A 52,557-nucleotide genomic window follows, 5' to 3' on the forward strand; every position below is an offset into this window, starting at 1 on the left:
TTCTGTGGCAGCACATGGGGGTGGCAGGGGAAGTGGGGACTTCAGCTTTGTTGGGGTGGACGGGGGCTGTAACAGGGGTCCAGAGGGACGGATGCCAGTTGTGAAGACGGGGGCCTCTGGCAGGCAGGGAGGGGCAGGGATGGATGGACTGGCTGGGCCAGGCAGGTGCAGGGGGGGTGGGAGGAGGGCCTGTGGTGCGCGCAGATTCTGGCCAGACCTCTGTCTGGAGTCACAGTCGGCGGGACAGTGCTGTTGACACAGCCGGTGATTCAATATTTGCAGGACGAGTGTTGAATCATGAAACTCCCTGCACCCGCTTCCGCCCCCAGCACCCACATGCCCGCCTGCAGCGGGGATCCAGCTGGGGTCTTCTTGCAGGGCTGTACTGTCCCAACCTCCCAGCCCTTGGGGACCCTCCTGAGCCTCCCACAAGGCTGGGGTCCTGCAGCTACCTGCCTGCTCCCTCCAGGGAGCCCACTCGGGGTGTCACTGGCTGAACCTGCCTCCTCGGCGCCTTTGGATTTTATTCTATCTTTCTGCCCTAGAGGAAATGAGCTCCAGCCCCGGGACAACCCTGTCCCTTCTGAGGCCTCAGAGGTCCCGGAGGGCCAGAATCGCTGTTGTAGACACTGCAGGCTCCACCTTCGAGAAGGTCGAGTTTTGCAGCTTCTGGATAACCATGTCCTTGTCCCGACTCTGCCTTTGCGATGACAGTCACCCGGCGGTCATTTTTCTAAACTTTTGTTTTATTTTATAAGCAATTGTCATGATTAGAGAAGTAAATAACACATTTAAAAACCTTCTCAGGGCCAAAGGATGCCAAAGTATTTACAAACACAGGGTGGGGGGGTGTACACGAGGAGCAGGACCCCCCACACCTCCCCCCGGGGCCTGAGCCGGTTTGGAGGCCGTGCCAGCCACCAGGGCCGTGCCACCCATGCAGCGGGGGCTCAGGCAGCCTTGGGGCGCTGCTCACTGGGCCTGGTGGGAAGCCCTCTTGTAACCTTGGCCCTGGCCCCCATCCGGGGGGCTCCCCACGCCCCACAGGCCAGCTCAGAGGGGCCTCTGGGAAGCACCGATGGATGGGGGCAGTGAGTGGGGGGGGGGGGCGCACAGGGGCGGGGACAGAGGCCGGGGGCATCCTGGCGGCCCGGGGTGGGACATACACGCACACATACACCTTCACAGCAGAATTGCAGGGCGGGGGGCGTGTTTATGTGTGTTCTGTATTCTAAGTCTTCACATCTACGGTGTTACTAAATTTTTTTTTTTTTTGCTATTAATTTTGTTTCTTCGACAGTGACATAAACTGAGGTAAACATCTGTGACCAAACACCTCTCCTAAGGGGCAAAGGGTCCCGGGCGGACGGGCACGGTCCTGCTCCGGCAACCGCCCGGGGCCCCGCGACTACGGTCCTTCCCGACTAACACCCTACAAACTACGACGACGCGAGGGCGAGGCTCCCGCAGAGGGTCTCACAGGGCGGGGGGCACGGCGGGGGCTGCGGGGCCTCGCGTCCTTGTTATTTATTGCAGGAGACGAGATGTCGAGAGAGGCCTAAGGCAGAAGGAAATGGTGCGGCTGGGAGGTGTCCAGGGGGCTGGGGGCAGTGTCGGGGCCTTTGCGGAGTCGGGCCTCGGTGGGAGGAGGGTTTTGCTACTTACCTGGCATGTGAAGGGTCCCAATGCCCGCTGGCGGGGAAAGGGTCTCAGTGGGGGACACCGAGGGGTGGGGGCCAGGCCCTGGGGCAACCGCACGCTGTTTGTAAACTGGACCCGGGCAGGGCAGGGGGACCTATAGCCCTTTTGCACGGTGGGAATGAGGGGTCAGAGGGGACTGGGGGGGCTCTAGGTCAGCAGGCGGTCGGCGCCCCGCCCCCATGGTCAGCCTGGCCATCAAGGAGCCCCCTCAAATGTCCTGAACCCCCAGGAGGGACAGGCAGGCGTGGCTCAGGGTGGTGAGTGGGGGTGCACGGCAGGCGGAGGGGGTGGCCTCCCCCAGGCGGTGGTTATTGCGGGGTCCCAGGCCTTCCCAGAGAGCAGGGGTGGGGGGTGCTGGAGAATGGGGTTCCTCTCATGTTGGGGCCGAACTGACCTGCAGGTGCTTCCTGCCGGTTCCCTGAGGGCTGGTGACGCGGCCGGGACCCCTCTGCAGCTGCCTGGGGAAAACTCGGGTTGGGGGCTGACGGAAGGGGGTCTGGATACAGTCACTGACATGCACAGCTCCAGGCAAACCGCGCTGACCGCTGCGCCCAGACCCACACAGTCCCTGACACACCCCCGCCGGGGTTGCCTCAGGGGCTGGGCCCACACGGGCTGCGGGGACGGACCCCAACGCAACCCCAAGTGACAAATCCAGCACAGTTTGCGTGGCTGCCCGAGAAGCGGGGTGGGGGGTGATGTGCGGGCTGAGCGGGAGGAGAGAGGGTCCCTGGGGGGAGTCGGCCGGCCAGCAGCGGCATTGCCCCTCCTTTCAGCACCCGGGCCCCTCGGTTCCGGTAGGACAGTCTGGGAGGGGAGGGGCTGGCAGAGCACCCCGCTTCCAAGGCCCTCCTGAGGGGCTCTGTCCTCAGCACAGTGTGTGGGGGTATCACAGATTCCTGGGGTCTGTGCGGAACCGCCAGCTGGAACACAGGCGCGCGCACACGCGCACACACATACACACACACACACACACACGCACACGCGCACACACACACACACACATTCACTCACTCTCGTGCTCACTCACTCGCACCGCATCCAGACGTTTGCTACATTTTGCAGAGGCTGGGCTTGGGGAGACCCCTGCCCTCCGCTCAGGGCCCCCTCCCGGCCCCTCCTCTGCGCCACCACTCAGCTCCTTCCTGCCCAGGGAGGGTGGCCGGGAGGGCAGGCGCTGGGTCAGGCCGGGCTGCCCGGTGATCTGCCAGGGGGTGCACGGGGCCAGGAGCGCAGGGTCCGGGGAGGGTGGGCGAGTCCAAGGGGCGCGGGAAGCTCCCTAGCTCCCGGTGTGTGTCTGGGGGTGGGGGGTGCCTCTGAATCCTCGGGTCGCGGGGGCGCGGTTCCCCCTGGGCCCGGCCCTTGTCCTCCACCAGGGGCCAGCGGTCGCCGTCGGGGGGGAGGGAGGGGCTCTCTCCGCGGCCCCCTCCACCCGCCCACGCGGGGGAGGGGCGCTCGGTGCGGGGGCGGGGGGCGCAGCCCGGCTCACACGCAGATCTCGATGGCCGTGGCCAGCACCACCTGCCCTTTGCCCTTGTCCGGGCGTCCGTCCGTCCTGCCGGGGGGCCCCGGGGGCGCCAGGCCGGCGTCGGGCACGGGCACGGGCACGGGCCCCACGTTGGGGGGCGCGGGCCGGGGGCCGCCGCCGCCGCCGCCGCTCTCGGTCAGCACCGTCCGCTTGAGCGGCCCGGGCGCCTCGAGGCGCAGCGGCCCGGCGGGCAGGCGGTCCCCGGGGGGCTTGCGCGCGCGGTGCGACGGCCGGCGGCGCAGCTCGGACGTAAGCTCGTGCCGCAGGAAGCGGAACACCTCCTTGGCCGGCCCGCGCCGCTCGGGTTCGAGCGCCAGCAGCCGCTGGAACATGCGCAGCGCGGGCTCGGTGAAGCGGCGCCACTGCGACGGCAGCCCGGGCAGGCGGCCGCGCTGCCAGCGCACGAACTCCTCGAAGAAGGCGTCGGCGCCCGACGCCGCCTCCCACGGGAAGTTGCCGGTGAGCACGCAGAAGATGAGCACGCCGAAGGCCCACACGTCCACGCCCGTGTCCACGGCGAAGCCGTCGGCGCGGCCCGCCTGGCACACCTCGGGCGCCGTGTAGGGGATGGTGCCGCTCACGCGCTTCACGCGGCAGCCCACGCGGCGCGTCATGCCGAAGTCGGCCAGCTTCACGCGCCGGCACTCGCGGTCGAACAGCAGCACGTTCTCGGGCTTGATGTCGCGGTGCACCAGCTGCCGCCCGTGCATGAAGTCCAGCGCCAGGCCCAGCTGCTGCACGCAGCGCTTCACCGTGTCCTCGGGGAGCCCCACCTGCGGGCGGCAGGGCCGGAGCCGCGCTCAGGGGCGCCCGCGTCCCCCCCGCCCAGCTCTCAGACCCTGCCTTTGCCCCCACCAGCGGTCACTGGGGCGCCCAATCCCCACCCAAGCTGAGCTCTGAAAGGCTTTGTCCAGCCAGCGCCACTGTCACCCGGGTCCTCCTGGCGTTCCCCAGAGTTCCGGGCAGCTCCTGGGGTGGCCCAGCCACCTCCCACTTGAAGCCTTCTGGACAGCGGGAAAGAAGAGCCCCGAGGTGACCACCCAGCTCCCCCTGGGGGTCTTCTGGACAGTGGGAGAGAGCCCCGAGGTGACCACCCAGCTCCCCCTGGGGGTCTTCTGGACAGTGGGAGAGAGCCCCACGGTGACCGCCCAGCTCCCCCTGGGGGTCTTCTGGACAGTGGGAGAGAGCCCCACGGTGACCGCCCACTCCCCCTGGGGCCTTCTGGACAGTGGGAGAGAGCCCCTCGGTGACCGCCCACTCCCCCTGGGGGTCTTCTGGACAGGGGGAGAGAGCCCGTAGTGACCGCCCAGGGCTCCAAACGGGAGCCCCTCACCGAGTGGCTGTGCCTTGGCGAGGCCGGCCGGCCGTCTGCCTCCCGTACCTGAGGAGGGATGATGTCAAACAGGTCCCCCGCCGGCGCGTACTCCTGGGCGAACACGTAGCAGTCCTCGGTCTCAAAGACCACGTCGAAGACCTTGATGATGAAGGGGCTGGACGAGAGGCTGTTGGTGACGCTCACCTCTCGCAGGAAGTTCTTCAGCTTGGTCTTGCTCTTGTTCACGAACTTCAGCGCCATCTTCATGCCTGCGGGGGCAAGAGCCACGCTGAGGCCCGTCTCCCCGCGCCCCTGCACCGGGCAGGCGCAGCCCTGCAGCCTGGCCTTTCCCCTCTTTGGGGGGTGGGGTGAGAGGGAACGGGCAGGGATCCCCGGGTTGCAAGGGAAGCGTGAAGAGCCCAGTGAGGAGGAGTTGGCAAAGGTTCCGCAGAGCCGGGCAGCCGGCAGCCCCAACACACCTTCCACTTTGTGTCCTGCCTGCCCAGCCCCCCAGCTCCTCCTCCCGGGAGAGGAGACCGGCCCAGCAGGAACCGTTCTCTCGTGCCCTGCAGGGTCCCCAGAGCCGTCGGTAGGTGGCGCTGCCGGATACACACTTCTCGGCCAGGGCAGGATCTGATCCCTGGCAGGCAGGGTCCCCTGAGGCCAGTGGGAGCCACCCCAGCACTAAACTGGGTGGGGCCACTGAGTACCATGGGGGGTGTGGCCCCCAACAAAACAGAACAAAACAAAATGCTTGCTCAATGGATGGATAAGAAGGAACTCAAGGGGGGCAGGCTGGAGTGAGAGCACAGCAGGTTGAGCGTTTGCCTTGCACGCGGCCAACCTGGGTTTAATCCCTGGCTTCCCATATGGTCCCCCAAGCACCACCAGGAGTAATTCAAGAGCACAGAGCCAGGAGTAACCTTTGAGCATCGCTGGGTGTGACTCAAAAAGCAAAAAAATTAAAAAAAAGAAAAGAAAGAAAGAAATCAACAGGTCAGAGTGACAGTACAGTGGGGAGGGCATTTGCCTTCCATGAAGTTAACCCAGGTTCAATCCTCCAGCATCCCATATGGTCCCCTGAGCACTGCCCAGTGGGATCCACCCCACTACACACACAAAAGAAAAATTTAAAAAATAAAACAAGAAAGAAGAAAAAAGAAGAAATTAAACACAGAAGGCATCTGAGCTCTGTCCTCACTGGGTGCCCCACTGGGTACCATGTCCCCAGAACACACACACCTCTAGCCCTCCGGTCCCGGCTCTTCAGAGTGTCTCTGTGGGAAGGACACTCAGAAATCTAGGCCCAGAGAGGCGAAGTCTCCTACCTGAGGCCACACAGCAAGCGAATCGCAAAGCTCAGGTGAGCCCAAGTGGAGAGCTCCTGCCCCCGCCCCCGCCCAGGCCTGTGCAACCTCGGGAGCTCGTGCAGGTCTATCCTGGTTGGCCAGGGCGGGCCCTGGTGAGTCTCCCTGGGGAAGGCTTCGAGCTTCCAGGCAAAGCAAGGAGGCTCTGGGGGCCGGTGAGCTCAAGCCCCCTTGGCAGAGGGAAACAGACAGCCGGGGTTCTCTCCCCGCCCTGATGAGCCTGGAGCCCACATGACATCCCAAACACCACAGACTGCCACTGACTCCAATCGTGCCCTCCACTGTGGGCCTCCTGATGGCCACCCGCCCCCACCCATGCTTAGCTGTGTCCCCTCTCCACGCGGCCACTGCACTCACCTGTCCCCCTGAGGTCACCAAGTCACCTGCACTCACCTGTCCCCCTGAGACCACCAGGTCACCTGCACTCACCTGTCCCCCTGAGGTCACCAGGTCACATGCTCTCACCTGTCCCCCTGAGACCACCAGGTCACCTGCTCTCACCTGTCCCCCTGAGACCACCAGGTCACCTGCTCTCACCTGCCCCCTGAGGCCACCAGGTCACCTGCTCTCACCTGTCCCCCTGAGGCCACCAGGTCACCTGCATTCACCTGTCCCCCTGAGACCACCAGGTCACCTGCACTCACCTGTCCCCCTGAGACCACCAGGTCACCTGCACTCACCTGTCCTCCTGAGGCCACCAGGTCACCTGCACTCACCTGTCCCCTTGTAGGCCACCAGGTCACCTGCACTCACCTGTCCCCTTGTAGGCCACCAGGTCGACCTTCCCGTAGGTGCCCTTGCCCAGCTCCCGCACGAGTTCATAGTGCTTGGTGACATCACTGGCGGCCAGCGTGCGCAGGGTGAGGGCCTGCATGTCCTCCGTGAGCAGGGGCACCCCTGCACCCAGCCCAGGGGCGGCCCCGGGCCCACAGCACGGCAGGGAGCGGGGCGGCTCTGGCTCTGGGCAGCCCACACTCATCTTCTCCCTGTTGGGGGGACAACACGGGGTGCACCGTCAGCCACCGCCTCCCTCCGAACACCAGGATGGCCGCGCCAGGGCCACGAGGCCACAAGGGAGCGAGAAGCGCCTCCCCCCTTTCAGACCCTCCCAGCGGCTGTCCTCGGCCTGCCCCTTGGAGTCTCCTGTTCTCACCGGACATGTCACACAGGACATGTCATGTACCAGGGTCGCAGGAAGGCTGGGACCACCCGCACCTGCTTGCCAGGCGGTTTGCAGGTCAGGGGGCTCAGCACTGGACAAGGAAGGATGACACTGTCGTCCTGGGGATCCACGGGCCACCGCGGGGGCAGCCTGTCACCCCCTCAGCCACAGGCGCCCCCGGAGGCGACACGGCACCCGCTCCGGATCACACAGCTCAGGGGGCTGCGCCTCTGCGTGCCTCGTGGGGCGAAGTGGGGAGCAGAGCCCACAGCAGGCGCGTGAGGGCCTCTACAGGAAGGCTCCAGAACCTTCCCTGGGCACCGCCCCCTCCTGCTTCCGACCCTGTCATCGCCTGCTTGCGTGAAGGCTCAGACAGGGGCCCGCTGCTGTGTCTGCCTCCTTCAGGAGGGCCCCCCGGGAAAGCAGGGTGGGGGGAGGGCGCGAGCAGGGCGCAGCTGGGCCCCCCCAAGCTCCCGGCGGTGCAGATTCTCCGTCTCCCGCGCCGCTACCCTCCGGCACGACCCAGCCTCCCACTTGGCGCCGCCGGAGGAACACCAGGAGGGAGCTTCCTGGCTTCCCGTCCAGCCCCGCCATCTCCATCTGCCGTCCTGCCTCCTCCCCCGCTCCCGCTCCCCACCCAGCCCCCTTCCCTCCATTCATGAGCAGCGCTGGCTCCTCCGAGACGGCTCTGAGACGCCCCAGCCCGGCCCGGACAGCCCCGCGGACAGACGCCAGGGAGCAGGACGGAGCCCGCAGACTCGGCCATGCAACGAAGTCCCAGCGGACTGGGCCGGCGCCTCTGCCACAGCTCTGTGAGGTGGGGAGGACCCTCCGTGGAGGACCCTCCCAGCAGAGGGGCGGCCCCGTCTGCCAAGGTGGCCCCCCATGGCCCTGAGTGCGCCCCCCCACGCGTCTGGCCTCTTTAGCCCATGAACAGGTGCCGGGCTGGGCCGGGCCTGCCTCCAGCCGTGGGTCCGAGCTCGACCAGGGCTCTGGCCACGGTCCACACCACACGGCCTTCCCACCCACAGGCGGCCGTCCAGCTGCCCCTCAGCGCTCCCGCCCCCTCCCTCCTCCTCTCTTGGGGTCCCAGGTTCCTGCACTGTCCCCACTTGACCCCATTAAAAGGCAGGGTCCCCCTCTCTGCTCCCAGGCAGGGGTCAGACAGACTCAGCTCTCCCTCTCACTGCCCGTGGTAGAGGGTCTCCATTGCCGTTTCTGGGTGGAGGTTGGGGGGGGGTTGCAGGAAGTGGCCCTGCGGGGTGTCCCTGACCCAGTTATGGGGCAGGGGACACAGCGGGGCGCCACAGCCCAGCTGGCACAGGCCTTGGGGCTCCGCAGCCCTCGGCCTGGCCTTCATCCTGACGTGTGCCACTTTCTCGCTGGGTGACCTTGAGCAAGTCGCCGCCCTCCTGGGGGTCTCAGCTCCTGTGGCAGGAAAACGGGGAGGACAGTGCTGGGCGTGCATGGGGCCGAGGACACCAGACACTGCCCCAAGGTGGGAGCGCCTTCTGTCGAAGGTGGGGTGCAGCTTACTCTGGTGACCTCGGCCCTGAAGGCCAGTGCTCACTGCAGTGTGCTGGGGGCCGAGTGGTGCCAGGGAGGGAACCCGGGGCCTCACACGTGCCAGGCATGCGCTCCGGTCCCCAGCCAAGTTGGGGTTCTTGTCCACGTGTTCTCGCATCTTGTCCAGACCCCTGAGAGGTCAAGGGCGCCCCGCCCGGCGTGCCTTCACTCGGCCCCGTGGGACCCAGTGAGAGCTTGCCCTGGTGCCGCTTTCCCAGGCGAAGCAAGAGTCCCCAAACCCCAGGGCGCTTCCGTCTGGACTGTCCCCTGGGTCACCGCTGGTGCCCCTGCTCACAAGAGCAGCGGGCACTGGGCAGCCCTGACTTGAGTGCAGAAGGGTGGGGGGGTCGCTCCGTGTGGATGACCCGAATCGAGTGTGGGGCGCCCCAGGCCCCCACGCGCCCTGCACCTCGAGTTCTGTGCGACCCAGGTGGGGACGTGTCACCCAGTCCTCGGGGCAGTGGCTCTTGGCTCTGTCGGTGTGTGGGCTAGGATTGTGGGGGAGGGGACCCCCAGCAAGGGGAGCATGGAGACTGATGTGCCTCCCCCATTTCCTGTTGGCGGTGGCTAAAGTTGGCTTCGACTCCCATGAAAATCCCACTTACCGCGTCCACGAGAACTCGGGGAGGGGCCAGCGGTCGGGATTGTTAAGGCCAATCCGCTTCCTGCGGGCCAGCTGTGCTGTGCTGGGGTCCTCGGCTCCCCGGGGGATGTGAACAGCCAGGGCGGCAGGCAGTGCCCGCAAGCCTCCGTCTCTGTTTGCCGATGGCTCCCACCCTCGTGGTGGGCTGCTGCTAGTCCCCTGCCCAGCGGGAAGTTGCCCGTTTCGTGTCTTACGAGAGCCAGGAGCGAACCTCTATTATGAGGAGCTGCCGAGCTCCAGGCTGTGTGCAAGGGAGTGTGTCGGGCCCGCAAAGCAAGAACAGAACCCCCGTCCGTCCGGAGGGCTGCAGATAGCCAGCGAAGGCTGCCCCGGTGACGAGGGCGCAGCGGATGGGTGGCAGTGTGGCTGCAGGGGGCAGAGCATGGCGGGACTGGGCAGAGACGGGCGAACAGAGAGGGTTCGCCCTTCACCAGCAGCTGCCACGGCCGCTGTCCACAATCACAAGAAGCTCAGGGGGGCAGCCGCTGCTGGTTCCCCCTAGTCCAGGAGGAGATGGAGGGGCAGGCTGCCGCATGCCCAGGGGGTGATGAGTGCCCCAGCCACATGCCGAGTCCCCACGAGCAAGTGTGAGTGGAAGGACTCCTCTGGACAGTGCTCCGGGGAGTCCATGGCAGTGATGATGGCCTTGCTCCCCCCACTCTGGCCAGTCCTTCAACCCGGGCCCACTCGAGTCTCCTCTGAGCCTGGCTGGGAGGACAGCGGAGCAGGCGCTGGTCCCAGTTGTCCTTGGCGAGTCAGAGGGAGAGTGGTGGGGAGGGGCTCTGGCCTCTCGCTTCTCTGTAGAGTGAGGCCTGGAGTTTCTTTCCCTTAGCCTATGGGGTGCAGCCTGACCCCCGTGCCCCACATTCTGCCCCCACTGGCTCCAGGTCCCTCCTCTCCAAACCCCCCACACCTGAAACCAGAGACTAAAACCCATCAGACTTCCGGAAGTTTCTAGAACACGCACTCTTCCTGCTGGGCCTCAGGGGCCTCTAGCTGGGGAATGGCTTTGTCTCGCGGACCACGGCATCCCCACCCTGGCTAAGGAGCAGGCCTGACACAGGTCACCTGCCTGGCCACGAGATGAGCCTGTGAGGAACGAGGACCCCCCTAGGGTGAATGGGGGAGGGGGGCTCTGCTACCAGGGAGGGGGCTGTCAGAGAGCGGAGCCATGAAGAGAGGTGCAGAGTGGCACAATGGGGACACTGCGGCGCACCTGGAGTCAGGTGTGCAGGACGTGTGCGCGTCGGTGGACCTTTTCGGCTTAAGTCACTTTGCATTGAGTTAATGTATCCTGATGCAGACAAGTAGGCTGAGGAGGTTCGTGATGCATTAGTGACAGCCCACAGACCCCAGAGGCCAAGAAAACAAAACCCCACATAACCAGGGGGTCGGAAAGACAACGTCCAGCATTCCCCAAGAGGGCACTGGATCAGGGTGGCTTCCTGGAGGGGGGTGACACCTGAAGGGCCCTTAAGGGGGATTAATAATCCGGTAAAAGCTCCTTGAAAGGAAGCCCCATGCCTTAATCATCTTGCTATTCCTAGCTCTTAGAGTGTGACAAATGCTGGGTGAATAATTCCTTACGTGCTCGGGAAGTTGTGACTTTTTATATCTTGGTTTTCTTGAATGTAACTTTTTTTTTTTTTTGAGACACCTGGCGATGCTCAGGGGTTATTCCTGGCTCTACACTCAGGAGTCCCTCTTGGTGCTGCTCAGGGGACCATACGGGCTGGCCGGGAACTGGCCGCGTACAAGGTCAGCGCCAACCCCGCGGTGCGGCTGCTCTGGCCCTTCCTGCACGTGACTCTGCCGGCGAGGGTCCCGGTGCCCTGCCGGAGGCATCGCCAGCCCCATTTCCCAGACGCAGACTCTGATGCTCAAAAACACAGGCCAAGCCGGGCACGGGGCTGGGCCAGGGCAGGTGCTGGTTCCCCCCGGCAGCCAGTCCCGCAGAGAAGGGACCCCCAGGGGTGTAGGGGGGCGGCGGGCAGCATGGGAGGAGCAGTGGCCAGGAGCAAGAGGAGGAGAGTCAAGGCTGACGCTCAGGGCACCCTCGGGATGTGCCAAGTGCTGCATACAACTCGGCGCGTCCACTCTGTTACTGTCACCGCCCGCTTACCCGGGAGGCCCTGAGGCCCGGAGCGGGCGGTCCCTGGCTGGAGATAACCTGGAAGAGGCAGGATGCACATCTGGGTGTTACCACGCCAGTGCCCAAAGCTTTGCCACAGACCCTCCCACGACCTCGGAAAGGGTGCGGGAAGGTGTGTGCGTTTGCTGAAGCCTCTCCGACTCGGGACGCTGAGCCTGCCGGGGCCCCTCAGCAGACGGGGGCACACACACAGCCTGGGGTTTCCCCACTCCTGCTGGTCAGTCAGTGGTTCGGGTGGCCTCTTTGCCTTCAGCACCACGGCGTGGACAGCACCCGGCCCAGGCCAGCAGAGGGACAGGATGCAGGCCCCCGCCTCTAGGGTTGGAAAGCTACAAGGCTACAAGTGGATTGGCAGCAGTCGCCCCCCAGGCCTCCCTTCCTCGCAGAGACCCTCTGAAAGATGGGGTTGAGGCCCAGTCAGGTGCTGGGTTCTACCCGGGCTGACCGATGAGGCTCAGTGTGTACGACAGCCTCGGCAGGCGACTCGAAACGACAACCTGAGCGGCTAGAACCTTGTAGCGGGCTGGGCAGGTGCCCCCAGATGCCCGGGCACCCGGTCTGCTCACACTGACGGGACGCAGGGAGGGGGGCCCCGGGGGACAGGGCCCACCACACCGCCAATGGCACACACGGGGATCGTGCCTGTCGTGGACGCCCGTCTGGGACCTGCTGCTGCCCCGCCCCCACCCCCGGTCACACAGGGCCTCTGCCGCACTGTCCCCTGGGCGCACGAGGGACATGGCCGTGCCCGCAGCTCTGGAGACAGTGTCTGACCACCTGGGCGCTCCCACCTGTCTCGAGCCTGGCCAAAGCCAAGTGGACGGTGCTCCCCCCAGCACCGGGGGGACTCACCCCCTGACCTGTCCCCTTCCTCCTCTGCTCCACTCTCCAGGGTCTTCCCGCTGCTCCCAAATGGCCCCCTCCCCCCGCCCACTGGGGGCTACTCTCTCCTCTCGCAGAACCTCGTGCAGCCCCATCTCCTTGAGGCCTCCCTGGTGACACCCACCACACTCCCCGTCCCCCCTTGCTTCCCCGGAGAGTGTCTGTGCCTTTCTGGGGTGTTACGTAATCCAGGCTGGCCTGCTTGGCGAGAGCCGGCCCAGTCGCTCTGGGGGGGGGCGGGGATGGGGCAGAGGGGCTGTGGGGAGCGGGGCCTGCACGCGGGACCTCGGGGCTGCAGGGTGAAGGCACTGGGTATTGGGGGGCAGGGAGACTAAGGGCCAGTACCTCAGGGTGGAGGGCAGGCGCAATCCGGCAGGGTCCCTGGTTTCCCACGGCCACAAGCCTGTGCTCCGGGAAGTGGGGGCCCCCTCCCGCCCCCAGGTGGCCCCCTCTGTTCCCCTCCTCCCGTCAGCCTTCCTCACCCCGGGGTGCTCACTCTTGCTCTCAGGGAGGAGGGCCGCAGCCCAGCCCTGGACCCAGAAATCGAGCTGGGTGCCGGCACAGCTCCTGCCACCGCGGCTCCCCGGCAGCCCCCCGTGCCCTCACACCGAGTGGGGTCTGGAGGCACAGCACCGACCCCCGGCACTCGAGCCCACCACCCCTCAGCACCGCCACATCCAAAATCAGGGTGCAGGGACCCTCAAAGACTCCAGACAAAGCCCCCGTCCCCATGACGCCAACACATTCTGCCAGTGTGCCCGTGGGGAAGGGCTGGGAAGCCCCTCGCACAGGGTGGGCCCCCGCGGGTTGGCGGGACCTGCCTGTACCCCACGGCTGTGCTGCTGGCCTGTCCTGGGTCTCTGCCATCACTGGGACCCCTAAGACTCTGGGGTCCCTGCCCGGCTCCGTGCCCGGGGAGGGGGCTGAGAGGAGCTGCCCTCGCCCAAGGTCAGGCTGCAGAAACCGAAGCACCCCCGCCCCCCCCGCCAGCACTGGGGTCTCCCCGCGCCCCGGCCCTAGCCCCTGCCTCAGCCTCTCCCACCGGCTGGTGCCGCCTGGCCCTCTCCGGGCCATGTCCTCACATTATTAATAGCCTGTGACGCGCCAGCCAGCAGCTGGTGCCCAGAGCTGCCCTGGCTCTCGGCCCCCTCCCCAGAGAGGCCACGCCCTGCCAGGGGCCACAGGGGCTGGGAAGGGGAAGGGGCCCCAAGGGCTGGTGTCTTGCTGAGCAGGGTTACAGTAGGGTGACAATAGAGAGCAGGGTGACAGCAGGGCAGGGTGACAGTAGGGCAGGGTGACAGCAGAGAGCAGGGTGACAACAGTGTACGGTGACAACAGTGTAGGGTGACAGCAGGGCAGGGTGACAGCAGAGTAGGGTGACAGCAGGGCAGGGTGACAGAAGAGAGCAGGGTGACAGTAGAGCAGGGTGACAGCAGGGCTGGGTGACAGCAGGGCTGGGTGACAGCAGAGAGCAGGGTCACAGAAAAGGGCAGGGTGATGGCAGGACAGGGTGACAGTAGGGCTCGGTGACAGCAGAGAGCAGGGTGACAGCAGGGCAGGGTGACAGCAGAGAGCAGGGTGACAGCAGAGTAGGGTGACAGCAGGGCAGGGTGACAGCAGGGCAGGGTGACAGCAGAGAGCAGGGTGACAGCAGAGTAGGGTGACAGCAGGGCAGGGTGACAGCAGGGCAGGGTGACAGCAGAGAGCAGGGTGACAGCAGAGTAGGGTGACAGCAGGGCTGGGTGATAGCAGAGAGCAGAGTGACAGCAGGATGACAGGAGCAGGGCTGGCCTGACTCACGGCCCTGGCTGGGACCCCGCCGATGGCTGGGGTGCAGAGGCCCCGGAAGGGACAAGCCTCCACGCCAGTTCCCACAGAGGCGCAGGGACATCTGGGCCCTGACCCCCCCTCCTCAGTGCCGGGCAGTGCCCACCCAGGGTGGCCTCCCACGCTGCCCAACGATCCATCCCACTGTCCCCAGGCCCACGGACAGCTCAGACCTGGAAATTGGGGTGTCACGGTGCGGGGACCCAGAGTACTCAGAAAGCAGACCCACAGCCCGAGCTCCGGGGCCAGGTCTGGGGGATCGTGAGGGGTGTCTGTGCAGGGGGTGGGACAGAGGAACACGCACCCCGGGAAGCCCGGGGCTGCCGGGTGGAAGGTCCTTCCCGGGCACGCAGGGCATGCTGGGAGCAGGGAGGAGGCTCAGTGATGGGTGTGGGCCGAGCCAAAAGGGCTGGCGGTGTCCCCAAATCCAGACCTCGAAGTGCCCCAAGGACAGGCCGTGAGGGAAGGGCCTGCAGAGCCCTAGGGGAAGGGAAGAGGACCACCCAGGGCTCCGGGAGAGGCCCCTGGACAGAGGGGGCCCCTGGACCCCTGCCCCACTTGCAGCCCTCTGGTCAGGGCTGTACCAACTCTGGCAGCAGACTGGGGGCCTCGACTCTGCACATGTCCAGCCCCCCTTCCTGGCCTCCCAATGGGGCCTAGAGGTTCTCCTCACAGCTGTGGCTGCAGGCACCCCCGGGGACCCCCCGAGGTCAGTGGGTAATGCCAAGGGGCTCTGGCTATGGTGGGGACAGGGTCCTGCAGACCCTGGGCGCTGCCCTGCCATGGAGAATTGGCAGGTGGGGACCCCCTCTACGGCCCCTCAGGGACACTCTGCTAAGCCATGTGCAAGGGTGCAGGCCTGCCTGACGCCGGCCCCGGCAGGGAGAGCGAACACCCAAGCAGCCAGGGACTGCTCATGGCGGGTCCCCGGGCTCCTCACCCCCCAGAGCCTAGGTGGTGGCTGTGCACAGCCCCCTCCACACCCCGGGCAGGGGCAGCGCAGGCCCAGGTGGCCACCCGAGGCGAGGGGGCGGCCTGTGGTGAGGGGGACGTGGTGAGGGGCCGGGGACCAGGCGGCCATGCCAGACCCAGCGACCTGTGGCAGCTCCCATCCTCCCAGGGGGCCAGATGAGAAAATGGGGTTGAGTGACCAGCTGGCACCGACGGACGTGTGCCCCCGCCCCTGACCGCCGAGACGGCCACTGACCCGTGGGGGGCTGGGCCGGTGCCTGCACCCCTGCCCAGTCCAGACTGCGGGACCACAGGGGCCGACCAGGAGAGGGTGTGGCTTAGCTAGACTAACCCTCTAGACTAACCCACCTGGCTCTGGAGACCCCAGGGGTGTGGGGCTTGGGGAGCCCCAGAGGCCACTGGACACTGGGGACTCGCCCTAGCAGGAGCCTCTAGGAACACATGCGTGAGGAGGGGGTCCTGAGAACTCAGGTCACAGAAATACCGCATGGTCACAGGGGCACCCCATGGTCACAGGGCACCCCACAGTTACAGGGGCCCTAGGGAACCCCACAATCATAGACGCACCTCACGGTCATCGGGACACTTCACAGTCAGAGGGGGCACCCCCACGGCCACAGGACACCCCATGGCCACAGGGACACCTCGTGGTCACAGGGACACCCCATGGCTTCAGGGGCACCCCATGGCCACAGGGACACCCCACGGTCACAGGACACCCCATGGCCACAGGGACACCTCGTGGTCACAGGGACACCCCATGGCCTCAGGGACACCCCATGGTCACAGGGACACCTCGTGGTCACAGGGACACCCCATGGCCTCAGGGACACCCCATGGTCACAGGGACCCCCACAGCCTCAGGGGCACCCTTTCAGCCCTGAAGTACTGTGCAGCGCTGTCACTCCAGTTGCAGCCCAGTTGCAGCCCATGGACCCTGCCCCGGCCGCTGGGACCCCATGCTGGCCCCCACTCAACCCTTGTTCACACCCCGGCTTTCTGGTCAGGGGCCGTCCGTCCTCCTGAGCGGGGCAGCGCCAGGCACTTGGGCCACCTCCCGCCCGGCCCAAGCTCACGAGTGAGAGAGAAGCTCACCGGGCAGTGAGAACGAGGAAATAGCTCGGCGCTCGGAGAACATTCTGTCCAGTTCCTTGTGGGTCACACAGGTAGACCACGGCCCAGAGAGCCATGTCACTGCCCCGGGGGGCGGGGCGGGGGGCAGTCGGCAGGACCTGGGCATGAATCCGTGGACTTTTGCTCCTGGGCAGGTGGGTCCCTTAGAAGGGGCCTTTGGTGGCCAGGTCCCAGCACAGGGCCAGGCCTCGGCCTCGGTCACAGCGCCGCAGTCTGCCGAATTGACAGTGCGTGGCATGTCCTAAGGTGGCCCAGGGAGGCAGGGGGTGCCGGGGACACAATCCCACCCACCGGGATGAAGGTCAGATCAGGTGCAAACACCGGGGCAGAGGCAGACGCCTGCTGGGGGGGCCACTGCTTCCATACAGATGGGCAGACTGGGAGGGTCCCGGGGGAGCTGGGGGGGGAGCACCCTGTCTAAAGGTCACTCTGGCTCTGGCCTGCTGCCACATCACCTGATTCTTTCCAAAGGACGCAAAAATCAGCACTTATATATGAGATCGGCTTGCCCCCCCCACCCCCGGCTGGCAACAAAGGGAGGCACCAGAGCAAACACACAGCAACAGAAGCGCCTGGACACGGCCCAGCACGTGGAGGACACGCACTGTCTCGGTCAGGGGGCCCTTCCCAGAGGGAGGCCCGGGCTGGGGGCCGGTCGCTGTGGGGAAGGACCTTCCGGGCAGCCCCTTGTGCTAGGGACCTAGAGGAGATCTGAGAAGCTTTCGAGGTGGGTCGGGGGGCACAGGACCGGATGCAGACAGGGAGGGGCGAAGAGAGAAGTGGAGGGTGGGAGGGAGGAGGGGACATGTGGGAGACGCAGAGCCTTGACACCTGGAGCACGGGGGACCCTCTGGGGGACACTGCTCGCCAGCCACCAGGACCCCCGGGGCTCAGACAGGCCGGGGGAGAGACAGGCGCTGGGAAGCTTCTCCAGGCCCCACACGCCCTGGCGTGCCCACTGGGAGGTGCCCAGTGTCACCCAAGGTGACTGGCAGCCTGGGCTGAGGGGGACTGTGCCCCTGTCTGGGAGTCTGCAGGAGGGTGCTGGGGGCAGATCTAAGCCCCCCGCCCATACACATTGTCTTCTGGGTCAGGGGCAGCAGCAGGTGGACGTGGGGGCACTCGGTGCTGGGAAGGCCGAGAAGAGAACTGCCCCCCCCCGGCGTCCCCCAACTCTTCAGCAGAATGGCATCCGGTGCGTCAGGGGTGGGGACGAGAACAGGGCAGCTGGGCCCAACCAGGCATGACCTGGGCCCCACAACAGCCCCGAGGGGCCAGGGGACAGGGCGGGGTGAGGGAGCCAAAGGCGGGGACACCAGCTAAAGGTCTGCGGATGCAGAGAGGCAGGAAGCCTCCTCTGCCGGGGCTCCCTCAGCGTCACTGCCTGCCTCAGAGAAGGGGGTGGGGGGGCACCCCGACATCCCATAGTGCTCCCGTGGCCGGAGCCGTCCCCATTCAGAAAATCAGAAGCAAAATTCCAGGCGACAGCGTCCAAGGGGCCCTCATCGTCCGCGAGCTCAGGGCTGGGAGCTGGGGTCTCACTGGGATGGAGGATGGTGGGCGGAGGCCTGACAGTGGCCCCGGGGGGTCGGGGAGTCTGAGGATGGGGGGTTCACTGGCCCAGCCAGAGGCGTGGCCCTGGGTCAGGAGCCCGACTCTCCTGGGTCTGCGCAAGGGGACAGCAAGGTGCGCTGCCCAGCAGGCTCGTGAATGGAGGCTACCCGGCCCCTGGGCATCCCTATGGCAAGGGCTTGACCCACCCTGGGGCTGGCCTGAATGGGCACCCCCACTCCAGCCGGAGAGTCAGAGAAAATCAGAGCTTCCCTCACACACACGCCCCTCTTGCCTGCTTCAGACAAAGACCCACACAGGCTGCAGCCCCCCACCTGTGGGCACCCCCAAACCCTCGGGTGGGGGGGCTGGAGGGAAGGTACATGCACGCTAAGAACGATGCCGAACAGTTCCCGCTCAGGGTTTGGGGGCCCCCCCGCACCTTAACCCCCTCTCTCCGTGGCGCGGGTGGGGGGCCTGGGAGCGGAACCCGAACCCGGGGCTGGGGTGGCGGGCGGGGGAGGGGAGAGGAGGAGGGGGCGGCTCCTCAAGCGAGACACAAAGAGACGTCCTTCAGCCCGGGCTCCATGGCTACGGGCGGGCGGGGGCTGCGCGCCGCCACTTGCCCACCTGCGGCCCGGGACCCCGCTTACCTGGGCTGGGGCCGCGGGGACGCCGCGGCGGGGGGTCTCGGCGCCGTCTCGGTTCCGTCAGCCCGGCCCGGGGGGGCTCAGGGCGCCGCGACCATGGGCTGGGATGCGAACGGCGCCGCCGCGGGGGGCTCGGGCGCCCCCGATCCCGGAGCGCCGAGGGGTCCCGAGGCCTCCTGCTGGTGCGGGTCCCTGGGTCTGGGCTCCAGGGCCCGGGGGGGTGTCTGGGATCTAGGGGCGTGCGGAGCCGTGTCTCGGCGTCTTGAGGTGTGCAGTTGCAATGGTCAGGGTCTTGAGCGGGGGTCCCCGCAGTCCCTACCGGGGGGGCCGGCAATGCGTTCTAGGGGCCCCAGATCGACGGGGTGGGGGGGGTCTTCTCGGTACCGTAGGGTGGTCGCTGTCTTCTGGACACGGAGGAAGCTTTCGCCTTCCCCGGACGGGGAGCCGCTCTGCTGGAGCTGCAGGGGTCCCCCGTTCTCCCGGGATGGGGGGGTCCCCGCGCTGCCCGGCTGCGGGGACCGCCGGCAGGGGCTCGGAGGAAGGCCCTCAGCCGCTGGGGGGCTCGGCCGCCGCCGCTGCGAGCAGCCGGGCCCTGCGCTCGCGGCCCCCGGCCTGGTCCGGGCTGTGACTGCGGCTCCGGCTCGCGCTCCGCCTGGTGCTCGGGCCCCGGCCCCGGCGCCCGCCCGGGCTCCGCTCCATCGCGGCCTCGCGGCTCCGCCCTCCGGCCCGCGCGCACCTGCCCGCCGGCCCGCGGCTCCGCCCCCCGGCGCGCGCGCCGCCGCCCGCCCCTTTGTCCGCCCCGCGCGGCGCGCGCGCCCGCTCCCCCGCCCGCGCGCCCCCGCCGCCGCCGCGCGCGCGCCCGCCGCCGCCGCGCCCTCTCCCCGCGCGCCCGGGGAGCCGCTCTCGGGGGGCCCCCACCCCGCCTTCCGGCCGCGCTGGGTCCTAGCGCCCGTGGGCTCCGGGTCTCGCCGCCACCCCCGTTTTTTCTAGGTCAGAGCCCACGAGGGGACGAGAACGAGGTTAGAAGAGGACTCGGGGGAGTCTGAGACTGTCACCTGGTCCAGACTCTTGAACCCTGAGGGACCGCGCTGCCCCAGACTGTCCCAGTCTGTTCTTGGGGGTGCCTGTGTCTGCTTCTAGAAGGGAAACAGCCCAGGCCCTCAGTGGGCTGTGTACTCATGGATGCATCCTTCAGTCTGTCCATCCGTCCGCTTTGGGCTGTGTACTCATGGATGCATCCTTCTGTCTGTCCGCCTGTCTGCAGTGGGCTGTATACTCATGGATGCATCCTTCTGTCTTCCCGTCTGTCTGTCCGTCCGTCTTATTCCGAGGTCTCCCCGACAGCTCCGTCTGCACACGGGAGTCTGGGGCTGGGGGCCCGCGCCTACCCGGGTTGGTTTTCTGACCCTGCAGTAAAGAGACCAGGACTTCTGGGTGGCTGGAGGGCGCAGCTGGGATCAAGGCACCACCTCGGTGTGAAGAGGTCCTGTGTGTTTGAAACTGGAAATTGGGGGCCTCGATGAGGATGGCGTTAGGAGAGAGTTAGCTCAGCGCCCCCAGCCCTTTGGGGCGGGGGCTGAGCAGCTGCACTCCTTCCTAATGAAAAAGTCCCAACTTAGCTTCACCTTCCTTGCTTCTTCTCTTCATTCAGGTTTTCTCCGCCCTGACAGCATTTTTGATCCCAGCTGCCCTGACCGTTTGTAGGATTTTTAGAGCCAGAGATGGAAAACTCAAGTACCTACAGGTCCCCGCAGATGACATCAGCATGTGGGGTGCCAGGCGTGGTGGGGAGGGAACACAGGAGCACAGTGGGCTGGGTGTGGGATGGCATTTTTCCAGCAAAAGCAGAGAATCCACAGTGTAATATAAAATCTAGCAGCTAAGTGTTGAAACGTAATCCCTCGGCACTAGGGAGCGTGCCTCACGCATGTGGGGACCTGAGTTCCATCCCTGGCACCACGAGAACAAATAAAAGTAATTCTTCCAATTCAGGAAATGACTTGTCCCAGGACACAGGAGAGCCTAGGGGATTTTTTTTTTGTTTCTTTTTTTTTTTTTAAAGAAATTTTTTGGGTCACACCCAGTGAATAATTTCTGGCTCTGCACTCAGGAATTATTCCTGGGGCTGCTTAGAGGACCATATGGGATGCTGGAGATTGAACCCCGGTCAGCTGTGGGCAAGGCAAGGCCCCACCTGCTGTCCTATCACTCCAGGCCCTGGCCCATCTATTATGGGAGCATCTGCCTGTGGGACCCAGTTTGCTCATGAGAACACTGCCTAGTTCCCGGCTGTCCCTTCCCTTCCTCTCTCTACACGTCTTTTTCTAGAATCCAAGTTCTGTGACCCCAGTACTGTGAAGCACCCAGTGGACTGGGTTTGTCCTCTACCTGACTCAGATAGATTAAGTAAGAGTCTGGGGTGAAAACTCCTTATCCCGCATTTCAAAGCCTTCTACAGGGAGAGGCACAAAGGGCTGGAGAACACGAGTCCAGTGCTAGGAGACCTGGGAGTGGACACTACACAGTCCCCTGAGCTCTGCTAGAAGCAATCCCGGAGTAGTTACCCCAAAATGAACACCCCCCGGAGGCCAAAGCCTTCTGCCTTTGGGGGCCTCCCTGCCTTTCCTCTCTGAGATCTCCCAATCCCCCCCCCCACTCAGCCTGATCTCAGCAGTGTCCGAGAATGCTTGCTTCCTCCTGCTGCTGCCCACATGCCGCTTCTGCTGCCTACAAAGAGGTCCCCAAACTACGCGGCCTATCACCCCCGTTCAGAGAAATGAACTGCATGCAGAGAAAAATCCCTCAGTGCCCCCCACCCACCTCTGCCTTCTTTAAGTGAACAAGCAGAAGGCACCCCCAGTTGTACCTGAGGCTATGACACAGCCTCCCCAGATAGTTCCAATGGCAGGAAGTAACCTGGGAACATGTGGGGGGGCATGAAAGTCTGAACAGTTTTGTAAATCACAGTGCCTGCATAAAGAAAAGATGGTACATCGGGGAGGGCGCTTGCCTTTCACGCAGCTGACTTGGGTCCTATCCCCAGCATCCCAGTTGGTCCCCTGAGCACCACCAGGAGCAATTCCTGAGGGCAGAGCCAGGAGAAACCCCTAAGCAGCAGGGGGGGGGGCAGCCCCCAAACCAAACCAAAGTGGAATAGACAACGGAACTGCATCCGTAGTACAGCAGGCAGGGCACTTGCCCTGCGAGTAGCTGACCCGGGGAGCCGCTCCAGGATTGATGCCTGAATGCAGAGTCAGGAATGAACCCTGAGCACTTCCAGGTGTGGCCCCAAAAGGAAAAAAAATGGAAAAAACAAAACAAGTCCTCCCCCCCATCCACCCTCCAGCAGCACCACCAACACTTTCTCTGACACTTTCCCCTCCTACCCTTCCCTCTCCTGCTAATTAGCGCACCACACCGGAGTTTCCCAAAGCTGATCCCCACCTAGCCGGAAGCCTCTCTCCGAGTCAGGCCTTATTGGGCTTTGTTGCTGCGAAGAGACTAATGGAGGGGTGTGAGCTAGCAGGCAGGTGGGGGAGGCGGAAGAGAGAACATCTTCCTGTGTCTGACAATGATGTCCCAGCGCGTCAGGACCCAGGAGACTTTCCTCTTTTCACGGACGGGGACCGTCATCTCCCTACCAAGGGCGAGGGCAGAGTCAGGCCTTGAAACACTCCCAGCCGGGAGGATCACGGATAATGCCGCTCAAGGCCATCTCCCACAGCAGCCTTCCCTGATCTCTGCGCTGGGGATTTATTATTAAATACGCAATTAGCAAAGGTTTCCCAAAGAGCGTTGTAGGTCATCACGCCCCCTGAGCTCTGCAGGGAGGCAAGTCCTGATCCCCTCAAGGAGCACAGTGGACGGCTGCCATGAGCACTGAAAGTCGTGGCTCTCACCCCCTTTGGACCCCATGAGTTCTGGACCCAGCCCGGAAGGAGAGAAGTCCAGATTAAAGTGACTCTGGGTCCGCTCAATGGGTCAAACTTGAAGGGAACCTCAAACCAGTTTAGGCATGTTTGTACAGAATTGTTTTTTGTTTTTTTGCTTTTTGGGTCACACCTGGCGATGCACAGGGGTTACTCCTGGCTTATGCACTCAGGAATTACTCCTGGCCATGCTCAGGGGACCCTATGGAATGCTGGGAATTGAACCCGGGTTGGCCTTGTGCAAGGCACTCTACTTGCTGTGTTATCTCTCCAGCCCAGTACAGGATATTTTTAGGAAGAGGGCACAGGGCAGAGATTCCAGACCCCATGCAATGCTGAGTCGTCCTGAGGCACCCTGGAAGGGGGTGGGTGAGCCCCGCGCCAACCCAGCAGAGCCCCAGCAGCCGAAAACTTCCACACTCCATAAATCACCACCATGTTCCCGGCTGGACTGCACTGCTTGGGATAAGCCTCATCCAGAAATTAAGGTGTGCGGGTTTTATAATTGAAATCTTCAGGCTTTCACAGAGTTGGGAATAGGCTACTTCCCCCACCTCCCTGTACTTCTGGAAGCCCTGGTAGTCACACACACACACACACACACACACACACACACACACACACACACACACACACACACACACACACACACACCAAAGCCACCAACCAGTTAAAAATTTATCTCCAGCTTTAACACCGTGTATAAATTTTGGACTTCCTGGAGTGCACGGCAGTGCGACATCTCCAAACTCTACAACACTGATAACCCAGTTGTAGCACTCCACACTGGATGGGATGTGACATAGAATGGCAACCACTCCTGACTGACCAAGTAGTGACACAGAGGCTTAACCTACATTATTAATCTCTTACCCATGGGCTTAATAGCTCTGTGGCGAAACACAACCATCTTCACTAACTTTCTTCTAAGGAAACATTTTTTTTTTTCTTTTTGGGTCACACCCGGCGATGCACAGGGGTCACTCCTGGCTCATGCACTCAGGAATCACCCCTGGCGGTGCTCAGGGGACCATATGGGATGCTGGGATTCGAACCCGGGTCGGCCGCGTGCAAGGCAAACGCCCTACCCGCTGTGCTATCACTCCAGCCCCAGGAAACATTTTTTGATCTTTTAGCAAATTATTTGTAACAAGCAATATAAAATAAATTATTATTGAGGGCCTGCTGTTGTGGGGGGAGGCTTATGAGGCTCATGGTTGGGAAATTTGGGAATAATTGTGGTGAGACAGTGCAATGGTGGTAGGTTTGGTGTCGGAATATTGAATGTCTGTAACAAGTCATCATGAACAGCTTTGTAAATTGAAGTGTTTCCATAAAGTGTAAGGGGAGATAAAATTAAAAAGAAATAAATTTTTAAAAGAAATAGAAGGAAGAGGGGGACAGGTCAGAAGGCACATGCGAATAGCACTGCTTTGGTGGGCCCAGGGGCTGTGGTCCCAAAAGAGGCCTGAGGACAAAGTGACTCACGGAGACCTGCCGAGGGGACCGAGGTGGGGATGGTGACCAGAGTGGACTGTGGGGCGGAAGGGAGAGAGGGGACACGGGGCGGACCGGCTGGCGAATGCAGCAAGGCTGGAGCCGTGACAGCTTGGGGGAGGGGCGGCGGGTGGGGGGTGCTGGATGTGGTGGCTGTGAAGACGCACCCCGTCTCCAAATGCTGGGGTGTCTCCAGTGTCACAGAGGGACGCCTCTGGGGCTCAGTGACCTCAGGGAGCGCCTGTTCCTGGAGGCACCGCAGGCAGATGAGGGCCAAGGGCTCCCCACTGGTTTCCGTGGGACCTTCTTTTGTTAGTTTGTTTTGGGGCCATACCTGGCTGTGCTCAGAGCTTCCTCCTGGTTCTGTGCTCTCGGACTCCTGGCAGGGCTTAGGGGACTGTATGGGGTGCTGGGGGTTGAGCCTGCGGTAGTTCAAGTGCAAGGCAAGTATTTTAACCCCGGTGCTGTCTCTAGCCATGAAATCTTAACATGGCACTGCAGTCTAAGGCCCTTCCTTCCTTCCTTCCTTCCTTCCTTCCTTCCTTCCTTCCTTCCTTCCTTCCTTCCTTCCTTCCTTCCTTCCTTCCTTCCTTCCTTCCTTCCTTCCTCTTTCCCTCCCTCCCTTCATTCTCCTTTTTCCTTTCCTTTCATCTCCTTCCTCCCTTTTATCTATCTCTCTCCCTCCTTTCTTTCTTCCTTCCTTCATCTTCCTTCCTTTTCCTCCCTCCCTCCCTCCCTCCCTCCCTCCCTCCCTCCCTCCCTCCCTCCCTCCCTCCCTTCTCCTCCCCTCCTTCCTTCCTGCTTTCTACTTCCTTCCTTCCTTCCTTCCTCCTTCCTTCCTTCCTTCCTTCCTTCCTTCCTTCCTTCCTTCCTTCCTTCCTCCCTCCCTCCCTCCCTTCCTTCCTTCCCTCCCTCCCTCCCTCCCTCCCTTCCTTCCTTCCTTCTTTCCCTCCTTACTCCCTCCCTCCCTCCCTTCCTTCCCTCCTCCTGACTTTCCCTCCTGCGTCTGACCCCCCTCAGCCTGGTTCTTGGAGGAGGATGTACCTAGAGCAGTGGCCGCTGCAGCTCTTTCCTTGACACCCCGGAACGCTCCTCTCCCGCCAGCTCAAAGTTTGTATCCATGGCAATGCTGCCTTTCCAGAGACGGTCCTGTCGGGCGATTTGGATAGCAGAGCCCCGAGATGAAACTTGGCTGTAATTTCCATAGTAACCCAGCAGAAACGTCAGAAAACAGGTCTCCAGTGACTGCCCGGAGCTCTCTTCTGTGCTGGCCCGGGAGGGGGGCGCGGAGAGGGGCCTCCACTGCCACTCTGCGCGGGAAGCACCGGGGCCGGGAAGCCCAGGCCTGGGACCGGGGCGTGCCAGCCCTTGAGGTTTTTATTTATTTATTTATTTATTTATTTATTTATTTATTTATTTATTTTTTGCTTTTTGGTTCACATCTGGCGATGCACAGGGGTTACTCCTGGCTCTGCACTCAGGAATTACCCTCTGGCAGTGCTCAGGGAACCCTATGGGATGCTGGGAGTCGAACCCGGGTCGGCTGCGTGCAAGGCAAACACCTTACCCGCTGTGCTATCGCTCCAGCCCCTTGAGGTTTTTATTGATGTGTCAGATGTTTCTGATACAGCTGGAGAGAACGGAGAGGGCCAGGCCCGTCTTCTCTGTCCACTGGAGTGGACACATCGAATGCTTCGGACCAGGCAGACTTGGCAACCCCTAGCCCTCTGCTGAAATGCACTTGCGGAACATTGTTCCAGCTGGGGGAAAGGTGGGCGCTGGGGGGCTTCTCCAGTCTGACCCCGGATGCGCCGATGGCTCATGCACCCAGTGTGATGGAGAGGCGGCTAGTCCGTCTGCATTATGACGGTCACGCTGTACAGAAGTGAGCACCATCGCATGGCCAGGACACTGCAGACCAGGGACCAGCCCATCAGCTGACAGGGTCCCTGGGACTTGGCTCAGTTTAGAGGGCAGCAGGGGAAGGTATCTGAGGCCCAGGCGTAAGTCAGCAGCTGAGGAAGCCTCCGTTTCCCCACGCCAGCTGCTGTGAGGTCCCATTTTGTTTTTTTTTTTTTTTTTTTTTAAAACTTCATTTATTTGTTTTTTACTTTGCATTTTATTTATTTATTTATTTATTTATTTATTGCTTTCTGGGTCACACCCAGCGATGCTCAGGGGTTACTCCTGGCTCTGCACTCAGGAATTACTCCTGGCAGTGCTTGGGGGACCATATGGGATGCCGGGGATCGAACCCGGGTCGGCCGCGTGCAAGGCAAACGCCCTACCCGCTGTGCTATCGCTCCGGCCCCGAGGTCCCATTTTGTGTGTGTGTGTGGGAGGGGGGTCACACCCGGTGATGCCCAGGGATTACTCCTGACTCAGTGCTCAGGAATCACTCCTGGTGGTACTAGGAAGATCAGATGGGGTGCCAGGGATTGAACTTGGGTCAACCACAATCAAGGTTCTGGCCCCAAGGGGTCCTATTTTTGGCTGCCCCATCCTACATTTTTGACTTCCTGTCTTGGGCTCTTTCTGATAAACAGGGAGTTAACAATTATCCAACATGAAATTCTGCCCCAGAACTTAGGCTCACGGGAAGGCTCGGGTAGCGGGCAGCACCTACGCAAAGGGCCAGACGAGGGTCTGTTGGATTCTTGCATTGTCTGTAGCATTCTTGCGAACCGGAAATGCAAAGCCCAATTTTCATGCCAAAGGCCGTACACAGGGGCCGGAGTAAGGCACTTGCCTTGCATGTGGCCAACCCGGGATAAATCTCCGGCATTCTGTATGGTCCCTCGAGCTCTGCCAGGAGAAATTCTTTTTTTTTTTTTTTCTTTTGGGTCACACCTGGCAATGCACAGGGGTTACTCCTGGCTTTGCACTCAGGAATTACCCCTGGTCATGCTCAGGGGACCATATGGGACGCTGGGATTTGAACCCGGGTCGGCCGCGTGCAAGGCAAACGCCCTACCCGCTGTGCTATCTCTCCAGCCCCGCCAGGAGAAATTCTTGAGTGCAGAGCCAGGAGTAATCCCTGAGCATCGCCAAGTGTGACTCAAAAACCAAACTGATAAAAATAAAAGGGTCTACACACACACACACACACACACACACACACACACACACACACACACACACACCCCTTTCACTTCCCTGCATTCTCTGTAACACTAAGACCCCAGTTTTCCTATAACCCCCCACAAACCGGCTCCATGGTTAACTTAGTCCTACACCCAGTTTCGCCCCAACGGGGAAATCCTTTTCCTTTCTTTCCGACTTGCTAGTAAGCCCTGCTAACTTCCTGAGCATTTACTCAGCAGTTCCATTTCTTTCATTCATTCTCGCTCCGGCACCATCAAGAGCTCCTGGGGAACGGAGCGTTCCACCAGGCTGTCCCCGGAGATCAGAGAGACCCAGCGTGCGGCCCGGCAGCCCAGCTGCGTCCGCGCGCCCCGGCGCCCGTCTGAAGCGCAGCGTCCCCGCGCGAGTCCCCGCCGCGCCGCGCCCCGCCTGTGCCCGCCGCCGCGGGAGGGCCTGGCCGAGGGCAGCGGCCTGCGGCGGGGAGCAGAGGCCGCAGCTGCCCCCGAGAGCACGCGGAGCCGTTTGGGCCGCGGGCGCATCCCGGGAACGCGGCGCGCGCGCGCGCGCGCGCGCGCAGGCGATGGGGAGGCGCCTGCAGGGTCCCATCCCCCGCAGCCCGCGTGGTCCCCCCACGCCCACCGGGAGTAATTCCTGACTGCGGTTCCAGGAGTGACCCCGTTAGATTACCCCCCCCCACACACACACACATTCAAAAATAAATAAATGAAACGCAGGGGAAATGAGTCTCTCTTCTAACCCTCCCACTCTTTGTCCTCAGCGCTCAGCGCTTTGAGGGGGCCGGGAACAGGAGGTTCAGATCCCTGGAGCAGGGGTGCCCTGCGGGTGATGCGATGAGCTGTGAGGGTCCCTAGGGGTGTCTGGGTCGCTGTAAGAGCTCCTTTCCCTGGGTTCCCGGCCAGGGTTTTCACTCATTCATTTATTCGTTCATTCCCTTGTCCATTCATCCATTCATTCATTCGCTCATTCACTTGTTCTTTCATTCATTCCTTCGTTCATTCATTCAGTTGTTCACTCAGCTTCCTAAAGGGCCCACCTGAAGGGTTTCTGCTCTAGCTGGGGCACAGGATGCGGAGCCCACCACAAGTATTGGGTTCTAGTGCCCCCTCAGTACAGGCCCCTCCTCCCGGCCAGAGCCTGAGCTCCCGGGCCAGCAGCCCCACGCGGCTACCGACCCAGTTTCCTTCACTCGCTCCCCACGGAGCCCCCAGCCCTGGCTTTCACATCCTCACCCTCGTCGGGTGAGTCGCAGATGCCCTAAGTGTGCCAGTCACAGACACATGGCCCGGCCTCCCTAAGAGGGGAAACTGAGGCATGGGAGCTGAGAGCAGGGAGGTTCTAAAGGGACAAGGTCAGCCTCTTGGGGCCACCTGCAGCCTTCTTGCCTATTGTCCTTGAGACTCTCAGGGGCTCAGGGTCCGTCCCAGCTGGCCCCTCAGCTGCCCTCCACGCCTGGCCTGGGCACAGGCCTTCCGGCCGGGTGCCCCCACACCCTGCATTCGGGAAGCTTCGTCGGTGCCGGCCGCCAGCTCTTTAATAAGCAGGGATCTGTGCATTTGGCAGGCGTGTGGGACTACCCCCATGTGAGGAAGCGGGGGGAGGGCAAGGGCTCGAACCCAAGCAGGCTCAGAGCCCAGGCCCTCACTGCCCGCCTGGGCCAGCCCTCCCACCTCACCCCTCCACTTGCCCCAGTCATCCACCCCCCGCCAGGGGGCTGCTGATCTCGAGGCTTCTGTGGGGGCCTCTTCTTGGGCCTGGGGGAGAGCCTGGAGAGGGGGCAGGTGCTGGGGGCCGGCAGCAGCCTAATTAAGTCAGTTAATTAGGTGGGGCGGAGAAGCCCGTGGGAGTTAATGAGCTTGGCTAATTAAGCAAGTCCTAGAGAAAGCGAGGGGGGAGGGGCTGGGCGGGGGAGGGAGGGCGGGCCGGGCTGCCTGGCAGTGCCCGGGCATCCAGGTCTGTCGTTGGTCTGTCGTTGGTCCCGCTGCAGCCTGAGACCACTGTGCCCGCTCCCGTGCCTGCAGCCACACCCGGTCTCTGGCACCAGGTTCCCTGGGGGCACAGCCCTTGGCAGGGTTGCGAATCCAGGTCACCTGTCACAAATCCCTCTGGGAACTGGGGGCGCGGGGGTGGAAACTGAGCCCTGACTCAGGACCCTTCTGACAGGCCCTGTGACGGAGGGGAACCGTGGCCTCTGCCCACCCCCGCTACGGGGATGCTGCCGTGCTGGGTGGACGGGTCGCCCGGCTCCCAGGTGTGGAGACTGAGGCCAGGTGGGAAAGGGCTTGGGCTGGCTCACTTCAGTCTCTGCTTGGGTGCAGTGTGTGTGGGATGTATATTATATGTGTGTGGGGGGTATGTGTTGTAGTGTATGTGGTGTGTGTGATGCTGGTGTGTATATGTTTTGTGTGTATATGCATGTGGTGGTGTGTGTATATATGGTATGTATATGTGTGTGTGGTATGTGTGGTGTGTGTACATGTGGTGTGTATGTGTCATGAGTGTGTCTGTGTGTGGTGTGTGGTTGTGTGTATGGGTCGTGTCTGTATGTGGTATGTGGGGTAAGTGGATGTGTGATGTGTGTGATGTGGTGTGTTCTGTGGTGTGTTCTGTGGTGTCTGTGTGTGGTGTATGTGTATAGCGTCCTGTGGTAGTGTGTGTGGTGTGTGTAACGTCTCTGTGAGTCTTGGGTGTCAACAGCACGCCCTGCTATGGGAGGGGACTGTGGAGAGCCGGAGTGGGGGCTGCACTCCACCAGCAGCAGGGGAAGTGAGGAGACATGGCCAGAAGGAGTGTGTGTGAGTGTGACTGTGTGCATGTGATTGTGAGCGTGTTTGTATGTCTGTGATTATGTATGCCTGATTGTGTGTCTTTGAGTGTGTGTCTGCAGGTATGTGTGTGTATGCCTGTGAATGTGGTTGCATGTGTCTGTGTGTATGAATGTGTGCATGAGTGTGTGTGAGTGCATGCGTGTGAGCATGTGTGTGTGTGTGTGTGTGTGTGTGTGTGTGTGTGTTTGTTGGGGGCCAGGTAGATCTGTGACTGGCTGAGGACCCACAGCTGCTCTCTGGTCCCTGATTCCTCGCCTGGAGGGTCTCTCTCATTTCTTGTTTTTGTTTTGCTTTTTGGGTCACACTGGCGTTGCACAGGGGTCACTCCTGGCTCATGCACTCAGGAATTGCTCTTGGCAGTACTCGGGGGACCATATGGGATGCTGGGAATCGAACCCGTGTTGGCCGCATGCAAGGCAAACGCCCTACCTGCTGTGCTATCACTTCAGCCCCTCTCTCATTTATTTCTGCTCCCACCCCCACCCCTCCCCAGTCTGTGAGCAGGTGAGCAGGACCCTAGTGTGTGGCTGCTCCCTTGGGCGCCCTGGAGAAGGGGGTGGGATCCAAAGGGCCAGCCCACAGCGGGTGTGGACCCCGGGGTGAGGTGTGAGAGGAGGGAAACCAAGACGGAGCAGGAGAAGGAGACACTGGGTGCACCCCACTCCCACCTGAGAACCCCAGTCTCTGACTCTCCCTGCACCCCAGATGCTGGGTTTGGCCTGGGCAGGACTGTCTGAGGGGCAGAAGGAGGGAGAGAGCGAGAGCGAGAGCGAGAGCGAGAGAGAGAGAGAGAGAGAGAGAGAGAGAGAGAGAGAGAGAGAGAGAGAGAGAGATCAACACACACGTGTGCGCGCGCACACACACACCACACACAACACACACACACTCATAACAGATGTGTCTGTTTCAGCAGATGAAACTGGGTCACAGCGCTGCTGTGTAACCCGGCCCAGGTTGCACGGGTGGCACGTAATGAGATCCGGATTTAGATCTTGAACCTAGGTCTCCTGTGCTGAAAAATGCGAAAACCTTCCATTTCCGACCAAGATTTCTGAAGCCGCCCAACTCCGCGTGTGGGCGCCGCGCGCCCTCCAGCGGCCAGTCACCCGCAGTGCAGGACTCTGGGCGCGCCGAGGCGCTGTCCCTCCTGGTCTTTCCGTAGCGCGCGAGTGGGGGGCGGCGGGGGGGCACCAAGAACACCCAGAGCTCACCTACACGCCCGCTCATGCGTCCGGCCTTTCTCTGCAGACCTGTTCAAGCCCCCTTTCCTGGTCTAGCTGCCAGCTGTGCCAGTTCCAGGCACTTCCATTTGTGGGGAGAGGTGAAGCGTTTGGGACAGGCTCCAAGCTGTGGTCCTTCCCCTCGGTCACGTTTTCATCTCGTTTCAAAAACCCTCCACGCAGCGGTTGTTCGGTCACGTTCCAATGCCCGTGGGCCCCGCTTCTGCCGCCACCCTCTGCCTGGTCCCCTTGGACACCCCATTCCCTTAGCCACTCCCCAAACCCATGTTTCTCTCCCCCCACCCCGTAGCACTCGTGGCACCCCGCCTGCTTGGAGAGTCCCACCCGGGCCTTGTCTCCCCTGGAATCGACCACCAGGCACCCCAGTCTGCCTGCCCCCACTGAGCTGTGCCTCGGCATCTCTGTGCGTGGGCACAGGACCTTGAGATACTGCCAGAGGAGCCACAAGTCAGCCCCTGCCACCATTCTCAGTGGCGAGACCCTCGCCCCAGTTACCCAGCTAGAGCCCCCCTTCACAGGGAAGACGGGCACCCCAGGTACTGCCAGCAGCACACAGACCCCACCAGGCCGCTCTCTTCAGGGTGGTGCGGCTGGGGGCTGTGCCTTCTGAGGCTGACCTTCTGGCGTGGGGTGTGTGCACAGGGACCCCCTTCCCCAGAACAAATGCTCAGAACCAGATGGGGCCCGGGTGAGTTCTGCTAAGCCTTCAAAGAAGACACTGCCTACGTCCCTCAAGCTCTTCCAAAAATAGAGAAGGGGCAGGAACAATAGTATAGCAAGTAGGGCACTTGCCTTGCACACGGCCAACCCGGGTTCTATACCCAGTATCCCACATGGTCCCCCCACCGAGCACCACCAGAGTGAATGCAGAGCAGCAGTAAACCCTGAGTATCACCAGATGTGAAAAATAAAATAGGGGCTGGAGAGATACAGCAGGTAAGGCGCTTGCCTAACCCCATTGGAAGTGATCCCTGATCACAGAGCCAGAAATAAGCCCTGATCCCACCAGGTGTGCTCCCCCCAAAAACCATTGCAAAGAAATTGAAATCCTTTCCACCCACATCTCCGAAGCCACATTGCACGGACACCGAGATGTCACAGCACACAGAAAAGTCACGAAGGAGGAAAACGACATCCCTGATGGCTGTGGATGAAAGAGCCACAGCACTGTCTCCAAAGGCTCATGGACCAGAATCTGGTGGGATTCATCCCAGGGTTGCAACAATGAATCAACAGGTGCAAATCAACAAAAGGAAAGGCTAAAACCATTTATGATACAGATCCCCGCAGAGAAAGCTGTCGGCAAGATTCAACATTCATCCATGGAAATAACTCAAGCATCATCACCAGGTGCAGCCCTGGAGGGCCCAGCTCCGAGGGGGTCCCCCCCCCCCGGAACTCAGCACCGCTGAGGGAGCAGTGCTGCATCCTCTGGCCCCTGCATTGAGCCACCAGCCCCCGAGTCTCCTGAGCACTGCCAGAAACCCGCCCAGATAAAAGAAAAAAGGCCTAGTAAGGATAGATAGAAAGAGGTGCCTCCAGGAATCCCTGGTCCCAGCTCTTCCCAGAGATCGTTCTCCCAGCTTCCTCAGGGTCCTTGTGATGTGTCACATCAGGGTGGACTGTCCATCTGCCGTCTGTCCAGCACATTTGTGTCTGTTTGCCTCCTTTGCCCATTTTTTTTTTTTTTTGGCTTGCACAGGAGTTACTCCTGGCTCTGCACTCAGGAATTACTCTTGGCGGTGCTTGGGGGACAATATGGGATGCTGGGAATCGAACCCAGGTCGGCCGCGTGCAAGGCAAACGCCCTACCCACTGTGCTATCGCTCCAGCCCCCTCCTTTGCCCAATTTTTAATCGAGTTGTTGATCTTGTTCTTATTGAGTCTGAAGTGTGTGTGTCAGCTGGGATAATAGTCCTTTGACAGAGAAACTGTTCCTTGCCAGATGAGAGGTCCTTCACAGTTTGCTCCCATTCTGTGGCTTGTTTTGTCATTCTCTTAAGATGTCTTTTTGCAGAGCAATTTTCCGTTTCCAATTTCGTTCTTTCCCGCACAAAACTTGGTATTTTCTTGGGATTAAGAAATCTCTCATCGGGGAGCAAAGGGAGGGCTCGGCATGTCTAGGGAATGCCTGCTTGAACCCCTGTCACCCTGGCCGACACTGCCATCTCTCACAAGTTGGAATATATTGGGTTCGATCAACATGTTATTATTGTTATGGTCTTGGGGCCATGCCCTGTGGTGCCCAGGGCTTACTCCTGGCTCTGTTCCCCGGCCTTACTCCTGGCTCTGTGCTCGGAGCTTACTCCTGGCAGTGCTTAGGGGACCATATGCAGTGCCAGGGATCGAACCTTAACCCCTGGACTATCTCTCTGACACCATCTATCAACTTTTTAATATAAAATCGTATTGACTTGCAATGACTTGACAATGCTGCATAAAATTGGGGAGCAGAGTGTCACATTGCCCTGTCTCCCTGCTCTCACCCCAACATCCGAGGGCCATTTCCACGAGCAGATTGACACCCCCCCCCTTCTCTTTCCACCTTCCACCAGGATTTTCACAAAATCTCAGTTATTTTTGTTTGAATTTGCTAACTTGTTTGCTTCGGGTATTTATATTCCATCCACGAGAGCCCCTTCCAGTAATTGTCTCTCACTTCTGACTAAGTTCACTTAGCACGATCCTCTCCAGTTCCATCCACATTGTTGCAAAAGGCGAGATTTCATCTTTTTTCTTTTTTAGTAGCCGTGTTGCATTGCCGGGGGTATATTTAGCAAAACTCTTATCCCAGGCAGCATCCAGGGGCCTTTCAATCACTCCCATCTTGGATGTTGCCATTAATGCTTCTACAAAGAACAGAGTTTTTCAGATTTTTTTTTTTCAAATTGGTGTTTTCATCTTCTTTGGATAAATATCTAGGAGTGGCAACACTGGATCTGAGCTTTTAGGTGTGTTTTTTTTTATTTTTATTTTTTTTGTTAATGAATCACTGTGAGATACAGTTACAGATCTACAAACTTTCGTGATTACATTTCAGTAATACAGTGATCGAGTACCCATCCCTCTACCAGTGCCCATTCTCCACCATCAATGATCCCAGTATCCCTCCCGCCATCCCCCATCACCGCCCGCTCCCCTCACCCCCTCCTGCCCAGCCTCCAGCCACAGTGCTTGGCGCATCCTGGACAGAAGCCACGGCAGAGCCACCAGCCTCAGAGGGCACATCAGGGGCCACTAAGGGATCCAGCTCGCAGTGTCCTGTCTGTAAAGGGGAAGCTTCTTCCCCTGCCCGCCTGCGCCTCCTGTGGTGTCTTTTTGTTTGTGTTTGGTTATTTTTTGTTTGTTTATTTGTTTGTTTTTGCTTTTTGGGTCACACCTGGCGATGCACAGGGGTTACTCCTGGCTCACGCACTCAGGAATTACCCCTGGCGGTGCTCAGGGGACCATATGGGATGCTGGGAATCAAACCCAGGCCGGCCCCTGCAAGGCAAACGCCCTACCCGCTGTGCTATCGCTCCAGCCCCGCTCCTGGTGGTTTTGATGTGCATTTCCTCTTTCCCTGGCGCTGCTGCTGTGATGTCTGGGGGCATCACACACTTGCTGGTGGTAGCACCGAGAATCCTGCACCACAGCCATGTGGGCTGGTGCTTGGGACTGAACTCAAGCCTCGGGCCTGGAAGGCAGATGCCGTTCAGCTCCGCAGCTCTGGGCCTCCAGCTGAGCTTTTTCCCCCATGTGCCTGTTGGTCACCTTTTTTGAGATATCTATTTGCATTTTCTGTGCATTTTAATTTTTTGGGGGGGGGCTGGGGGAGAGATCACACCCGGCAATGCTCAGGGCTTATTCCTAGCTCTGCACTCAGGGGTCACTCCCGGCGGAGCTCAAGGGACCCGATGGGGTGCCAGGGTTAGAGACCGGGCTGGCCGTGCGCGCGAGGCAAGCACCCTCCCCGCTGTACTATCACTCCGGCCCCTAAATTGTTTTGGTTGTTGTTGCGTTGTGGGATTTCTTTACATATTTTGAATAGGGCCCCTTGTCTGGAGTCACCTGGGGGGAACACTCTGGCCTTAGCGTCACTGTCTTGGAGCCAAGACCAAGATCTCCCCCCCCGCCCCCCCCCCGCCAACGACCAGGCAAGGCGGGCACCCACCTGGGAGCCCCTCCATGCCTGCTCACCGCGGGCCCGCCATTGGGTGTCAGGGGGCTTCCTCCCCTCCTCTCCCAGGCAGAACCCACCCCCACCCCCCTTCCTGGAAGACCCAGCCTCAGCCCTGAGTTTCCATTTCTGTTTTACTTTATTATTATTATTATTATTATTATTTTGCTTTTGGTGTCATGCCTGGGGTCACTCCTGGCTCTGCACTCAGGAAAGACTCCTGGCGGTGCTCAGGGGACCCTATGGGATGCTGGGAATCGAACCCGGGTCGGCTGCGTGCAAGGCAAACGCCCTACCCGCTGTGCTATCGCTCCAGCCCCAGAGTTTTCATTTCTAAGGCTTCTTTGCTCCATTTTCCTCTCACTCCTGCAGAGGTTTTGCTTTCACAAAAGCACCTACGAGTGACACCTCGGGGCTCTGCCCGCAGGAGGCCTGGGTGCAACCCCTGCCAGGCATCGCCCCGTGGGTACTGCCAGGAGCACCCCCTCCGCTGGAAGTAGACCTGAGCACTCCTAGGTGTGACCCCGAGACACACAAGCAAACAGCCCCCAATGGCGTCTGATTTTGCTGTGTTTGAGGGCATCTCTGGCAGTGCGGTGCCAGGGATGAAACACCGTGGCCCCCCCACCCCCGTGCCAGGCTGAGCTCTGGCCCCCCTGGCTCTCTCCCGCCCCAGATGCTGTTTTTTGTTTCATTGTTGTCATATTTTCCGGAACCCCCAAATTTAGTAACCATCTCTCTATTTTTAACTTTTCCTTCTCCCTGCCTATTCTGTGACCTCCGAGTTCTGTTCTACTGTTCCTCTCTGTCCCGCCTCTCCTATTCGAGGTTGTTTACAAATATCTCAGGCCTGGGGTTATCTGCTCATGTCAGACTTGGGCCAAGTCGGCGGAATTTGGGGCTGTCTCTGTGTGTCAGCTGCAGAGGTGGGGGCCGGGGGGAGATTGTGCGGGGGGCGGGGGGAGCGGGGGGGGGGGAGAAATGTTCTATTTCTTGGCTGAAGTGTGGATTCCACAGGTAAGCACAGTTTCTCAGAAACCTAAACACCGCTCGAAAGGTCTTTGCATTTCACGATAAGGAAAGTATGCTTTGATTCAAGAATATCAAAACACGAGATGGGACTGGAGCGACAGTACAGTGGGGAGGGCGTTTGCCTTGCCCTTGGCCGACCCGGGTTCTATGCTTGGCATCCCATAGGGTCCCCTGAGCCCCGCCCGGAGTGATCCTTGAGCACAGAGCCAGGAGGAAGCCCTGAGCACTGCCAAGTGTGGCCCTAAAACTACAAAAACAAAAACAAACAGGGGCTGGAGTGATAGCACAGCGGGTAGGGCGTTTGCCTTGCACGGTGGTGGCTGACCCGGGTTCGATTCCCAGCATCCCATAAGGTCCCCTGAGCACGGCCAGGAGTAATTTCTGAGTGCAAAGCCAGGAGTAATCCCTGTGCATCGCCAGGTGTGACCCAAAAAACAAAAACAAACAAACAAACAAACAATAACCAAACACAAACAAACAAAAAGACACCACAGGAGGCGCAGGCGGGTAGGGGAGAAGCTTCCCCTTTACAGACAGGACGCTGCGAGCTGGATCCCTAGTGGCCCCTGATGTGCCCTCTGAGGCTGGTGGCTCTGCCGTGGCTTCTGTCCAGGATGCGCCAAGCACTGTGGCTAGTGCCGGAGCCCACGAGCACTGTGCGAGTGAGCACTGCCCACCCCGGGACCACCCCAAGCAGGGCATGAGCGCCCCAGAGGAAGAGAGTCTGACCCGTGAGTGCCATAAGCAAGGGCGCAGCAAGATAGAGAGCAGCAGCGCGGAGACCAAACCAGAAACAGCTGGTGCGGGGAGGGGGGGTGGGGAGGGGGAGGGGTGAGGCTCTGCGGGGGGGGGGGGGGAGCTCAGTATGGAAGGGTCTGGTCAGGCCGTTTCCTGGGAACTCCCAAACGTGAGCCTTTGAAGCCCTGTGAAGGCAGAGCTAATGTGAGCCCAAAAACGCAGCTTGAAGGCCACGTGGGAGGTGAACGGCTTTGGGACAGCGTCGTGACAACTATGGAAATCACTGGGCCTTAATACTTGATTGAAAAAAATATATATCGGGGCTGGAGCGATAGCACAGCGGGTAGGGCGTTTGCCTTGCACGCAGCTGACCCAGGTTCGATTCCCAGCATCCCATAGGGTCCCCCGAGCACTGCCAGGGGTGATTCCTGAGTGCAGAGCCAGGAGTAACCCCTGAGTATCGCTGGGTGTGACGCAAAAAGGAAAAATAAAAGGTATCTTGGGAGCCAGGGGGCCCTGAGAACAGGTGGGAGCCTGGAGTTCTATCCCCAGCCCCTCGGGGGACTCTGAGCACCGCCCAGGGAGTAGCCCAGAGCCACTGGGGGTGTGGCCCCCAAAGAACTTTTTTAAAATTTATTTTTAAGAAAAGCAATTTTGGAGGAAACAAAAAGTAAGCAGGAAGAAAACAAAAACGAACAAAGAGGAACTGAAAGAGCCAACGCAACCACTCAGAGCTGGGCTGAGGGTTGGGAGCAGCGTTCCAATAAGCCGCAGTGTTCTCTCCCTGTCCTTTCTCTGTCTCTGTCCTGTCTGCTGGGGCAGGGACAAGAGCCTGGGGCTGGGGGCGGGGAGGGACACGCCGCCCAGCCTCCCCCAAGTCTAGAGGAAGCTTAGCCACTAACACAGGCATCTTAGGTGGGGTGGGGTATTCCGGCGCCCTCAGCGTGTCTGGGTCCGGGTGGGGGCGTCAGTGCAGGGGCTGCCTCCTTCCCCGGCCCCCAGGGGCGGTGTTAAGGGCTCCCGTCCCCGTCCCCGGTGCTGGTTGCAGGCATCTGAGTGACAACGCCCAGGTCCAGCCCAGCCCCGTGCAGGTGGGCGTTTGTTTTCCTGCTGGGCTGAAGACGCCTGTCGCCTGTCGGGGGTGGGGGGCTTTTGCGGGGAGCCCCGTGGCCGGGAGAGGGGGGAACACGCCCCTCAGAGAGCATTGGCGTGGGGGTGGTCAGTAAAGTGCAGGGCCCAGAGCCCCCTCCAGGGGGCGTGGCCGCAGGCGGGGCGCCGGGAGGCTGGTTCTGCAGCCAGTGTGGTCAGTTGTCAGCGCCCGCGGCGTCACGTGTGCAGGGCGCTCGGCCGGCTCCTTGGTTTCTGGAGCACAGCTGGGGGCGCTCAGGGCTTCCCCTGGGCTCTGTGCCCTGGAGCCCCTCTTATGGGGCCGGGGTGGAGAGTGGGGTGAGCCCCCCGCAAGGCCAGGCGGCCTTCCTGCTGTTTTGCTCCCCTTGCCCCTCGCACCGTCTTTTCTGTTCGTGTTTCTTGGGGATCTTAAGTCACGCGGTCCCGACCCTCCGGGCACCTGTGGGCATGGCCATCCCCGGGGTGGGGGGTGGGGGGTGGATCCCCCGCTTCTGAGCCAGGGCCCCGCCTCACACCCCGGGCCGTCTTCTCGGGACCTCTGATCGCGTCCTCCCCGCCGCTCCCGGCCCAGTCTGGTCCCGCTTTCCTTGCCCGCGTGTCGCTGGCTGCCTGCCCCCAGCCCGCTGCCTGCTGCCTGCGCCCGGCAGCCCCGTGGCACACCCGCTCCTGGCACTGACGTCACCGATAGCGTCACCAGCCAGGGGAGGCCGAGAGCGGGGCCTCCCCGGGAAGCCTCGGGTGCTCCTCCCGGGAAAGGGCCCACGTGGACGTGGTCCCCACCGCATCTCCCCTGCCTCCTGGGGCCCGCCCAGCGCCCAGCGCCAGGTACAGCCCAAGCCCTCCGCCCCTCACGCAGCATCTCGAACTCACTGCCTGCTTTCCGAAAAAGCAAAACAAACCACCAACACTGGTGCCCCCTGGACAACCTCCAGGTGGGTGGCCACACCCTGCGGTGCTCAGGGTTTCCTCCTGACTGTCCTCCTGGGTGAGCTGTGGCTGGACTCGGGGCACCCTCTGGGGTGCTGGAACTCGGCTGCAAGCACCCACTGAGTGCCCACCAAGCTTCTCATGCAACCAGCAAAAAGCGCCCCCCCCCACCCCCCCACATACTGCCCTTTCCGTTCTGCTGAGCCTGTGCCCAGCTGGTGTGGCCCACCTGGGGGACTCTGGTCATAGGGACCAGCGTCTGCACAGTCCCCAAGAGCCACTGGCATCCTGTCAGGAGGCACCACGCCCACATGTTCCCAGCACCCAGAGCCTGCTCGGCCTCCAATGATCACCCCAGGCTGGGTGAGACGACATCACTCCCCGCCCCCCGATGGCCCCCAAAGGCCTCCTAACCCATCTAGACAAGACTCAGTCGCCTCACAGGGACCAACACCCCGGGACGGGCCAACTCCTGTCTCAGCCTATGCCCCCTGCCCTCAGGCTTCCCGTCACGTGATCTGCTGCAGAGAGGGTGCCGGGTCTTATCCCGCCCACCCTCTAGCCCGGCCCTGCCCCCCACTCTGCTGGAATCTCACACCCCCACATTGCTCGGACCCCCTTGTTCTGGCCCCGATGAAATGTCCTTTGTGCTAAGGGCAGCGCCCACCTCTGGCTCTGACCTAGCAGAGGGCCCTGTGCCGAGTTGGGGGTTCGCGGCTGGGGGCGTCTTCTCCCACTCCCCGGGGCAGCCTGCCAGGGGGAGCAGGGGCCGGCCCCGCCCACGGAGCACAGAGTCTGAATGAACAAATGAATGAGTGAATGCAAACGCTCACGGGCTGCCCAACGCCGACGCTTTTAGGTCACCCATGGGGATGGCGGTTCCTGAGCCTCTTTGCCCCGTTTCTCTGGCGGGAGCCCACAGGAGCCCACGCGAACCTCCACGCGTGCCCCTCTTTCTTCTGTGTCTGCTGGCTAATGTGGGGCCTGGGGGCCCACAGGGTCCCGCCTCCCTGGGGAGGGGCCTTCAGTCCAGGCCCTCGGCATCTCACACCTGTGGCTCAGCTCCACGGCCTTCAGGAATGGCGTGCTCAGAGCCACTATTTCTGGACTTCGTTGTTCCAACAATTGTTTTCGCCTTTTTTTTTCTTTCTTTTTCTTTTTGGGTCACACCTGGCGATGCTCAGGGGTCACTCCTGGTTCTGCACTCAGGAATTACCCTTGGCGGTGCTCAGGGGACCCTATGGGATGCTGGGAATCAAACCTGGGTTGGGTGCATGCAAGGCAAACACCCTCCCCGCTGTGCTATCGCTCCAGCCCCTGGGTTCGCCTTAATGCCTACCCAGAGCGCCCTCCTGTTGGGCGGCACTGAGAGAGCACCACCAGGAGATGCTTTCGCTGACCTTCCAGCCGGGCAGGTGTGTGTTTCAGAACCACCCTCCACGCTTGGCGCTCGCTCTCGGGGGCGTCATCCGGACCCTCCTGCCCACCGCTCCAGGGGAGAGCCCCGCCATGCGCACCTCTGGGGCTGGGAGGTTCGCCGTGATGCCCCACGTTGCCTCCGTGTCCCTAACATGCGTGCACCAGCCCAGCTCTTGCACTGTGCCGGGGGAGCCCCAGGCAGCACGGGGACACCCCAGCTTCGGGAGCAGGGGGTGACCCGCGGGAACAGGAGACAGGGTGAGAGAGGTGGGGGTGGAGGGCGGGCCCCAAGGTGACCCCCAGCAGGTCTGCTCCGTTCCAGCACCTTCCTCCCACTCTCCCCACCAGCGCTGCCTGGACGTCCACATCACTCAGTATTTTTAGCTTCACCACCTGGCACCTGTGGTCACTGTCTGTGCCCAGCCTGGCGGAGTCTCTGCCCCAGGCTTAAAGGGCCAGTGCCCACGAGCTGTCTCCCTCGTGCAGACCTTGTCCCTCGAGGTCGGGCCGGGGCCTGGAGAATGGGACGCTCCGTCTCCCACAGGGCTGCGGGGCTCTGGGCTCGGGCCAGCCAGGCCCGGGCTGTGTTTGCTCACAAGGAGACGGGGCAAGGCGTGGACTGCCGGACAGCCTGGCGTCCTGTCCTCCCGGGCCACCTGCGTTCATGCGACAAGCCGGGGGCTCCCATGGAAGGGACAGTTCGCTCAGGAGCCCGGGCTTTGACACTCATCCCCAGAGGCGGCCCCCGGACCTGGAGCCCCCGGGTCCCCTGTCTGGTCGTTTCCCTGGAACAGGGCGCCCCGAGCCTCCCAGGCTGGTCCCCAGACACGGTGCTGGGCCCTGAGGGTAGGGGTCCCTGAGGTCTAGCCTGTACGTCCTCCCTCTTCGGCCCAGGGGCCCCGCCATTCGGAGCTTCTGCCCCGGCCCTGCTGCGGCCACTTTGCTCGCCCCGGGACGGGCTCGGGGCTCCCGCAGGCTGGCAGGGCTCCTTCCCGGGCACGGTGCACCCATCCCCTGCCAACTGCAGCTGCCGGCTCGGGTCTCCCAGAGGTCGTGGCACCCCGTCTCCGGGCTGAGGAGTCGGAGGCCCAGGGCCCGGGCTAGGAGCCGCACCCCACCCCACGTGCGGGCCTGGACTCCTGGGCCTGCTCTGTCCATCCCGGCCACGCCTGCTGACTCAGGCCGCTGGGCTGCAGTGGAGGTGACCCCTGGCTCCCCGTCAGATTTCCCGTCCCTTCCCAGAGCCTGTGGTCACCACTGGGTAATGCACTTGAGGGAGCCTCCATCTCCCTACACAGGTGGGGGTGGGGAGAGCTGACCAGAGGGCTAATGGCCCTACTACGGCATGAACCCCGACCCGGGGTGGAGTGGGGAGGTGGACAGCTGCCCGCAGGGCTGCGGAGATGCAAGCCCACTCCCACAAGCATGCAGGCACACACACACTCCCGAGTGCCCACAGTCACACAGACACACAAACTTTCAGTCCTTAACACATGGAGGTGCATAGATACACTCACTCCCAAATACCCAGAATCACACAGATACGAGCCTCCTGCCTTACACACACGTACACACACACACACACACACACACACACACACACATACACAGAGATATTTTAACTTTTAACTTATGAGGACAGATACTATCAAGCGTCAGTGCAAGGTGACTGGGAAAGGTAGTCCTCAGCTCTAGGCGGGGCAGGGACTTCCTGGAGGGCTTCCTGAAGGAGGAGCTATTTCAATGGGACCTGGGTGGAAGGAAAGTTGAGCATTTCCCTGGCACATACAGGGGAGCAGAGTGAGATGAAGTGGGGCAGTGGGGGGCACTACCCGGTCACACCAGCCTCGAATGCCCAGGCAGTGGCCCCCTTGGAGCAGAAGTCCATGAGCACAGGGAGGGGACTGGAAAGTCTGGCCGGGCCCCGAGGGAGAGGGAGGCTCTGGGGAGAGCCTGAGGGGCAGAGGGTGGCACCCAGAGCTCCAGGCCGGCGGGGGTCCCGAGCCCAGAGCCCACCCTGCCCGCTGCCCCCCGACACTGACCTCTGCAGGGGCTCCTCCTCCTCCTCCCGGCGGAGGCAGACGAAGCAGAAGGCTGGCACCTCTTCCGCCCCGCAGCCCAGGGGCCAGGCCGGAGGCAGCTCCAGGACGGGGCAGGGGTGGCTGCCGGTGACCTCGGCCACATTGTCCTCAGCCTGGGCGGGTGTCCCGGAGCCCGGGCCCTCCAGGGTCAGCAGCCTGTGAGCCTCGGGGCCCTGCGCCTGCCCGCCTGCCACCTGTGTCTTTCCACTGAGGTTCCCCGTTGCCTCGCGGGGGGGAAGAGCCGGGGGCTCCCGTCTGGTGGGCCTGCGGGGGTCTCACAGGGGGCGGGGGGTTTCAGCCCCGGACTCTGCCGGCTCACTGGGGCTGTCGCCGTCCCTTCAGGAGCCTCGTCCCCGCGGCGGCCGGCTGCCGTCTCTGCCCCCCTCGAGGTGGAACTGCGGGGTCAGCCCGTGGACGCTCCGTCCAGCTGCTGTCGGGCGGGCAGCTGTCCGCTCTGGCCGGCCACTTGCTCCCGGGGCTCGGCTCGCCGCGGCCAGAGGTTTTCCCTCAGAAAGTTTGTTCTCCTTGCGGGCCGGGCGGGGGTGGCCTCCGGGAGGGCGGGGGGACCCCAAGCCCAAGGCGGGCGGCGGGCCCAGGTGAGGTGCCTGGGGAGAAGGGCTGGCCCCTGGGGTCCGGCGCTGCCTCCGGCTCCCTCTGCCGCTCCGACTCGGCGGCGGCGCGGCAGACCGGCTTGGCGGTGGGTATTAATAGCTCCACATTCACGCTGGGAAGCCGGGAGGTTAACTCCTTCCCTGCCAGAGCGCGGGAGGCCTGGCGGGGCTGTTGGGGGCTGCGGGGAAACGAGGGCAGGATGGGGTCTTCACGCAGAGACCTCCGGGTGCCCCCGGCGGGGGCTGCGGTGCCAACTCCCGCCCCGGAGGCTGCATGTGGCCCCACAGCCAGCGCCTGCTGGGGCGTCCCCAGCATCACCCCTGGGACCCCTGCCTGGCGGGTGTTTGCTCTCACATCCACACCCCCTGGACCCCCTCACGTCCCCTCAGCCGCCCTCCTCCCCGCAGCCGCTCTCCTCCCCGCAGCTGCCCTCCGGTGCAGGCCCCAGTTCAGCTGGTGGCTGACCTCCTGGCGCCCCCCCCCCCATCCCGGCATGGGACACCACAGCCTCCCGAGCCGGTGAGGCTTCTGGGGGCGGGAACTGAGGTTTTGTTTGCTGGCGACACACTTACGGCCCATTTGCTGGGGAAGGGGCACACAGGAGGGAGTGGGCAACCCTCCTGGGAGGGCGCAGCCCCCTGGCCCCACCTCAGCCTGGGGGTGTGTGGGGAGAATCCCCAGGGCCTGGGCACCCATTCACCTTCTCTGCCTGTCCCACAAGCACCCGTACAGTGGCCCAGTAAACAAAGGAGAGACAGTGGGAGCAAGAAGCGGAGGATGTGAGGGAGCCTGACTGGGAGTCACTCTGACGCCCGCCTGCCCGCCCGGGGCCACCGCCAAGGAGGGTTTGCTTGGAACTTAGAGCAGCAGCAGCAGGAGGAGTAGATCTGGAGCGGGGAGAGGCCCGGAACAGGAAGCAGCAGGTACAAAGGCCCGGGGGCAGCAACCAGAGCCTTGCTGGAGGGCTGGGAAGCTGGTTGTGGGGAGTAGGGATTGCTTTCATGCCAGTCCGTGAAGAGCAGAATTTTCCAGGGGATTCAGAGGTGGGGTGGCCCCAGCAGATGGTACCCCGTGAGCCGGAAAGATAGTGACCTGGCCCGGACTAGAAGGTGCTCAGTCCACTTCTGCCCCTCCCAGGGCTCTGAGAAGGGATTTGGGGTGGGGGTGAGGGGTTGAAGGGAAGGGGGCAGAGTCATTCTGAAGGAAATGGCCGGATTGCTTGAGCCGAACCCACTGGCCGGGACAGACTTTGGTCTCCGTAGCCTGGATGCGGAAAGAGCTGGGCACAAGCCGCCATGTGCTGTTGCTCAGGGTGTGCAATGCCCAGGGACAGCCTGGCAGAGGTGGCCAGGGGCTGCAGCCTGGCAGAGGGTCGGTGGGGTTGATGCCCAGTCAAGCCTCCAACCTTTGGAACTGTGATCGCAGCCTGTGGCCTCTCTCCAAGGCCAGCGGGGAGTTGCTCTGTCAAAAAGCAGGGGTTCCCGTCTGACCCCCACAAAGGTGCCCCCAGACTGGGGTTGGGGGGGCACCCACGGGCCCCAGGTTCTCCCGGGGACTCTGCTGCAAAGCCTGGGTCACTCGCCTCGAGGGGCTTCCTTGGCGGGGAAGGGGGGGAGGAGGGGAAAGGGGAGGCCAGGCGGGCTCTGGCTCCCTGGGGTGGGAGTGGGAGGGGCCCTCCCGTCCCTGCCTGGCCCCCTGGGGTTGTCATTTGTGGGCGTTAATTATTCATGACGCTGGGGCTCTGCCTGGCTTTAATGCACTCTGATGGCCTGCCCCAGCTAATGGGCAAAATCAATGGGTTTTAATTCGCCGCGGTGGCTGTGAAGCTGTCTGTCTTGGTGGGTGGCAGGGCTCGGGCTGGGTGGGGTGTGGGGACTCAGCCTCAGGCCGCCCCTCTCCCCTCCCTCCGCCCCCTCCCACGCTCCGCCCCTGAGGCCTGTGGTCGCTGGAACCTCTGCAGGGGTGCAGCTCCCCGGCCTTGAGGCTGGGGTCCTCCCTACAGCTCTTGGCCTGGGGCTTTGGGGCTGGAGGCAGCGCCCTGGAGAAGAAGGGGCCACGGGCAGGGGCGAGGTGTGGGGAGAAGCTGCTGTCCACGCCTCCTGTCCCTGGGAAGCTTCTCTAACCTGCAGGCTGACATTCAGGCAACGATGACATTCAGGCAGGTGACAGGCCGGGATAGAGACCCGACCCCTCACAGGGCAGTCAGTGTCCTCTCAGCCCACAGCCTTCCTCCCTCAGCCCCGTGTGTGTGTGTGTGTGTGTGTGTGTGTGTGTGTGTTTTGTGTGTGTCTCTCTCATGTGTTTGTCTCTCATGTGTCTCTCTCATGTCTCTCTCATGTGTGTGTGTCTCTCTCATGTGTGTGTCTCTCTCATGTGTGTCTCTCTTGTGTGTGCATGTCTCTCTCTCTCTCTCTCTCTCTCTCTCTCTCTCTCTCTCTCTCTCTCTTTCTAGCGCGTGCCTGTTCTAACTGTTAATTAGGCAACTGTAAACATTTTCTCTCCACCACTCTGTCTTCCTAACACTGTTTCTGGCGTTTCTTTGTTTCCAGAAGCACAACAGGCCTTCAAAGCAGGAGGGGCCTGAGCTCCCTACAGGCATGACCCCCCTGTCCTGTCCCCCGAGCTCCGTCCTTCCAGGGCCCAGCCCGGCGGTGCCCAGACTCAGAACATCTGCAGGCGGGGGCGGGGCAGCACACCCACACATACCCCAACCTCATCTGTCCTGGCACCCCACACACCCAGAGACATGGGTCCCCGTCCATCCCGGCCACCCGGGCTCCCGCAGACCCAGCCCCCTTCCCGTGTGGGCCGATGAGTGAGCCTGCCTGTTGCTCTCCCCCTCCCCGAAGCCCTCCCTGGTCTTCAGCCACTTCCCCATCCCCCTTTACTCCCCGGGAAGGAACAAGCTGGTGAGGTTTGTTTCAAATACCCACATATGAGGGGCTGGAGCGATAGCACAGCGGTTAGGAGGGCGTTCGATTCCCAGCATCCCATGATGGTCCCCCGAGCACTGCCAGGAGAAATTCCTGAGTGCAGAGCCAGGAGTAACCCCTGTGCATCGCCAGGTGTGACCCAAAAAGCAAGGAAAAAAAACCCACAAAAAACAAAAACCCCTTGGGGCCGGAGCGATAGCACAGCGGGTAGGGCGTTTGCCTTGCACGTGGCCGACCCGGGTTCGATCCCCGGCATCCCATATGGTCCCCCAAGCACCACCAGGAGTAATTCCTGAGTGCAAAGCCAGGAGTAACCCCTGAGCATCGCTGGGTGTGACCCAAAAAGCAAAAAAAAAAAACAAAAACAAAAACCAAATACCCACATATGAGAGATTGATCACTGAGCTGAGTGTGTGCCTGCAGGCGCCCTGGGTTTGATCCCTGGCACTTTATGGCCCTCAGTATCACCAGAAGTGACCCCTGAGTACCAAACTGGGGGTAGCCCCCAAACAGCCCTGGGTATTATCGCAAAACCCAAACCAAACCTACAAATCAAAACAAACAAATAAAAGGAAAAGATGAGATAGTTGAGGCATTACGCGGCTTCCCTTAAAAGTTCAATCCCCAGCACCCCATGTGGTCACCCGAACCCCACCAGGAGTTGGGGCCACTGAGCACCACTGGTTGTGGCCCCGAACTCTAAACAAAACAAAAGTCAAAGCAAAAGAACCCCCCCTCCCCCGCCATGGGTTGGCCGGGAGGCTGCCATGAGTGGACGTGTCTGAGCTGGCCAGGGGCCGCCCCACCTCCTGTCCGCCTTCTCCCCAGGGCTCTGGAAGTTCGGCCAAAACACCTTCCTCTTTGGCACCCCTGGGGCTGGATGGGTTTTCGGGTTTGCTGGAGAACAGCCCCCACTCTGGCCCGGCCCCTAAGTGGCACACGGTCTCCGGGGGAGGTGACCAGACCCTCGGGCTCCCTTTCCAGACTCGGACTCAGGGGTCGCTGGGTGGACCCCCTATGTCAGAATGCACTCTGGGCTCTGCTGGCGGGGTCCCTCCTGTGTGGCCATGGCGGAGGCCTCAGGCCCCAGGGACCCAAACGGGCCGCCTGACACAGCCCCTGCCGGGCTGGGCGAAGGACCGGCCGTGGCGAGAAGCGGAAGTGTGCCTCCCTTGAAGTTTTCCTCGAATTACGTTTCTCCGTATGTTGTGCCCGTGTGGCCAGGCCTCCCCGTGTCTCCCCAGAAGGAGCGTGTGGATTGCGTGACGTGGGAAAGTTCTGCCTCGCATTCGGTTCCAGAACATGTTTTCCTTACCACAAGGTGGAATCTCACTTCTCTTCAGGTAACAGTCCAGGGGGTGAAGAAGAACAGTCCAGAACAATCCAGAAGTTCCCTTGGCAGAAGCTTCTCCCACCCTCTTTCAGTCCTCAGGCAGGAGGCAGGATGGAGCGATGGGCGGGGGAGGCATCCTTACTTCCACTTAGATGTTGTCAGCAAGTTACTGGCCCCCCTGTGGGAGGGCATTGGGGACAGTCAATCTTGTGTGTGGCCACGTGCTGGGGCAGGGCTTGAGGGTCACTAACAGGAAGAAGGGAGGGGAGGGCACCATGGCAAAGGTCAGCACGGTCCTGAGACTCTGGACTCTCGCCTCAGTTGCTTGTCATGCACTGTTCACTTGTCCCTTTCCTGGGTGAGGGATTTGGGATCACACGTGGCAGTGCTCGGGGATTACTCCTGGTCCTGTGCTCAGGCTGGGCCAGGGATTTCGACTGGACTCACCCACCTGCTGACTTAATCTCGGCTCATCTCTCTGGCCCGTTACTTAACTTTAAAATTAAGAAAATAAGTAGAATCAATCTATATGTGACCAATAAGTTTCTTAAAAGTTTAAAAAAATTTTATTATCATAAAGTTGCACTGTTGCACTGTCGTCCCATTGTTCATTGATTTGCTCGAGCAGGCACCAGTAACGTCTCATTGTGAGACTTATTGTTACTGTATTTGGCATATCGAATACGCCACGGGGAGCTTGCCAGGCTCTGCCATGCGGGCGGGATACTCTCGGTAGCTTGCCGGGCTCTCTGAGAGGGACAGAGGAATCAAACCCGAATCGGCTGCATGCAAGGCAAATGCCCTACCCGCTGTGCTATCGCTCCAGTCCATCATAAAGTTATTCACAATAATTGATCACATTCAATATTTGTTTTGTTCTGTTTTGTTTTTGCTTTTTGGGTCACACCCAGCGATGCACAGGGGTTACTCCTGGCTCTGCACTCAGGAATTACTCCTGGCGGTGCTCAGGGACCGTATGGGATACTGGGATTCGAACCCGGGTCAGCCGCGTGCAAGGCAAACACCCTACCCGCTGTGCTATCACTCCAGCCCCAGTCACATTCAATATTTTAATACCAATCCCACCACCATTACACTTTCCCCCCAGCAGTATTTCGAAGTTTCCCACCACCGCTCAAGTCTGCCCCAAGGGCAGATGCTAGATGATTTATTCTGAATTGCCTATTAAGAACAATATAAGATGTCTGTAAGGGTCTATCTCACACAGTGATTCAACAACAACAACAACAACAATAACAAAAAGAGTATGGTATATTGTGCAGCTGCTTTTGTGCCCGTGTTCCTGGGGTCATAAAAATTTAAATAATTGGGGTCTAGAGCCATTTCTGCAGCAAGCTGCTCAGTCCCGAGATTCATATATGAGTCTCTGGATCATGGCCATTCATGGGCCTAAAAAGCAGCCAGAGGCAGTTCGTGGGTGGGCGTGACAGCCAGGACCCCGGAAGGGCAGGGAGCTGGGAAGGAGCAGCCCAGTCCCGACCCCTTGAGGCCTCCTGCTTTGAGTCACTGGTCCCGCATACCTGGCTTTCTCAGTGGATTTAGTCCCTTGTGTGGGGGGCCCAGGACAAGTCTGTGAAGATCAGTCATGAGGGTGGAGGCGGTTGGTTTCTGGGGTTCACCTGGGGCAGGCGGAGTGACCAATACATTTTTAGATGTAGATTTTAATGTATTTGTGTTTGAATTCACCAAGAAGTGATTTTCAGTGTGAGTGCCCTGGGTTTGGTCCCCAGCACTGTATGTTCCCCTGAATGTCATGCTGGGAGTGACCCCCAAACACCATTGGCATGTTTCCTGTCCCCAAAAGAAGTGATTTTTAGTTTTGTAAGGAGGATTGGAGAATGCATTGATGAAGGCAAATTGAGGAAAAAACAAAAGCAACAATCAACTCCAGAGAAAACATAAACTTGCATAGGAAGGAGATCTTAGTGTGCTTTTTGCCCAAACTGTATTATTCACAAAAGCATAATAATATAAATAGTAAAGAATATTTTAACCAAAAGGATATGTATTATCTTGGTAGGATGGGAACAGAATGTGTGTGTGTGTGTGTGTGTGTGTGGTGGGGGCGTGAGAACATAAGAGAATCAAATTTTTATTTTCTATGCTAGGAAGTCAAACTGAGGGTGGGGAAATAAAGAGAGAGCTACATTGGCATGCCATTCAATTAATGATCTCTGAGCCCTTAGCATCAGCATTACTGGGAACTTGCTAGAAATGCAAAACCTTGGAAGCTACCCCAGAACTGTTCAATCAGAAACTATTTACAGGTGATTCATACACTCCCTGAAGCTTGAGAAACCTGGTTTAGAAAGCAGTGGGCAAGCAAAATAAGTAGCTCCGTGAGTCGAGCCCTTTGCCTTTAGGAAGAGACCTTTACTTGAATTGTAAAGGGGATGGGGGTGTTAATATTTCAAATTATTATTGTTGCTTTGGTTTTGGAGATCAGACCTGGAGATGTTTAGGGATGACTCCGCACTCAGGAATCTGCCCTGGCAGAGCTCAGGGGACTATACTCGGTGGTGGGGGATCAAACCCGGGCTGGCTGTGTACAAGGCAAGTGCCCTACCCACTGGTTGCTCATTTTAAAAGTTTTAATAGCTTTTATTTTTTATGTTTTTTTTTTTTTTTTTTTTTGCTTTTTGGGTCATACCCAGCGCGATGCTCAGGGGTCACTCCTGGCTCTGCACTCAGGAACTACCCCTGGCCGTGCTCAGGGGACCATATGGGATGCTGGGAATCGAGCCCGGGTCGGCCGCGTGCAAGGCAAACACCCTACCCGCTGTGCTATCGCTCTAGCCCCGCTTTTATTTTTTAAATCGAGTTTTAGTTTTAAGCTGTGTGGGAGGTTTCTGTTGTGGAAAGCAATTTAACTTGCACATGACCTAAAAAAAAAAAAAATCCCAATGGTACAGAAAAAGGGACGGAAGTCCTTCTCTGCCTGTAGCTGGCGGCTGTCCATTCTACAGCGTGCGTGTGGGAGCCTCCACCTGTGTGCGGGCATGTCCTGCTTCCGGTCATGGAGACAGCACATGTGACTCACCTGGCCATTTCACTCATCCAGATTTGGAAGATGGTTCCAAATAAGCACATATAGATCTGCTTGATGCATCCATAGGTTGATTTTATAGGCTATTACAGGAAGCCTTGCCTTGTCATTCACGTAGCCACACCCCTCGTGATGGGAAATTTGTTGGATTCCAGGATCCCTTCGCTGCAGACAGTGCTGTGCTAAGCGTATATTCTGGGGAGGACGCTGGGCGCGCGGGAGGGACTCCATCCTCATGCACCTCTGTTTCTGTAGCTGAGAAGTGGGAATGAAAACAAGGTTTAACCTCGCCCGGGAGCTGGAGAAATGAATTTGTCATTTCTCGCCTACTCTGGGCCGGGCACGGTTTCGGACACAAGCGAGCCTGTCGTGAGGAAAGCATGTGACATAAAGCCCTGCCTCCTTGTGGGACTTCCACACTGCAGTGGGAGACAAGGAATAAGTAAGAGGAATTGACCCAGTAGATGCTGGAAGTGCTAGAAAAGGGACCGAGGAGAAAGAGGGAAGGAGCCGGGGCTGTCCCAGATGGCCTCAGTGCTACAGGGACACTGGAAGGATGGACCTAAGGAACTGAGGGTCATGATGTGTGAATGACTGGCGGCGGGGGGGGGGGGGGGGAATGGAACTTACCAGCCCCCCGCCCCAGTCAGCACTGATAACACCACCAGTCTTAGGGGTGTGCTGGGCCCCCACACCTGAGAAGAAGGACTCCCGGGTCCCACAGTTCTGGCAGCAGAAGCTCCAAGGGAGCCGCCACCATGAGGCCCTGCCCGGGGCAGGAGGCTGTGTGGCCTCAGGGCTGGCTCCCAGGGGCCTTTGTGACCCTTCCTACATGGTCAGTGGTGGGGTGCAGGAACCATGGGGCGGGGGCGGACAGGGAGGTCCTTTTGGAAGATTTGGCTTTGCAGAGGGGAGTCTGGTGGGCCTGGGAGCTGTCGCAGGTCCCAGCCAGGTGGACGTGGGTCGTGGGTCAGGGCGAGCGGCTCCTGGGGGCCTCTTGGTGTCTCCAGAGGCAGGGGAGGCCGGTTCCAGCATTTCTCATCTGACCGGAAGAGGAAGAGGTGGGGTCAGAGTCCCGGGAGGAAGAGCCGGTGCTCCTGAGTTTGGCTGGGGTGCTGGCATGGATGAGCTCCTCAGACCACCTCTGGCCTCTTTCGGTGGCCCCCAAGCCACTGGATCAGGATCCTGAGTCCTTCTCCCTCCAGCCTGGAAGTCGGCCTCTAGCGCCCCCCTATGGACGGGGTCTACCACAGCCGGTGACTGGGGGTGCAGAGTGGGAACCCCAGCCTTGGCATTGCAAGGCAGAGCCCCCCAGAGGGTTAAAAAAAAAACTGGCCCAGATATTTCAAATGAGCGAGGAGAAGATGGACTATTCAATAGTCTTTGATCCTCCCTCACAGGATAGCTACCTCAGTCTTTGAAGCATCGGAAACCCGACGGATCAAAGACTCCAACGTTAAGTATAAAACTATGGGAGAATTACAAGAAAATGCGAGCACATTTTCAAAAATAATTTCAATAGGAAAGTGGGGTCCTTTTTAGGGGATAAACTAAGTTTGGAAATAAATTTTACTAGAAAAAAACCCAATTATTATTATTATTTGTATTTGTTTTTTTGGGTCACACCTGGCAATGCCCAGCACTTACTCCTAGCTCTGTACTCAGGAATCACTCCTGGTGGTGCCCGGGGGACTGTATGCGATGCCAGGCAGCGGCGTGCAAAGCAAGCACCCTACCTGCTGTACTATCACCCCGCCCCCCACCCTGCCACACACAAACACACAATAATGTTTTTAAATCTACACAGCAAAAGTATCCAAATCGAATAAACAGAAACAAAAAATTTCTTCCTTCCTTCCTTCCTTCCTTCCTTCCTTCCTTCCTTCCTTCCTTCCTTCCTTCCTTCCTTCCTTCCTTCCTTCCTTCCTTCCTTCTTTCCTTCCTTCCTGGGCTGGAGAGATAGCACAGCGGGTAGGGCGTTTGCCTTGCACGCGGCCGACCCGGGTTCAAATCCCAGCATCCCATATGGTCCCCTGAGCACGCCCAGGGGTAATTCCTGAGTGCATGAGCCAGGAGTAACC

The 52,557-nt window shown here is 60.8% G+C and overlaps 1 protein-coding gene across 2 annotated transcripts; it reads right to left on the reverse strand.

Moving 5' to 3' along the window:
• Nucleotides 1–731: 731 nt before the first annotated feature.
• On the reverse strand, nucleotides 732–43,188 carry SBK1 (SH3 domain binding kinase 1). 2 transcript variants are annotated; one of them, XM_055135693.1, is made up of 4 exons: nucleotides 42,493–43,188; nucleotides 6,665–6,897; nucleotides 4,611–4,813; nucleotides 732–4,002 (listed from the first exon to the last, which is right to left on the reverse strand). In XM_055135693.1, exons 2-4 carry the CDS (start codon nucleotides 6,888–6,890, stop codon nucleotides 3,187–3,189), a joined length of 1,245 nt encoding a protein of 414 aa, XP_054991668.1. In that variant the 5' UTR covers nucleotides 6,891–6,897; nucleotides 42,493–43,188; the 3' UTR covers nucleotides 732–3,186. The 2 variants fall into 2 exon arrangements, with proteins under 2 accessions (XP_054991668.1, XP_054991667.1); XM_055135692.1 differs by lacking the exon at nucleotides 42,493–43,188 and adding an exon at nucleotides 18,454–19,212.
• Between the last annotated feature and the right edge of the window lie 9,369 nt (nucleotides 43,189–52,557).

Source organism: Sorex araneus, chromosome 4 (assembly GCF_027595985.1).
Source record: "Sorex araneus isolate mSorAra2 chromosome 4, mSorAra2.pri, whole genome shotgun sequence".
In the NCBI taxonomy this organism is placed as follows: domain Eukaryota; kingdom Metazoa; phylum Chordata; class Mammalia; order Eulipotyphla; family Soricidae; genus Sorex; species Sorex araneus.

Bases quoted from the DNA above. Each gene is read 5' to 3' on its own strand.
- SBK1 (XM_055135693.1), bottom strand. From the start codon at position 6,890: ATGAGTGTGGGCTGCCCAGAGCCAGAGCCGCCCCGCTCCCTGCCGTGC. The intron at 4,814-6,664 runs GTGAGTGCAGGT...TTGCCCCCGCAG, and splicing joins GGTGGCCTACAAGGGGACAG to GCATGAAGATGGCGCTGAAG. The intron at 4,003-4,610 runs GTACGGGAGGCA...TGCCGCCCGCAG, and splicing joins TTGACATCATCCCTCCTCAG to GTGGGGCTCCCCGAGGACAC.